This window comes from Lycium barbarum, chromosome 11 (assembly GCF_019175385.1).
Source record: "Lycium barbarum isolate Lr01 chromosome 11, ASM1917538v2, whole genome shotgun sequence".
Classification (NCBI taxonomy): domain Eukaryota; kingdom Viridiplantae; phylum Streptophyta; class Magnoliopsida; order Solanales; family Solanaceae; genus Lycium; species Lycium barbarum.
Genome location: NC_083347.1, coordinates 90,503,271 through 90,575,359, shown reverse-complemented (window position 1 = coordinate 90,575,359; position 72,089 = coordinate 90,503,271). Strand labels below are relative to the sequence as shown.

Here is a 72,089-nt window from a genome sequence, read left to right as displayed (position 1 = left end):
GTCATAACTTACTGAAATTATATGAAAAGAAGACATGAAATGATGTTTAAAATCATATGTGGTTGGCTTAGTATGTTCGTAAACGTTTGCAAGAATTCCGAACATTGTTATGTTGTCGGTTAGGGACTGTTTTGGATGTGTTGTTGGTTAGGGACTGTTTTGGACTTGTGTTTTCATTAAGTTGGAAAGACTAATTATAAGTTAAGAGTATACATCATATTGTATGTTGGATGGGCTGTTATAAGTTGTTACATGCAAACGTTAAGGCTACAAACTATTAGAAGTAACTTGAGAATGTAGTAGCCGTATGTGAATCGTTATTGCATGTTGTGAATGTGGGCTGTATGGAATATTGTGTGGGCTGTCCGGATTGATATTGAACATATAATTATTGATGTTGGGCTGGTTGTATGTACTTGGTTTGGATAAAAGAGCAAACGTCGCCTAAACATCTAGAAAGGAGTTACTAACGTTAGAATACGTTTTGAATCTCCCCGTAACTTAAACGTAGTTGTTGGCATCTTAATATAGGTTGAAGTATTATTGGGCAGCGTATACATATTGTGTGATGAATAAGCGCTAAAGGTATGTGAAGCTAAACCTTCTTTCTTTTTGGCATGATCGTTGTGAAATGAATATACGATATATATACGATTCCAAAGGAAACTCCTATTCCTAGAGCCACTAGGATGGCTATTGATTTTTGATTCCCATAACTTATGTTTTGATTCATCTATATTAATGTGTACACATGATTTCAAAGAATCATTTTGATATAATCCACAAGGACATCCGAAAGGTATATGAGATGACTATTATTTGAAATTGCGAACGATGGTTCGTGTTGACTATTCTATTGAGTCTTTAAAAATGTTTTGAATTGCATATAGTTTATCACTACTCTGCTCGTGCATATCTCAATATATCTTTCACCGAGTCCCGGGCCGGGTATGTTATCGTGCACACTTTCACTGTATTGTTCGCCGAGTCCCTCATTAAAGGGTCGGGTACAATATATATATATGTATATTCTGAAGTTATGCTGTGTTATGTAGTTATGCTGTGATATGAAGTTATGCTGTGTTACGAAGTTATGCTGTGTTACGGAGATATGCTGTGTTACGGAGATATATATTATATTCTGAAGTTATGCTGTGTTATGGCGCCAGAGACGGGGTGGCGACCATGTTCACCGAGTCCCATAATGGGGCCGGATATGATATATGATATTGACATGCATGATTTATGTTTCGAAAGCAAGTACTTGGTATTCTGGTTATTGTACTCATTTTCTGTACTTCTTATTTCAATTATGATCCCGTTTTCTGTATTTCATGCTTTACATGCTCGGTACATATTCCGTACTGACCCCCTTTCTTCGGGGGGCTGCGTTTCATGCCCGCAGGTGCAGACATTCGCTTTGGTGATCCGACAGCTTAAGATTTCCCCTCTGCTATTTGGAGAACTCCATTGTTCCGGAGTCCAGAATTTGGTATAAATCCTTCTCGGATATATATTTATATGCCTATGTGGACTAAGGGTACGACGGGGCCCTGTCCCGTCATATGTTACGTTACTGTTGATACTCTTAGAGGTCTGTGGACATATGTGTGGGTTGTGTATGGGTTCTGTTCAGCTGTGTCTATACGATGTGCTGTGGTATGATGTTCGTATATGATGACGGCTTTGTCGGCTTGCATATGATATTATTATATGATGGCAGCCTTGTCGACTTGCATTTATATGAATATTTATGTGACAGTTCTGGGACCATGGTTTGGTCGTTATAAGATCCATATTGAGTTTGTTGTGAAAAGAACATATAGCTAAATAATATGTATACGGGTGTCTAGGTCGGGCACCAGTCACGGCCTACGGGGTTGGGTTGTGACAAAAAGGTATTTTTAAAGGTTTCTCCATGGTGGAAGATAATGAGATTTGGCCAAAAAAGAAAAGTTAGTCCTCGATTTATTGGACCATATGAAGTACTTGAGAGAGTTGGCCCAGTTGCATATAAACTAGCTCTTTCACCCGAGTTAGATAAGATCCACAATGTATTTCATGTTTCTATGCGTAGAAGATATCATTCGGATCCATCTCATATTCTTCCCATTGAATCCATTGAGGTCAATCCTGACCAGACATATGATGAGGAACCTATCCAAATCTTGGCACATGAGATGAAAGAGCTTAGAAACAAGAAAATTCCATTAGTAAAAGTCCCTTGGAGGAATCATTCTGGAAAAGAAGCTACCTGGGAGCGAGAAGAGGATATGCAAACTCAACATCCACATTTGTTGTGAGACTAGTATAAGGTAAATTTCGAGATGAAATTTCTTAAAGGGGGAGAGTTGTAACACCCCAAATTTTTAAACTAATACTTTAATTCTCGATTGACCATATATTGATAGTAAGGGTATATTTTACTTAACACTTCCTAAACGTGAATTTAACGATATTTGAAACTTGTTTGAAGTGTTATGGTGTAGTTATGTAAGCTACTCCTACTATTATTATCTTAAGTAAACTAAGAAATGGAATAGTTATTTAGTATTTTGGGTAGCCACCCTTTCATATTTATCCAAAGATTTGGGCAGCCACCTTTTTGTTTCACACTTATCCAAGGTTATATATGTCACCTATGTGAAATATCTTTCTCCACCTCCTTTCATTTCGTTTTCTTCAGAAAATGGAAACCCCAAAACTCCTCTTCTTTCATCAAAATCTCCCACTAAATCACCAACAAGACCTGTTTTGGTTGAGCCACAAGCTACCATACTTGTGATGTAAGTTTACCAAAGCCGTTTTTGAACTGGACAGTTGTTAGTATTTTCAGCATATTACCTTGTATAGATATTCATTTTAAGTGCTCCAAGCTGTTATGGAAATATATTTCATAGCTCTAAAACTTTCGTTCAGGCTGCAAAACCTAGTTTTTCTTGTATTTACCCGAAAAGGGGTGATGAAGTACAAAGCAGGTGCTGTCCAGAGTTCAGTTTCACAAACCCTCCATGTACTACTGTTAGTATTTTGAGCATAATCGTTTTTTACAAAAATGATATAGGAGTGATTTAAATTTCTCTGGAACCCCGAGACATATATCTACAACTTTCATGTAGACCACAAAGTCTATTTTTGTTGTTTACCCCTTTGAAACTGAGCCACAATACGAGACAGTAGTACTATCCAGAATTTCTGTTTTCATAGTTTAGGGTGATTTTTACTGATATCATGTTTAGTTTCGATGTGCTGAAACCATTGAACTCAAATAGATATTTGATTGTGTATTTTAGGTAAATATACTCTTGTACAAGCTAATAGGAATTGTTTGACGAAGTGGACTTTGGTTGGTCTATTGCTTAGACGTTTTGAACTCCTCGAGTTGTGGCAGAACTTGTTGTGTGGTAAAACGCCAAGTTTGTGTATAAATCTGAAATTGGAATATCTTTACTTTGGAATTTTTGAAGTATCCTGATGTGTTATTTCTTTTTCTCTTCACTTTATATCATTGTATGGTTATTATCTCAAATATTGCAAGATATTCGCTAAATCGTCCACTTGTATGAATTGCTTGCTCATTTTGCATTCTTGTTTGGACTTTGTCCTTCTTGTGGTTGTGACTTTGTCACCGATATCAGCATGCCTCTTGACTAGGATCTTTTGCCATCTTGACTTTGAATTTTTGGTTCGTATTAGTCATGGAACTTCTCCATGTTAAGTACGAAGCAGACAACCATTTTTAATATGGTTCTTGATTTTCTTGATTATTGGGTTTTGACCTTACTTGATTTGGGGCTTCGGTCCATCTTGATATTGATTATGTTTGGTGTGATGGCATGACGTACATATTGGGCACAATTTGTTATTTGACAAACTCTCTTGAATTGATTTATAAGCTTTCTTGATACTTGAGCCTTCGAATATTAATATCGATATTTGGAAAATCTTCAAGGTTTGATATTTGATACATTTGATATACTTGTTTACTTTATTTATTATTATCTCGTTGAGCTACCTAAGACTGATAATGGAATTAGAGAATCGAATGGCTCCAAGCCCAAAGTTTATGGGCCACTAAGCTTTATGCTTAGCGATAGTTGTTTTCAATCGTAGGTAATATACGGGGAGAGATTTGAAGATGGCTATTTGGAGCAGACTTTTTGGGAGCTTTAGTGATGATCACATTTGCATATGCATTTCGGTTTTGTATAGTTTTGGGACTTGTACATGATCCATATGCTACACTTATGTATGAAAATTTGGAGGCTTGTTGGACCACAAGTCCATAATCTTGTAACTTGAACTTGGTGACTTGTTTTGCTATTTTAGGGTGTGCTACTAACCCAAGTCATCTCATGTACTAAATTTACATTTTGTCTTGTAATTATGTACCAAGGAGGAGAATAGTTTTCTTTAGATATTCATAAGTTTGAAATTCATGTATAATATGAACCTGCAATGGTGCCAAATGGAAATATAATTTCATTAGGAAGTTAATTCAACATTGTGATTATTTAAGAAGCGTGCTACCACATTACATTGATACTCTAGTATTGTATTTCTTTAAGTAATTTTACGAAGTATATTATGAAAAAAAAATGTCGCACCTTTAAACCTTTTTCGCATGGGCCTATTTCCGCTAATAAATTATTGTTAATATATTTTAAAATAAATTTCTTCGTAACGTTGTAAGTATGAAATTGGCTTTTATTTTGTATGTGGCATCCTCCCAAAAGGGGTGGTACAGTTCAATAATTCTTTTCTTGTAATGCTCAGCCTAGAACTTAGCATTGCAGATGTAATTTTTGGTGGTGTTGACCCACTTGTGTTTAGGATTGTAGGTTTTAATCATAAAATCATTAGTCTTCTTGTCAAGACTTGCATATAGTTGCCATGGACAGCCTTCCCTACACCTTACCCCAACCTTTTTGGGCTCATTAACATACTTCTCTAACTGGACACCCTTTTGAAGTGCATATTTTGTTACAGTAGCCCTAAACTAATTCACATCCTCAAAAAAATCCCCAACTCCTATATTAGCTTTTCAACAGATTTGTCAAAAATGACCCTTCTGCTAGCCCTTCTTGACCCTAACTCATCATCTGTATCTGATTCAACACTAAATGCATTAGAACCGCAATATATTGGCTCATCCCCTAGCAACTTTACCTTTCAAGCTATTATCAAGAGCAGTAGTCTCATCAAACCCAGAAAGTGAGATATGTATAAGACCCATCTATTTTATTTTTAGGTTTTTACCAGTGCGTGCAAACACTCGTTTAAGGTTGGGTGACTTTGTTTTCCATGTCACCCGATAATATCATCAATAATACATAAAAAAAAAAAGGTAGTCCAGGGGAGTCATAGGACCCCCACAAAGTTGGAGTGTGTTATGGTAATTTCGGCCAAAGTTTGAGTGTGCTTTGAACCCTTTTCCCTAAAACCTATTACGAGATGCAAATCAACTCTAGAATCTTAACTTTAAATAATAAAAGAATCATAATTTCTTAAAATATATTATTATCATACTATGAAATTTACCTTCCTGAAAGAAAATAATCAATAAATTTTATCAGCATTATAATTAAAACAACACTATTTCATCAATAAAACAAAAGTACTTTCAAATGGAGAAATTATGATTATTTTGAGACATAGGAAAAACACATGAAGACCAATGATAAGTGAAGATGTAAAATTCGCCTATGTATTTTTAAATGAAATATTAAGTGATATTCACTGGTCACAGTGTTCTCAAATAGTAAATATGCAACGATGTGTGACTTGAGTTACTCTCAATCATATTATTTCTATAAATGAAAAAAACTATTAAGAATCATTCATTTATTATCAATAGTATTAACTAAGGAATTTGACACATAATTTGTGTAAGAACTGTTAGGCGAGTGTAGGTTTGGTCGTTTAGGCGTTTTTACCCCTTTACCACTGTTAACCCTTCCCCTAGCTTCATTAGAGTGTATTTGACTCATGAGGATGGGTAGAGCCGTTCCCGAGGTGATAGAGTTTGTTTTGGTTGGTTTTAAGGAATTTAGAAACTTCTAAGTTGAATTAGTGAAGAAATGTTGACTAATAGTTGAATTTTGGGTGGATGAGTCCTTTTAGGGATTTCGTCAGTTCTATCAGGTCTGGAAGGTCGATTATAACTTGTTAGGGTTGTTGGTTCGGTTCCCGAGAGACTCAGGAGTATTTTGATTTTTTGGTTGGAAACCTTGTTTTTTGGTGTTAGGGGGTTGACCGGGTCAAGATGACCTCGTTTGGGAATTATGAGGGTGCGGATGAGTTCGTAGCATGTTTTTAGAGTGGGTTACATGGTTGGTTTGTATCTGGGAGCTCTCGGATGAGTTTCGAATTTCGGGATGTTTTTGGTGAAAACTAGATTTTTTTGGTTTCTGGCGCGCCACACTTGCGGGTGTAGGGATGCACCTATGGGGCTTGGTCTGCAGGTGCGAGTATCTGTGGCTACGAGGTTTGCCACATCTGCGGACCATCACCCCCTATCTGCAAACATCCCCATCTTAAGTGAGGCCGCATCTGCGAGGCATGGTCTGCAGGTGCGGGATCTCTGGATCAAAAAGTCTCATTTAATCCCATCTTTTCCAACTTCGAACCCCATTCTACCTAAGTAATTTCTATACCTAAATACCTCGGTAGAGGAGGCAATTGAAGGGTTTCTCAAGGTAGCTCGTTGGGGTAAGATTCCTATCTTTGTTTTATGATTTCGTTTTGGATGAATTAAGGATTTTCTTGATGAGAAACTTGTTTTGAAAGGGGGTTTTATGACATATATACCCTAGTTTAGTCAATGGTTGATCTCAACTAATCATGGATAGTTTTGGGTGGATTTCCTAGTTTCTAGCTTAGTAAAGCATGGGTAGGTTAATTCCAACTCTAATTTCGATTTCAAACGGATTTTTGAACGGATCAATTTATGGGTTTTCTCCAAATTGGGGTTTTTTGATTATTGATGAAATTAAAGCAAATCTGGGGTTAAAATTGCATGAAAGTTGAGATTATGACTACTTAGATTTTGGGTAAACTAATTTTCAAATAAATTTTCGATTTTGCACTTGTGGGCACGGGGCCATTTTCTAAGGTCATTCTTTGAGTCGTTTTAGAAGTATTTCGATATGGGTGTCCTTAGATTCATATACTAATGTAGAATACTAAATTGATTGACGACTTTGATAATTCGGAAAGGAAAGGCTCAATTGGATTAGTTCGTGGCACCTGTTCGGCTTCGAGGTAGGTTACAGCTTACTTATGTTTAGACTCTGATTAGATAAACGTATGTAGATGGTAGTTATTGATGGAGAAAGCATGATAGGACTTCGGGCGTGGTGTGGAGGTGAATTCCAATTAGGTTGGTAGCGTCAGTTGATATGTGGGCTTGTGTCACGACCCAAATCGGAGGGCCGCGACTGACATCCAAGACCCTACTCAGCTGAGTGCCATACTACCAGTCCATCAATAAGTAACAACTTCTTGTGAACCTTTAATTTACGAAATAATGCTTTCGTCAGGTAAAACATGAAAAAAACTTTTCAATAAAACTCTTTCGTCAGCTCAGGGACTTCTCCCTTATCGTTACTTCAAAGAAAAAATTTAGTCACAATAAAATCTTTAAAAATAAAGCATAAAAACATATCGACCTATATGGTCGCTTTACACAACTGTCGACATCTCGACGCACTATCAACAGGACACTGTCTGCAAAAGTCTCTAACATACACGAGATACCATAACATAAGTACTCTGACTCGGCAACACTCCGAACTGAGATGGAGCTCACTAATCCAGCTGATAGCCTGGGAACATCCTATAGCCAATGTCTTCTACTCATCTGTAGACACCTGCGTGGCATAAAACGCAGCGCCCCCAGGCAAAGGGATGTCAGTACGAATAATGTACCGAGTATGTAAGGCAGAACTGAAACAATATATCTCGACTCAGATGATAAAAGAGTAACAGACTCAATCTGTACCTGTAACCAACTCTGATAAACATGTACGCATATGAACTATTGATTCAGCATGAGTATGTATGTATATATATATATATATATATATATAATGCATGCCTTCACCTTGCTCCCAGCCCCTTCGGGCATAATAGCATAATGGCCCCTTCGGCAGCCCTTTCGGGCATCATAATCATCCTATACCAGCTAATCAGGTGGTTTGCGTATATAACGCCTTAGCCCTTTTCCCCTTCCCCATGAAATGATGTTGTGCATTTATGTAAATATGCAAATGCATGAAAATCTTTGAAAACCATCAAAAGACTCCCTTCGGAGAAACTTTTAGTTCAAAATGGGAACTTCTTCCCTTTTCTTAAAAAAATGGGAACTTCTTCCCCTTTGTCTCAAAAATGGGAACTTCTTCCCCATTTCATTTGTCTCCTTCGAGACTCAAAAATTAAATGTAAAATGCATAGGTAAGAAAAAAACCTTATGAATGTCCCCTTCGGGAATTAGACAACATTATGAAATCGCACAACTTATGGGTGCCCCTTTCGGGACTTAAGAGGTCAAGGATATGAATATCCCTACACTGTCTATGAATAGAGTCTTTGGAGTTCGTTTATTTGCTGGGCTCGTTTTGATAATAAGGATCTTCATTACTACCATAATCACCACCACTATCATGTCTCACTTCAAATGATCCATAACATAAGCTGAGGCCACATATTCGGAATATAATCAAGAATTATGTAGCACGCTCACTACAAAAAAATGCTTAAATTGCGGGGGTTATTTTTAAGATTTGCGGCGGTTTGAAACCCCCGCAATGTGTTGTTGCGGCAGTTGTCAAAACCCCCACAATAACAGCTGTCGCAATCAATTAGCGGCGGTTTTTTGCTGACCGCCAGAACTAATTTGCGGCGGTTATTTTACGGCAGTTGACCCCCGTAATTTTAAAATTTAATCTTTTAAAAATAATTCTCAATTACAGATTGCGGCGGTTTAGAACCTCCGCAATATATATATATATATATATATATATATTAAATTAGCTTATACATAAAGGTCCTGGTAGTCTCATATCCCCCAACAATTCATTGAATTTTTTAATTTATATATTATCGATTACAAAATCACTAATTAAGCTGGAAATCATAATCAAAGCAAAAAAACGTTAAAACTTTAAGAGATATCGATAACATATCGTAAAATCACAAATGTCATAAAGTACCATTAGTTTTTGAAACTAAAAATTTAAGTAGCATTATCAAATCACTCAAAAACTAAATTTAAACACAATACATTCACTCCAGCGTTCTAACATCCATTCCTACCAAACAATACAATGAAATCAACGGTTGTCACTAGGATTACTATCACCGCATGATCTTCTTGCATCCATGGGCGAAAGGGATTCACTAGCCGCATCACTTGGCTGCATAATGAAAAGCATAGAAATAGAGTTAGCTACTATCCTGATAACACCACAACTCTTTATTCAAGTTTAATTTGGAAATCCAACTGCTGATACAGAAGAAAATAAAACATAGTAGAGAATTAAGCATCAATCACATTCAAAAGTAACTAAGCCTCTTTTTCATCTCACACTAGCTACAATTAGTTTCGTATAAATACTACTCCCTCGGTCCAAATTTATACGACACTCTTTCCTTTTTAGTCAGTCCCAAAAAATAAAGTTTTAAACTTCATAAAAAACACTTCTAGTCCCTGGATAATTACAAGCAACATCAACACAAAGTTGCCAAAAATATTACAAACATCTAAATTCTAGTGAGTGATCTCAGGACTAGGAACTCTTATCTGTTAACCTTAACAAATTTGCACTGCACTGCTACTGCCAAACTGAAGTGGGGTACCACTACCAGTCCCTGAAACAACACACTAATAAAATTTTAACTCATTCAAACATAAATAACCCGGAAAACTGATTTTCTTTCTTGAAATAATTAAACTTACATTTCAAAATCAACACACTAATACTGTAGTATGAAAATTCAACTCATTGACACAAATAATCAAACACGTTCAAGGGGACCCATTTGTAAAAATAATTGCAGATTACAAAAACCCAAAAATGGGAAAGATGAAAGACCCATTTGTAGAAATAATTGAATAGATACCAGTTGCAACAAAACGATTAGCATAATAAAAATATACACATGTTTCCAGTAATTAGATTTTGAATATAAGTAAGAGTAACGAAGAGGCGAGTGTAACTATTACAACAAAAAGTAAACCGACCCAGATGGATCTCAATACACTGACTGAAGCTAATTAGCTCTTTAAAACTAAAAACCCATTCTTTGATAAACGTACAATTTCTTTCTCTTATCATATCAACAACAACTATATTGTTTGTTTTCTTCCTTTTTGATAACCTGTGGAAATGTTGGGTTTATTTTCTCTCACAAGGATGAATATATATATATATCGCTTTGAGATATTATTATAGTCAAAAAGGATAACAAGACATTCCATGTTTTCCTTTTCGCAAAGAACAAATTTCATTTCCAAGGGAAAAACAGAAGAAAGGACAGGAAAATTGCAAGCGAAAAAAGAAGCAAAATTCGGATCCTATGAGTAGAGAGAAAATACCAGTGTGTTAGATTCAGCTCAGCTTCCTTTCTGGAGATCGAGTTTACGGTTCCCAACAAATAAATTGTTTGATGGATGCTTCATGGAAAAGATCTGCAAATTATGTGGAAAAGATGAAAGGAGTTTGGGTTCTCAAGAAATTCTTTCCTTGCTAAAGAACTGGGCTCTTCAAGGAAAAGATCTTCAAATTATGTGAAAAAAAAGTGAGGGACACATTAGAAAAATTCACACAAAAAAATCAATTTTTAAAAATTTGAGCTAAAAGTTGCGTGCCCTTTTGTTTGTAGAATGTTGAGAATATTGAGAATTTTGAGCAAACATTTACCTTTGAGATCAATGGCCTTAAATTCAAAAACTCTAGCTTCTATTTAATCGGCACCCTTTTTAGTTGGGGTTGAATAAAAAGTACTGAGAGAGGGAGGTTTTGAGACAGAGGGTTTTGAGAGAGAGGGAGGGTTTGAGACACCTTTTTTGTTTCAGAGAAAAAAGATCCAAGTCAAAAAAAAAAGTGAGGGAAAAGTTGCGCGCTATTTTTTTCCCAGATGGTGGAGGTTCCAAACCCCCGCTAGTTTCTTTTATTTGTGTCGGACATGTAAACCCCCGCTATTTAATGAAATTTGCGGGGGTTGTAGCTGACCCCCGCTATTAAACCGCCGCAATTTAAGCATTTTTTTGTAGTGGCTCAGAAATAAGTTGAGGCCACATGTTATGTAGCACGCTCAGACCTAAGCTGAGGTCACATATTCTGTAGCGCTCAGACATACGCTGAGGCCACATAATCTGTAGCACGCTCAGACATAGGCTGAGGCCACATATTCTAAATATAATCCAGAATTATCTAGCACGCTTAGTCACGTCATGAAATCATCTAGAACCTTAGGCTTGGAAATCTCTAGGATTGGAGTCATCATAAAAATCTTCAGAAATTATAAACTTCTAGCATTTCTAGGAGTAAAAATATTATGGATGTCATGTATGGAATCAAAACAAAGGAATCATGCCTTTGAAAGAAAGGGACGAGCCTTAACATACCTGATTGATCTCCTATGAATTAACGCTTATTCTCCCGAACTTGAAAATCTACACTCAAGAGAAATTATACTATCGTTAGACTTATCGTCATCTGCCTATCTCAAGTCCTTAAACCAAACTCTTTTAGAATCTGCCAAAATTCGGGCAACATCTCCCCTGTTTATATGCCTAGCCCGAAATCACAATCCAGTAACTAACAACAACGACAACAATACCAACATCAACAACAATATTATCAATACCAATATATTCCATAAAACATCCTACACGATGTTTTTCAACATACAACAACAATATGCACTTCCTTTCTTCCCAATCAAGGAGCATAATCTCATCAACACACCAACAACATTAGATACCATTTCTATACATGTAAATCAGCCCAGCCATATGGCCACAACAAGCTCAAAACAGTCCATAAACACAACAACTACAACACGAAACTTTATGACCTTGCCTCCACAACTATTTTCACTTTTAAGACATGCTAAACTTTCAAATCTGTCACGACCCGACTAGGGGCCATGACGGGTACCCGGGGCTAACCACCGAGCACCACTCATTCTACTACTTATCATGCTCATTAAACGTTCTGTTATCAAATTCATACTCAAATTATAAGAAAATCATCTTTCATTTGAAAACATAAATACTTTTATATACATAAGCCTTTCGACCATCAAAATAATATATATACATAGCAGCAAACTCGCGAGACCATACAACCCACACTGCGTATCTGCGAGCCTCTACTGGAGTGCTAGACATAAGGACGGGATAGGACCCCGTCGTGCCCAAAATATGCATATATACACAAAATAATAATCGGGCACCTCCGGAACAATAGAGTGCTCTCAATCAGCTAACAGCTCCTACGAGTCTGGATCAAGCTCACCTCCCTGTCTACCTGTGGGCATGAACACAACGTCCAAAGAAAACGGACGTCAGTACGAACATTGTACTGAGTATGAGAGGCATAAATGATAATAGTACGTCAATGAGATAAATGAGGCATCAATAAGGGAGCAACGGTATAGGACTGTCACTTATAAAAGAAATAGCACATGCTGACTTACTTCATATCCATCATCGTATCATATATCCATGAATGTATAAGCTGCCCGTCCATATAGGTACAGTGTGATAATGTATAAGCTGCCCGTCCATATAGGTAGGGTGTGATAATAATTTACTTGCGTCCAGGCCTCCCACGTCCGGGGTTTAAGCTGCCCACTATAGTGGTGTGTATGTCTACCCATCCATATAGGCATAGTGTAATATCATATCATCATATACTCATCGTTATCCAACATATTCATACATAGCATAGGCATATTATAACTTACTTTATTGATCATTTTATGGACCTACCATGATTTAGCATCATTATACATTTATCATTGATATATACATTAGAACTTGAAGGCATCTATGGCTATGTCGGGGTGACATGAGGTCGTGAACCCCCGATTCTATTATGTAGCATTTATAAGTATGCTGCCTCACCTGGAAGGAAATAGTATATAAGGTGAGTATATACAATAACTGGCATCATTAACTGTATGGTACTATGCCTCACCTTGAAGGAAATAACATATAAGGTGAGTGGATACAATGAATGACATCATTAGCCTTAGGGTATTCTGCCTCACCTCGAAGGAAATAATGTATGAGGTGAGTGTATACAACGTACGGCATCGTTAGCATTATAGGAATATCATATCATGAGCTCTAGAATATTTATACTTAACTCATCATCATCATTATCGAACTCATAACACATCTCGTATCTCATTTGACTTCTCATGATCATAGACGCTTGGCTTTCCAGGATGTAGAGGATTCATAGAGAAGAAGGAAAATCATACCATAGGATTCATGCCATAGAAAGAAAGGACTAGCCTCACATACCTTTGTCGTTTAACTAATATATCACTTGCTTGTTCCCCTTTGATGCCCACGTTTCTACCTTCAAGAGAAGTCGCATGAACGTTAGCCAATCGATTACTTAAACGTGCTTACTATTTCTAGGAAGATTTGGGCAGCATTTCCTTTGTATATACAACTTTTCCCATATTCTATATCAACTCCCAAACATTCATAACAACGTTCATAATATAATAAACAACAATCGTCATCCATCTATATTATTCGCAATTCGCAATCTCACTCAAATTTCTCCATAATGGTGGTTATAGTTCACTATCGCATTTCCTCACACATAATAATTATTCCATGTTCTAAAGGTCATTCATAATCTACTTTCAATCACAACATATCCATACTCATGATTCATTCCAAACTACTACTCAACAATAGCACTATTCCCACATTTATGACCCATGTTCTATATTCTTCAACAATCCAAGTGTTTCAACTTCTCAATATCTTAAACGTCATGAAAATATCATAAAACTTACCTTAGATATTCTATGAACAAGACTTGAGTAGCAATACTCTTCTTGCACCAAAAACCCTAACTCACTTCCTTTGAAATTTCTTGGCTTAGATGACTTTAATGGGTTTCACACTCTTGATTCTTGTTGGCTTGATGTAGTTGATCATCAATTTCCTTTGAATTCTTGTGGATGAAGTGTATGGAAACTTCTAGAGGTCTTGAGAGATGAAGAAGAAATGTGGGAAATGAATTTAATAAAGTGGGAACACATTTATATAACCAGAAACTATTCAGCTCGTCGGGACTTCCACGGACACTTTCACGGTCCGTGGAACACTTCACGGTTTGTGGAACTGGTCGTGGTTCACCACTGGCCAGTCACCATCTCTGCTGGGTATTCCACGGACCAGTATACGGTCCGTGGAAGGTTTCACGGCCCGTGGTTGTGGTCGTGGAACTCACAACTTCTTCCGAAGTTGTTCTCGTCGTTTCGTTTGATCTCCAATCCTTATACAACCTTCTTAACACTTGTTTAATACTTCATTAATGATCTGAACATCCCTATAACTTTTCCTCAAAACCTTACCAAACAATCCTTAACACAAAAATTTACGAAACCTTTCCTAAACCTCACTTATACTCCACTTGTCCTTATCAATTCTTATTTCATCAATTCATATAACTTCAAGATCTTAACGTATGCATTCTAAAACCACTAATTATCCGTCTTATAATCTTAAGAACTTCATATTATCCTTAAGGTCGCGTTGGTTTATTCACTATGTGACGACATGAAAATTTCCAAGGTGTAACATTCTTCCCCCCTTTTGAAACATTCGTCCTCGAATGTTAAGTCATCGGGAATTCTATAAAAATTTTGCCAGAGTTTCCCCTATAATATGGCACTACCATCCTGTCACAACAACCCACAATAACATTGCCTCATAGGGCCACAACACAATAGCAATATAAATTGGCCACACACGACCCATATGCATAAAAGAAAAGCGTACATACCTCATAATCTCGATGTCTCATCATAGATTTCTTCCGGGGGCTGACATAAATGCGGACATGTGGATTTCATCTTCTCTTCCGCCTCCCAAGTCATCTCTTCTCGATTGTTATTTCTCCATAAGACCTTAACTGAGGCCACTTCCTTATTTCGAAGTCTTCGTACTTTCCTGTCTAATATGGCCATGGGCACTTCCTCATAAACTAACTTTTCTGTCACCTGAACATCATCTACTGGAACAATCCTCGTAGGATCTCCAACACACTTGTGGAGCATTGAGACATGGAAAACTGGATGGACTAATTCAAGTTCTGGAGGTAAGTCCAATTCATACGCTACTTGACCCACCTTGCAGATTACTTTGTAGGGTCCAATGTATCGTGGACTTAATTTCCCTTTATTGCCAAACCTCATCACCCCTTTCATTGGTGATACCTTCAAGAACACCCAATCATCAACTTGAAATTCTAAATCTCGCCGGCGGTTGTCTGCATAAGATTTTTGGCAACTTTGGGCTGTCAACAATCGATCTCGGATCACCTTGAATTTTTCTACCGCTTGCTGAATCAACTCAGGGCCTATTAGCTGTACTTCTCCTATTTCAAACCACCCAATTGGGGATCTACACTTCCTTCTATATAAAGCTTCATACAAAGCCATTTGAATACTGGAATGATAGCTATTATTGTATGCGAACTCAATCAGAGGTATGTGATCATCCTAGCTACCACCAAAATCAAATACACATGCCCGTAGCATATCTTTCAAAGTTTGAATAGTGCATTCGGCTTGCCCATCTGATTGCGGATGAAACGCTGTGCTAAGCTTCACTTGGTTACCTAGACCTTCTTGAGATACAACCTCACATAATCTTCTGCTGAGTATGTGGTTTTGACTTGAAGAAAATGAGCTGCTTTTGTTAATCTGTCCACAATCACCCATATAGAATCCTACTTGCCTCGGGAACGAGGTAACCCCACAATGAAATCCATATTGATCACTTCCCATTTCCTAGTAGGGATTTCCATCGCTTGCAATAACCCTCCTGGCTTTTGATGTTCGATCTTTACTTGCTGGAAATTTGGACATTGAGCTACAAATTCTGCTATGTCTCTTTTCATGCCATCCCACCAATAAATCATCTTGAGATCATGATACATCTTTGTCGTTCCTGGATGAATAGAATACCGAGAATAATGAGCTTCTTCTAGAATTCGGCGACGTAATTCTGCAACATTTGGAACACATAGCCTGCCTCGATACCGAAGAATTCCATCTATAGAGGTTTCAAATGGAGACTTTTCTTTTCCACGAGATGCGTCTCTACAATGGCTCAACTGGGGATCTTCATATTGCCGCTCTTTCACTTTCATATCCAAGGACGAAACTGTGGGATTATTAACACTAACTTCTGCATCACCTGAATCAACTAAACGTACTCTAAGATTAGCTAGTTGGTGGAGCTCATGAATTAATTCTTTCTTCTCCAAAGGAACTTCATACAGGCTGCCCATAGATCGGCGGCTAAGCGCGTCAGCTACTACATTTGCCTTTTCGGGGTGGTATAAAATATTCACATCATAGTCTTTCAATAATTCTAACCACCGCCTCTGCCGCAGATTCAACTCCTTCTGTTTGAAAATGTATTGGAGACTCTTGTGATCTGTATAGATATCAACATGCACACCATACAGGTAATGTCTCCACATTTTTAATGCATGAATAACCGTAGCCAATTCGAGGTCATGAGTTGGGTAGTTCTTTTCATGTTTCCGTAGCTGTCTCGAAGCATAAGCAATAACTCTACCATGCTGCATCAATACACACCCTAACCCAACGCCAGAAGCATCACAATACACGACATAACCATCTGGCCCTTCTGGGAGTGTCAAAACTGGAGCTGAGGTTAATCTGTCCTTCAACTCCTGGAAACTACGCTCACAAGCATCATTCCACTGAAATTTAGCTGACTTCTGGGTTAGCTTTGTCAATGGGGCGAAAATAGATGAGAAGCCCTCTACAAATCTTCTATAATACCCTGCCAATCCCAGAAAACTACGAACTTCTATAGGCGTCGTAGGCCTTGGCCAATTCTTCACAGCTTCAATTTTCTGAGTGTCAACTCGAATGTCATCATCTAAAATAACATGGCCCAGAAATGTTACAGAATTCAGCCAAAACTCGCACTTTGAGCATATAATTCTCGGGCTCGAAGAATTCCAAGGACAATACATAAGTGATCTATATGTTCTGATTCTGTGCGAGAGTATACCAGAATATCTTCAATAAATACTATTACAAATAAATCCAAGAGTGGCCTGAATACATTATTCATCAAATCCATAAACACTGTCGGGGCATTAGTCAACCCAAATGACATCACTCGGAACTCATAGTGGCCATATCTCGTTCTGAAAGCTGTTTTGGCAATATCTTCTTCTCTAACTCTAAATTGATGGTAACCGACCTCAAGTCTATTTTTGAGAACCACTTGGCACCTTGCAATTGATCAAACAAATCATCAATCCTTAGAAGAGGATATTTGTTCTTTATCGTCACCTTATTCAACTGCCTATAATCAATGCACATTCGTAGGGAACCGTCTTTCTTTCTTACAAATAGGACTGGTGCTCCCCACGGGGATGAACTGGGTCTAATAAACCCCTTCTCAAGCAAATCTTTCAACTGTGCCTTTAACTCTTTCAATTCTGCCGGAGCCATCCGATACGGAGGAATAGAAACGGACTTGGTGTCCGGCAACACATCGATAGCGAAATCGATCTCTCTTTCTGGAGGAAGACCTGGAAGTTCATCTGGAAATTCATTCACTACCGGAACGAATTGGAAAGTTGGCGACGTTGCTTCGGTGTCATGAACTCGGACTAGTTGATAAATTGAGCCTTTAGCTATCATCTTTCTTGCCTTGAGCTAGGAAATAAACCTACCTTTTGGAGATGCTGTATTACCCTTCCATTCAAGCACGGGCTCTCCCAGAAATTGGAATTGAACCACTTTCATTCGGCAATCAACACTAGCATATCATGAAGCCAACCAATCCATACCCATAATCACATCGAAATCTAACATTTCCAGCTCGATTAAATCAATTTTGGTCTGGCGATTGCATATCACAAGTACACAATTTTTATACACTTGTCTAGCCATCACGGGATCACCAACCAGAGTAGATACCTCAAAAGGTTTAATTGGCTCGGGTTTCACCCCAATACAACCAGCAACATATGGAGTGACATAAGAGAAAGTAGAAGCCGGATCTATCAATACATATACATCACGGGAAAATATGGACAATGTACCTGTAACCACATCTGGGGAGGGCTCAAGATCCTGTCGTCCGACTAAAGCATATATGCGGGGCTAAGTGGCACCTGAAGTAGATTCTACCCCTCTGCCTCTACCTCGGCCTGCTGGAATCTGAGAAGTCTGCCCTACCGGGCGCACTGAAGATGAGCCAGCCACTGATCTTGTGGGCTGAACCCCAAATCTACCACCCATCGACGGGCAATCTCGCATCGTGTCACCAATCCGGCCGCAGGCATAAGAAGCATCCTAACCCTAGCGACACCGTCCGGAATGTAACCTACCGCACTGGCTGCATTACGGTACTGGGGGTCTCCTCTGGCTATAATCTCCTCCAAACTGAGAATCTGGGGCCCTCGAACTCTGACCCTGTCCTAAACGAAAGGAGCGATCAAATCTCCTTCCCGTAAATCGAGGAGGTGCACTGGTCACTGACTGGCCGGAGTGTCTAGAATAAGTATGCCTCGATCTCCCTCTATAATTACTGCCTGCCCCCATAGATATGGCCCTCTTACTTTGCCTCCTATCAATATCACGGTCACTGATTTGTGGTTGCTGTCGTCCCTCTAAGTGATGGACATGAGCTTGTATGCGGGAAATATCCATCCCATTTTGCCATGAGGCCGTTAAGCAATCTTTAAATAAATGTGGCCCTAAGCCACTCACAAATCTATGTACTCAATCTCCCATATCGTCCACCATAGTCGGGGCATACCTAGCCAACGAATTAAATTGAAGGCTATATTCCCGGGCACTCATACTTTCTTGCTTCAAATTTAAGAACCTATCCGCTTTAGCTCGGCGGACCTCGAGTGGCAAATAGTGGCGAATGAAAGCATCCACGAATTCTTGCAAAACGGGAGGAGGCACATTCTCTTTTCTCGATGATATCCAATTATTATACCACAATACCGCCACATCTCGGAGTCTATATGATGCCAACTCCACGGATTCAGTCTCGGAGGCATAAATAATCTTTAATGTCCTCAACATCTCATCGATGAAACCTTGCGGGTCTTCATCCGGATTTGACCCGAAAAACTCCGGAGGATTCAAACTCATAAAGTCACGGGCTCTGGTACTAGTTTCCTGATCACTTGAACTCACATTCTGCCGATGTGCCTGGGCGGCAACCAACTGTATCAATAAGTGAATAGCTTCGGTCTTTTGTTGACCCGAAGCAGCCGGTGGAGGAACTGGAGGCACAGGAGCTGGAGCTGAAGCCCCTTCTTGTTCCTCGGTAATAGGTGGAGTAGAAGAAGCATTAGATGGAGCCTCATTATGTTATTCACCCTCATCTACATTCATTGGCGGCTCTCTTTCTGCCTGCCTTTTCATCGTAGTCTTGTCCTTCTGGGCGGCTTTAGCCTTTCCCTTTGGCGGCATTTCTGAAATCACAACGCACTACTAGGGAGGGTAAAATCTTATACACGGCTCTATCGCACGATCTCATAAGAAGAAAGATGGTCATTTTCCCTAAATTTCCTATAGCCTCTTGTTTATTAGTGTGGCGCGCAACACACCATAAATAAGACTCTACTAGACACGGCTCGTAGACACTTCCTAGGACTGAACTGCTCTGATACCACTTTTGTCACGACCCGACTAGGGGCCATGATGGGTACCTGGGGCTAACCACCGAGCACCACTCGTTCTACTACTTATCATGCTCATTAAACGTTCTGTTATCAAATTCATACTCAAATTATAAGAAAATCATCTTTCATTTGAAAACATAAATACTTTTATATACATAAGCCTTTCGGCCATCAAAATAATATATATACATAGCAGCAACCTCGCGAGACCATACAACCCACACTGCATATCTACGAGCCTCCACTAGAGTGCTAGACATAAGGACGGGACAGGACCCTGTCGTGCCCAAAATATGCATATATACACAAAAGAATAATCGGGCACCTCCGGAACAATGGAGTGCTCTCAATCAGCTAACAGCTCCTACGAGTCTGGATCAAGATCACCTCCCTGTCTACCTGTGGGCATGAACACAGCGTTCAAAGAAAACGGACGTTAGTACTAACATTGTACTGAGTATGAGAGGCATAAACGATAATAGTACGCCAATGAGATAAAGGAGGCATCAATAAGAGAGCAACGGTATAGGACTGTCACTTATAAAAGAAATAGCACATGCTGACTTACTTCATATCCATCATCGTATCATATATGCATGAATGTATAAGCTGCCCGTCCATATAGGTACGGTGTGATAATGTATAAGCTGACCGTCCATATAGGTACGGTTTGATAATAATTTACATGCGTCCAGGCCTCCCGCGTCGGGGGTGTAAGCTGCCCATTATAGTGGTGTGTATGTCTACCCATCCATATAGGCACGGTGTAATATCATATCATCATATACTCATCGTTATCCAACATATTCATACATAGCATAGGCATATTATAACTTACTTTATTGATCATTTTATGGACCTACCATGATTTAGCATCATTATACATTTATCATTGAAATATACATTAGAACTTGAAGGCATCTATGGCTATGTTGGGGTGACATGAGGTCGTGCACCCTCGATTCTATTATGGAGCATTAATAGGTATGCTGCCTCACCTGGAAGGAAATAGTATATAAGGTGAGTATATACAATAACTGGCATCATTAATTGTATGGTACTATGCCTCACCTTGAAGGAAATAACATATAAGGTGAGTGGATACAATGAATGACATCATTAGCCTTAGGGTATTCTGCCTCACCTCGAAGGAAATAAGTATGAGGTGAGTGTATACAACATACGACATCGTTAGCATTATAGGAATATCATATCATGAGCTCTACAATCTTTATACTTAACTCATCATCATCATTATCGAACTCATAACACATCTCGTATCTCATTTGACTTTACATGATCATATACTCTTGGCTTTCCGGGATATAGAGGATTCATAGAGAAGAAGGAAAATCATACCATAGGATTCATGCCATAGAAAGAAAGGACTAGCCTCACATACCTTTGTCGTTTAACTAATATATCACTTGTTTGTTCCCCTTTGATGCCCACGTTTCTACCTTCAAGAGAAGTCGCATGAACGTTAGCCAATCGATTACTTAAACGTGATTACTATTTCTAGGAAGATTTGGGCAGCATTTCCTTTGTTTATACAACTTTTCCCATATATTCTATATCAACTCCCAAACATTCATAACAACGTTCACAATATAATAAACAACAATCGTCATCCATCTATATTATTCGCAATTCACAATCTCACTCAAATTTCTCCATAATGGTGGTTATAGTTCACTATCGCATTTACTCACACATAATAATTATTCCATGTTCTAAAGGTCATTCATAATCTACTTACAATCACAACATATCCATACTCATGATTCATTCCAAACTACTACTCAACAATAGCACTATTCCCACATTTATGACCCATGTTCTATATTCTTCAACAATCCAAGTGTTTCAATTTCTCAATATCTTAAACGTCATGAAAATATCATAAAACGTACCTTGTATATTGTAGGAACAAGCCTTGAGTAGCAATACGCTTCTTGCACCAAAAACCCTAACTCACTTCCTTTGAAATTTCTTGGCTTAGATGACTTAATGGGTTTCACACTTTTGATTCTTGTTGGCTTGATGTAGTTGATCATCAATTTCCTTTGAATTCTTGTGGATGAAGTGTATGGAACCTTCTAGAGGTCTTGAGAGATGAAGAAATGTGGGAAATGAATTTAATGAAGTGGGAACACATTTATATAACCAGAAACTATTCAGCTCGTCGGGACTTTCACGGTCCGTGGAACACTTCACGGTTCGTGGAACTGGTCGTGGTTCACCACTAGCCAGTCATCATCTCTGTTGGGTATTCCACGGACCAGTATACTGTCACGACCCAGCTAGGGGCCGTGACGGGTACCTGGGGCTAACCACTGAGCACTACTTGTTCTACTACTCATTATACTCATCCAACATTTCTTTATCAATTTATGCTTAGGACATAAGAAAATCATCTTTTCATTTGAGAACATAAAAATACTCTTTTATATACATAAGCCATTAGGCTATCAAAATAATAGGTGTATACATATACATAAATGCAACCTCGTGAAACAACATAACCCACACTGTGTATCTACGAGCCTCTACTGGAGTACTAGACATGTAGACGGGATAGGACCCCGTCGTGCCCAACATATACAAATATACACAAAAGAATAATCAAGCACCTTCGGAAAAAAGGAATGCTTTCAATCAGCTAACAACTCCTACGAGTCTGGCTCAAGCTCGTCTCCCTGTCTACCTGTGGACATGAACACAGCGTCCAAAGAAAACGGACGTCAGTACGAACATTGTACTGAGTATGTAAGGCAAGAATGAAATAAAAACAATAGAAGGATCATAAGTCATAAGAGGAAGATATAACCTGCATAAGTGCCATAGGCAGTTACATCCCTTACACATATCATATTTTACATAATCATAGTACGTATGTCATCACATCAAATATATCATCACCTCACATATATCATCACATCACAATCCTCGTCGTCAACCCGCGTCCGGGTGACCATCATATGCCGCCCACTAGTGGTGATCATGCCCGGCCCTCAAGGCTCGGTGTAACATCGCAGCCTGCCTTAGCGGTGACATGCCAGGCCATCTAGGCACGGTGGAATCATATGCAACCCGCCTTAGCAGTGACATGCCCGGCCATTCTAGCGCGGTGGAATCTTATTATCACAAAATCAATCATTACACATCACTATTGCACATCCCATGAACGTATCATAATCTTATCATAGCTCGACAACTTCCATACATAACATAGGCATGTTATAAGCTAACACTATTCATTATCTTATAGACATATCATGATTTAGCATTATTTCACATTTATCGTTAGAAGCATACATTAGGCTTTGAAGACAACCATAATTACGTCGAGGTGATGTAAGGTCGTGAACCCCCGATTATATTATGAACATTTATGAGTATCCTGCCTCACCTCGAAGGAAATAATACTTAAGGTGAGTGTAAACAATAATATCATCATCAATGTTATAAGATCATCATATCATGAACTCTCGAATGTAGTTTAGTATATTTAAGGACTCATAAGTTCCATCGTATAGGAGGATCATGGAAAGCTTGAAAGATTCATGCCTTTGAAGGAAGGGATAAGCCTTACATACCTTCGACGTTTAACTAAGCTAGCGCTTGCTTGTTCTCTTTCGATATCACGTTTCTACCTTCAAGAGAGAATTCACACTATCGTTAGTTAGTCGACTATAAGAACGCGTTACTAATTCTAGGGAAAATTGGGCAGCGCTTCCTTTATTTATACCACTTTTCCCATATTCTATATCAACTCCCAAACGCTCACAATAACATCCACAATACTGCAATCAACAATCATCATTTATATACATTGGCCACAATCCACCATTTCTCTTCTGTTTCTCTACATTTATGGTTATAGCTTACTATCGCGTTTCCTCGTGTATAATACTTATTTCACGTTCTAGATGTCATTCAAAACATTTTTATAATCACAACCTATTAATGATCATGGCTCAATTCAACCCTTTACTCAACAATGCTACTATTCACACTTTCATGACCCATTTCTTACATCCTTCTATAATTCAAGTGTTTCAACTCTTCCATACTCTAAATAACATGTAAATACTATAAAAATTACCTTAGATGTTGTAGGAACAAGCCTTGAGTGGTATTGTTCTTCTTGCACCCAAAACCCTAGTTTACTTCTCTTGAAATTCCTTAACTTGGATGAGCTTTGATGAGTTTCATACACTTGATTCACTTGGGTTCTTGATATTGATCCTTGATTTCCTTTGTTTTCTTGTAGATGAAGAGTGGTGAGTATTCTAGAGGTTTCTAGAGAGAAATACCGTGGAGATGAAATGAATTTAATGAGCTTGGGTCTCCTTTTACTGACTTAAAATATAATCCGGAATGAACAGTATCTGAAGTGCACAGTGGTCGTAAACCCAGTTTACGGTCCGTATTCCAGTTTACGGGCCGTATTTCGTGGTCGTATTTAAGCATATCAAAACCAGAAAGGTATGCTGAAGTCATGGTGATTTACGGTCGCGGTTTACGGGCCGTATTTCGATTCACGGTCAGTATTCCAAGTCGTTCTTAACCATTTGAACATTTGGCAGAAAGTCAAAGTTTTGTAAGTTGAAATATGACATGGTAGTTTATGGGCCATATACCACTTTACGGTCCATATTTCATTTTACGACCAACTGGGCCAAAATGCAAAATCTGCAACTTTTCACATTTTCAAAACCTATGATTAGTCATTGTGGGGCATAACCTATCTCTTATTGCAATTTCCTTTGAAATCTTACTCAGGGTCGTCAAACGTCGTTCCCTTCCTATTAAAACATCCTATACCCGTATTCTTCGTTAGTCTATTCGTTGTACGTTCACGGGGAAATTTCTGAGGTGTAACATATACGGTCCGTGGAAGGTTTCACGGCCCGTGGTTGTGGTCGTGGAACTCACAGCTTCTTCCGAAGTTGTTCTCGTCGTTTCGTTTGATCTCCAATCCTTATACAACCTTCTTAACACTTGTTTAATACTTCATTAATGATCTGAACATCCCTATAAATCGTCCCCAAAACCTTACCAAACAATCCTTAACACAAAAATTTACGAAACCTTTCCTAACCTCACTTATACTCCACTTGTCCTTATCAATTCTTATTTCATCAATTCATATAACTTCAAGATCTTAACGTATGCATTCTAAAACCACTAATTATCCGTCTTATAATCTTAAGAACTTCCTATTATCCTTAAGCTCGCGTTGGTTCATTAATAAATTCAGCCACACCAACTTTCTTCAAGACCAAACTTACCACAACATCAAGTAGAAGCAAGAACAATCACCTTTCATGGACTAGTTTGGTGTAATCTTGTTAAATTCTTGATTTAACGGGCTATAAATGTTTGGGGGTTGTGTTGAGAAGTTTGTAGGATTATTGAGAATGTAAAATGCTGAAAAAATGGAGTTAATGAGGGTATTTATAGCCCTCATAAGTTGGTTCCACCGACCTTCTCAAGTGGGACCCGCGGAAGCCATTTGGCAGCTTGGAGTCTTTATCTTAAAATGACCATAACTCTTGATCCCGATATCGTATGAGGGCCCACGACCTATGGTTGAAAATCCCTTTCAATTATATACAATTTTCATTTTTGGTGTGTTTCCCAATTTCAAACTTATAATAGCGTTTTGGCCCCTCAAAGTCAGATCATCCGAAAACGTATCGTTAAATCATCCTTTTGGAGGGTTTATGCACATATTTGGCTTAAGGGTCCTTCTTAAGACTTGATCAACTTCCCATGTACTACTCATATCACTTTTCATATGTCCTTTATAAAACCCCAACATGTGGTCCCCACCTTAACTTACGGTTACGAGGGCTATTCATAGTAACATGTTAACTGATTTACTCCATACGGTCTCCAAATGTCATATATATATACACTTATACTCATTTAATATAATCTTCATCCCTAATCCTTGTATAATTTTGCTCTTCCTTGAGCTCATACTAAGCCTTCTACAGTCTTGGTAACGCGAAATTTTTCGTGGTGTAACAGTTTGTCGCCATGTTTGTTATACTCATGAATTTGATGTAGTTATCTCTATCTCTTGATATCTCACTTATCTCATGAAAGAGGAAGGACAATATGGATGAATTGAGTTTTTGATTTCCATTTCATGTCAAATATCCGTGGATCCTATAATATGTGGTATTGTTGAGGTCGATTTCATGCATGGTATGCATTCCATATTTCGTATATGATTTTATTATATGCTATGTGTCCACCAAACACAGTATGGAGGGATCTGGTAGTGTACCAGTTCCCTTGTGCAATGCAGTATGTAAATGATACAGGTTGTTACCATGTAAAACTCCTTGCTCAAGGGATTAAAAACCATGACCTACCCCTGTAGGATTTCAACTCCACTACACGAGCAACTTCATATTACAATTGATTGTAAGCTAGGACTTAACTCTCATAACCCTTTACCCTTACAATGACTCTTTTGTAACCTAGTAACTAATCCTCATAGTCCCTCAACACTTGCAATACTCCGATTGCAACCAAACTCCACTTGACTAATTCTAGCCAAGGACCACTAATACACCTAGACTGACTCTAGCCTAGTGTCCCACTCAAAAGCTTGTGGAAACACACTTCCAGTAAGTATACTTTGAGACTTTTCAAAACACTTACAAACAGCTTCTTAACACAGAAGATTAGGTTTACAATTTAAGCACAAACGAACAAAAACTTACAACACCATAAAGAACTTTAGACTAAATCTGTGTCTGGATCGGGTTCTTCAGTTTTGCAAGTGACTTGCTCTTGAGAAAACTTGTGACAGCAAGGATTTGCTCGCTTTTGATTAGGTTTTCAAGTCTACTCAATATGTTTCCATCATGTTGTATATATAATGAGAGCATGTGTGATGGATAAAGACCACTCATTCACTTTAACCAAAAGCATGGGCCAACTCACAGCTGTACTTGTGTGCAGCAAGTGGCTTGGCTTTACAGCTGTTCTCTATTGACGGTGCAAGGTGCACAGAGATCAAGGTGCACAAAGGCATTGGACTTATCCGATTTAATATGATATTGATTAGAAATGATGCTAAGTTTGAGAGTGTAGCTTTTGAGGGCTTTGTTGGAGAGCTTAAAAATGAGAGACTGATCGTGATCCGAGGTCTTTACCGGAGCGAGGGAGTTCTCGTGATCCGAGATCATTTACCAGAGGGAGAGTGTGCTCGTGTCTGAGGTCATTTGCTGGAACAAGGGTACACGGACTTTGTGAGTCCCTCATGGGTCATGACCTTGACGCATTGCCCTTAGAGTCTGTGTACGGATATAATAAGTTGGCCAGTGCTTTGCATTGTATCTACATTCATTCATCTATTCTTGACTGTTTACTCGACATTATATACACTTCATCTGATCTTATATATACTAAACCTGTTACATGATTGTACTTGAATACTTATTTGTTCTACTTGTTGATCTCTTTCTGTTTATATGTGTGACCTAATCGTTGTCGGCCTATGATACCTACGAATATTAGTGTTGTACTCATACTACTCTTGTTGAACTTTTTGTTGAGTGTAGAGTTCGTCTAAGGTTTTAATTCTCGACCTCGCGAGTGATCCCGAGGCCTTCTTGTTGGAGATTCACGATGAGCTACTACCAGATCCTGCAGCTCGGATTGCCTTCCCTTTGCTACCAGTCTATTCGATTCCTCAGACAGTTATTATCCTTGTAATTTGAGACTTATGTTCAGTTTTCAGATATTGTATTGTATTAGAGATCTTGTACGAGTCCAGATCAGGTTTTGAGATGTAGTCGTATTTACTTCCACACTTATATTACTGTATTAAAGTTTATGACTTTAATATATTTCCACTTTCATTTCCACATGGTTAATTTAAATGATGTAGTTAGGGAAGTGTGGGTGCCTGCATGACTCACGAGTTGGGTCGTGAAAAAGTTGGTATGAGAGCCCTAGGTTCACTAATCTTACAAGTATAAGAACAATGTCTAGTAGAGTCTTGCGGATCCGTACGATGAGCTCTGTACTTATCTGCAAAAAGTTATAGGATATTTTGGAAACTGCCATTCTTTCACTCCTTTCGTGCTACTTTATTCAAATTGATATCTCGACAATTCAATTTGGTATTTGACTTCTATTCATATTCCCTCAGTGATGGTGAGAACACGTGCAAAAATCGTCAGAAATTAGGTGCCCGCACCCGCTGTCAGGGCCGGGACACGAGTTCGAGGCTGAGCCAGAGGTCGTGGTAAATGTAGAGGTCGTGGGTAGCACCAGCCAGTGGTAGATCACTCATGGTTGGTCAGGCCCATGCCAGATCATTGTCTCCTGAGCCAGAGTTAGAGCACGAGGGCGAGTTTATGGAGGAGGAGTCAGGACTAGCCCGGGCTTAGCCAGTGGTTATTGCGATTCCATCAGGATGTTATGGTTTGCATGTTGAGTCTTCTTGAGGGATGGACCCAGGCGGACGTCCTTCCAGCCACTCCAAACGGATCCCAGGCCAGAGTTAGAGGTCAGACTCCTGACCAGCTCCGTACCCAAGGGACACAACTTGCTGCTGCTATGGCTCCCCGTATCAATGAGATCCTAACACTCGGATTTACTCTTAGACCCGTTGGTCCTGACTATGACTCATGAGGAGCAGGACTTTTTTGAGAGGTTTACTAAGAATAAGCTACTTGATTTTTATGGTACTGCTGACGAAGACGCATATGAGTTCATTGTTAACTTTCATGAGAGGCTTTACAAGTTAGGGTGATTGAGTCGCATGGAGTCGACTATGTTTCTTTCCAGTTGCATTGGGACACAAAGATATGGTGGAGGTCCTGTATTGAGTGTCCACCATCTGGGTTACCTCCTTTCAGTTGGACCCAGTTCTATCAGGTGTTTCTGGAGAAGTATGTCCCCGGACTTTGAGGGAAGGAGGAGAGATGAGTTCAACAGTTTAGAGCAGAGAGGGATGTCGGTCCCAGAGTATAAGTCCAGATTTAACTCTTTGGCTCATTATACAGAGACTTATGATTAACCGTCAACTAAATTAAACTAACGCTAATTATCTAAACAAAAAATAAAATAAAATTTATATTTATAAACTAAATAAAAATAAAAGAAAGCAAATACTGAACTTCAACCAAGAAAGAGCGGATTTTTATCAGAGAAGAGACAGATCTAGGGTTACGACCACTAACAATTTAGTTGAGTCTTCAAATCGTTCTACCTATGGGTTATTAGTTGACGGATTAATTATAACTTTATGAGTTTCTTTCGAGTTGCTCACAAGCCTGTAGATGCTACTATAATGCCTATATTCCTATAGGTGCCAGAGATAACAAGAACGTGTTTACTTCTCCATATTTAACTAAGAAAGGCTAAAGGGTATATTCCTATCCTCATTAGCGAAACGGTTAATCGAACAAGCTCTATTTATTCTTATTACGCATGCAAATTCCCTATTTCTAGTTCAATTCACACGCCACAGATAATGTCTAATTAGTGATCAAGTAATTAAACAATTAGGCAAAAGATTAAATAAGAAGCCCAAAAATATGGAAATTTAATAGGTAGAAACTATAATCAAACGTCAACTTTCATGTTTGTGTCAAAACCCTAGAACTAAAGAGTTTAGCTCCACATAGACATGGAGCAAAAACGAAAAAAAATAATCCGAATAAAAATGTCAAAATAAGTATTACAGAGAAGAGAAGGTAAAATCCTGTAACTACGGCCTCCACGGCTGCTCCAAGCTCTCTCTAGGTCCAAAGTTCTGAACTAAGGGTTTCAAGTTGTCCAGAATTATGTAAAAAAACCCTGTCTTATAGACTATTTAAAGGTGTAGAAAAAAACCCAAATAAAATAACCTTGTCCAAAATAAAATATGAAGAAGTAAATTTCCTAGAACACCTCAAAATTGTTTTCTGTTTTCTTTCTTCGCTGCATGTACGTACTTCTGCTTCTTTTTTCTTTCCATTCTTTTCCTTCTTTGCTTTGTATCATTATATGCCTTAAATTTTTATTAGGAATCTTTTCCTACTCCCCACAGATAATTGTGCAGAAGGAATCCTTTTCCAATTCCACCATCTAAACTTTCCTTGTTTCATGCAGAATGTCACGTGTCTTTGCCTTTTTGTTCCCGTTTCATAATTTTAACACTTTTTTTCCAATTTTGCTCCAACTTCTTTCCATCTTCACATCGATTTATTTCTACATAGTAAAAATATAATATTAGCCCAAACCACTATAATTAATACTCAAAAGACGATTAAAAGTACTAGAATGTGAGGCAACAATGATTAAATATATGCATTTTTGACCAAACATCAGTGGTATTTTTGGGCCTAGTGAATTAAGTTCTGGACAAACTTTCGAGCTTTTTACCCTTAACCTGCAGACCATGCAAGATATTCTGGTCTTTGGTATCAGTGACTTAGCCCCAGATGGTCAGGGGTTGCTTTGAGTGTGGTGACCAGGACATTTCGCGAGGGAGTGCCCTAGACCTAGATAGAGTGGAGCTCAGCAGGGTTCCCGATTTCAGACACCCAGGGCTCCAACACCTTCAGTTATTAGAGGTGGATCTTCAGGTAGGGGTGGTTCACAGCCTAGCAGAGGCGGTTATTAGTCTGGGAGAGGTGGTCATCAACCCGGCAGGGGCAGTTCTCAATCTGCTAGGGGTAGAGCTCAGTCTGGCCAGGGTGACCGGGGAGACACACAGTCCGAGGGCAGACGGGTTTATTGCTATGTGTTACAGGCTATGCGTCCACCAAATAATGTATGAGGGACCTGGTTGTGTACCAGTTCCCTTATACAATGCAGTAAGTAAAGAAGGCACTGATTTTACCGGGGAAAATTCCTTGCTCAAGGGATTAAAAATTACAATCTACCCCATTAGGATTTCTACTCCACTACACGAGCAACTTCAGATTACAACCTATCGTAAGCTAGGAGCTAACTCCCATAATCCCTCAACTCTTACAATGGTGGCAGCCTAGGAACTAACTCCTGTAGTCCCTCAACCTTTGCAATACGCCGATTGCAAATACCTCCACTTGACTAACTCTAGCCAAGGAAACTAAGGTTGAATACCTCTAGCCAAACCCAACTAATACACCTAAGCTAACTTTAGCCAAGGGGTACCACTTAATAGATTGAAAGGTAAACTACCTAACAACTACTAAGAATTTGAAATACCTTCAACAGCTTCCTTTTTGGGAAGAGTAGGTTTACAATTTTAGCACAACAGAACAAAAGACCTACAACAATATAAACAACAACGGGTCGTGCGGGCACGTACTATATTACTACTTAGTAGGCTAACCCTTACCAACAAATCCAATGTTCAAACGGTTTTGTTAACGGCAAAATCTTATCAATCACAAATTAAAAGTAAATACTCGTGATGACTCTGTTATTGAGACAAGAAACTGAAAAATCTCCGAGATCTAATCTAGACAGGCACAAGAGCTCCTATTACACGAGGACTACCAAAATAAATGACACAGCCTCTGCCTGGAAAAAGATGAGCGAGGCTATAGGAAGATGTCTGTAATCCACAGAGAGAAACTTTAACTTATAACCTACAACGCATCTACACCCCAAAAGGAATGTAGCAAGAGTAGTATCAGTACACCACACGTACTGGTAAGCATCATAGGTCGACTAATATTTGTTCACGCAACACAATATAAAATCAATAAGATAATCAGATAAGTCAATGGGTGCCTTCAAGACTCCCCATATAGATTATTACACCGATACGAACTCACCTCTCTACTCCCAGTTATTTCGGTTGTGTTATTCCCATAGTAATATCGGTTATTCGACTAGTCAAATGTAGTCCTATTTCGTATTCCCTTAGGAAAATTAATTAAATATTCTCTCCTCATTTACACTAACATCTAATTCTTGATTTTTATCCTTAGAGTTTTCTATCCAGTTCACTTACTAAGATATGATGCATCCACGAAACATACTTACCATACATCCACCAATCATAGGACTCCCTACGTCCATTAGACTCAATGCAGAAGTCTACCCCTTAGTAATTCGCTCTTACAGTTACTTTCATATTGATCAACACCTCAAACAACACAACATAATTATAGGAGATGCACAATGCAATATGATAGACTGACAGCATACAATCATAAGGACATAGAAGTATGAAATGTAATGCAATGCAAATGCGATGCGAAGGCCAAAATCACGCTGTACTTACATGCTAACTGATGTCATTTCTCAATAGTCATGACCTACAGGGGACCCATGGCATCCATGTACCACTCATTCTGGATTCACTCCTCGGACCCGAGTCACAATCGAGGCCACATCCTTACCCCGGATCAAATATTCCTTTTCACACATGTAGATATATTTACCTTTACATTGCTGCCAGTGATCGACTGTCAAATAGTAACTCATATTTAACCCAACCCGGCCATACAAATCGGATAACACAACTGGCACTTACTCAGACTTTCAACCCAACCCGGCCATACAAATCGGATAACACAACTGGCACTTACTCAGACTTTATACTCCATGTATTTCCTTATAACCACATGCAACATATCCAGCGATGCTGATGAATGAAAATGATGTCGTGAAATATGCCTTTGGCGGAGTACGCTGTTATGCCATCTTTTCAACTCACCCAATGCAGCTATTTTATGTTAACAATAATGAACAACTATATGGATATTGCAGTTTACTCAACAATCAATAAGGAGACTAGATATGCTTGGGAATAAATACTCTAGCTTCGGAATAACCCTTCCTAACCCAGACAAATAATTACTTCCTATTCCGTAAAGCATAATCATCAAAAATAGTAGCACTCAATACTCAATTATATACTCGTTGTTACCCTAGTTACTATTTATAAATAACTTTCGTTAAATTGTGAATATATCCATCCGAACTCCGTGCCCGAAGACCTAATCATGAAATCTCCCGTCAACTCTATATGTATATACGATTCACTAATCAAAGTCTAACTCAAGTAAACTGTAACCTACCTCGATGACGAACAGCTATTTGAATTTCCATGAAATACTCGCCTTCCTAGCCCTTATCTGAATCCATGAGAGATGATAGTTGTAGGGAAAGATGTGGAGAATGTTGGAGAAGCCTCTTCTTCTTGGTGTAGGTTTTTCTTCTTGTAAACCTAATAGCAGCCTTGGAGAGTCTTTTATTAAAAAGGAGGGTGAAATATAAAATTGAGTATAGAAAAACGCGTCCACTGGTCCGCGCAGTGGACGTTCGCTATAGCGAGACCGCTACAACGGTACTCTGGTCGCTATAGCGAACCATCTTCTACCAGGGCCCACGATTTTTAACTCAATCTGAAACTGAATTTTTCCACTATTAATCATTTAAACACCCCAAGGGGCTTACTATTTAAGATCGTAGACCAAGAATGGGTATGGGTTCATGAAGTATTAAATAACGACCGGGCGGGTCGGTGTACCAGCAAATTCATATTTAAATCAGTGTTGGAAATTAAATTTGGGTCACCCATGTGGATCAATCTAGATCCATGTCTAAATATGTATGATTTGTATATTTATTATAATATAATATTAATAGTAAAGAACTTAAAGGCAAGTTCCACAGAGTGGTGGTCAGACCTACTAGGTTATATGGGGCAGAGTGTTGGGCAGTCAAGAACTCTCATGTTCAAAAGATAAGAGTCGTGGAGATGAGGATTTTACGATGTATGTGTGGGAAAATACGGAAAGATCGAATTAGAAATGAAGAGATCTAGGACAAGGTGGGGGTGGCATCGGTGGAGGACAAGATGAGAGAAGCGAGGCAAAGATGGTTCGGGCATGGGTAGAGGAGATGCACGGATGCCTCAATGTGAAGGAGTGGGAGATTGGATTTGGATGGTTTAAGGAGAGCTAGATGTAGACGAAGTATTGAGGAGAGGTGATTAGACAGGACGTGGCGCAGTTGTAGCTGACTGAGGACATGGTCTTGGATAGGAAGTTGTGGAGGACATGGATTAAGATTGTCACGACCCAACCAGTGGGCCATGACAGGTACTCGGAACTGGCTACCGAGCACTGCTTATCATGCTGATCATCATACTCGATACAAATCTACTAGTCTCCCAAAACAAGTATATATACGTAAGCCCACGAGGCTACCAATATAATGTACAACATATACAGTGAAAAGAGGTCATAACATCTACAACCCACATATAAGTATCTACGAGCCTTTAACCGAAATGCTGAGATCATAAGGACCGGATAAGATCCCGCCATGCCCCAAATATATACGTAAAATAACAAACTAATAGGTTGCACCTCTGAAATAGTGGGGTGCTCCTGTGTAACTGCTGAGTCAGCTCCAACTCGTTCGTACCGTCTCCCTGTGTACCTGTGGGCATGAACACAACGTCCAAAAAGAAAAGGACGTCAGTACGAACAATGTACTGAGTATGTAAGGCATACATAGTAACATAATAAGGGAATGTAGAAAACATAAGAAGAAAAGGGTAACTGTAACTGCTTGCCTCTTGAGGCGATGAATGCTCACTTTTTACCTTTACCACATATCACACATACATACATAAGCTGTCTGAATGAATAACATCATTAGCCCGCGTCCGGGTAATCATGTCACGCCGCCCACTAGTGGTGTCATGTCCGGCCAAATGGGCACGGTGTTATAATTATCCATAAGCCGCCCACCGAGGTGGTGTCATGCCCGTCCATGGAGGCGCGGTGTAATCATACATATATATTTATCATGAAGCATGCATAAGAGCTCAAGTAAACGTTATAGCTCTATCGGAGTGATGTAAGGTCGGTAACCTCTGATTACATTATGGAACATCATGACTGTCATGTCTCACCTTGAAGGAACTAGCATTATAAGGTGAGGCTATCAACAATGAATAGCACCAAGGAATCGTGTAAAGATCATTAACATCATAATAGCATCATCTCATTATCTTGGAATATGTCTCATCTCTATCTCGTAAAAACTTTTAAGAATCTTTAACCTTCCCCTTTTACAGTGTAAAACTAACATGGAAATATAGAAAATAAATCACGAAATAAGAGTCATGCCTTTGAAAGAAGGGAACTAGCCTCACATACCTTTATGTCTTTTCAACTTTATTGCCTACTTGCTCGCCTTTCGAGCTCGCGATGTTACCTTCACGAGAATTTGTACTAAAATTAGACAACCGGAAACATAGTTAAGCTTAAGCTAAAGAAACTAGGAGTTAATGAAAATTTGGCGATATTTCCTTTGTTTCGACAAATTCTTCCATAAAATAAGACAACCCATAACATCGATAAGAACACACATAACCACATCATTAATAAGTTCTTCAAGTTAAACATTGTTCAATCCTCTCAATTCTCTTTCAATCATCCACAACCATGACTATAATACAACAACATATTCATTCTCATATAATACTCCTTTAACATCACTTGCATTATTTACCACAATATAGTACTCATAACATCTCAAGCTACTATTCAAGAATATCAATATTTCCATATTTGTACTCCACATTCTTCTCCCTTTCATAATCCAAGTCTTTTAACCTCTCAATATTCTTAATAATATGAATTGAACATGAAACCTACCTTTGATGGTGTAGGAATGGACTTTGGATGCAAATACTTCACTAAGAGAAAACCACCACTTCAACACCAAAGAGATTCTTGGTTTCCACAAACCCTAGAGAGTATCCTTGCACTTGATTCTACTAATTCTTGATGTTTACTCCTTGATTCCCCTTGGATATATGATGATATGATGAGAGAATTTTTTGTAGAACCTTCAAGACATAGAAAGAGACTGAAATCTAAAAATCTGGAACACAACCCGTCTATTTATAGCTGAAACTGGAAAGTTCCAGAGAAGCGGTTCAACGAGCGGTCGACGACCCGTCGAATTTCTTTGTCGACTTACACCTGAAAATCCCTGATTGCAGAAATAGGTTGACAGTTCGGTCGACGGTCCGTCGACTTGACCCGTCGAGTTGCGCCTGTAAATCCCAGTCTGCAGGAACTTGTTGACGGTGCACAGTAACGGCCCGTCGACAGTGTCTGGTGTCTGTAGAATTTCCTGATTCAGTTCAGATTTTTCTGATTCGATCCGTTCAACTTATAACTCCATAATTTACCCAGGTGGCCTACTGGTGCCTTTGTACAACACTTTATGTGTCAGGAACGGGTGTCCATTCTCAAGACATACTCGACTAGGAAATCATTAGTTCTACTATAGCAAAGACGAGGGGCATAACATCTTCCACCTTAAGAACATTCGTCCTCGAATGTTAAGTTCTCGGGGATTCTACAGAAATTTTGCCAGAGTTTCCCCTGTAATATGACACTACCATCCTGTCACAACAACCCCCAATAACATTGTCTCACAGGGCTACAACACAATGGCAAGAAAATATGGCCACACACAACCAAAAGCATTAAAAGAAAGCACTACATACCTTATGCCAATGGCGTCTCATCGTGAAGTTCTTCAGGGGGTGGAAACAATATCGGGTATTTAGACTTCATATCTTCTTCCGCTTCCCAAGTCATTTCCCCTCGGTTATTATTTCTCCATAAGACCTTGACTGAAGCTACCTCTTTTTTCCTGAGCTTCCGCACTTGCCTATCTAGTATGGCAATGGCTACCTCTTCATAAGCCAACTTCTCCGTAATCTGGACATCGTCTATTGGTATAATTCTAGAGGGATCTCCGACACACTTATGGAGCATCAACACATGAAAAACCGGGTGGACTAATATAAGCTTTGGAGGTAAATCTAGTTCATAAGCCACTTGGCCCACCTTGCGTACAATCTTATAAGGCCCAATATATCGGGGACTGAGCTTGCCCTTCTTGCCGAATCTCATTACGCCCTTCGTCGGCGACACTTTCAAGAACACCCAATCATTAATTTGGAATTCTAAGTCTCGTTGGCGGTTGTCCGCGTAAGATTTTTGGCGACTTTGGGCTGTCAACAATCGGTCTCGGGTAGCCTTGATCTTTTCCACCGCTTGTTGGATCAACTCCGGACCTATTAGTTGTACCTCTCCTACTTCAAACCACCCAATTGGAGATCTACACTTCCTTCCATATAGAGCTTCATACGGAGCCACCTGGATACTGGAATGATAACTGTTATTATAGGCGAATTCAATAAGTGGTAAATGTTCATCCCAATTACCTTCAAAGTCTAATATGCATGCCCCAAACATGTCTTCCAAGGTTTGAATAGTGCGCTCAGCTTGTCCGTCAGTTTGTGGATGAAATGTTGTGTCGAGCCTCACTTGAGTTCCAAAACCTTCTTGGAAAGATTTTCATAATTTAGCAGTAAATTGTGCTCCTCTATCAGTGATAATAGACACTGGGACACCATGAAGTCGCACTATCTCCTTAAGATACAGCCTTGCATAATCTTCTGCCGAATATGTGGTTTTCACTGGAAGAAAATGAGCTGATTTTGTCAGTCTGTCCACAATTACCCATATGGAGTCATACTTTCACCGAGAACGAGGCAAACCTACAATAAAATCCATGTTGATCACCTCCCATTTTCAAGTTGGAATTTCCATGGCTTGCAACAATCCTCCTGGCTTCTGATGCTCAATTTTCACTTGTTGGCAATTTGGACACTGAGCCACAAACTATGTGATATCCTTTTTCATTCCATCCCACCAATAAATTAACTTAAGATCGTGATACATCTTTGTCGCTCCTGGGTGAATAGAATAACGGGAGTAATGAGCTTCTTCCAGAATCTAACAACGTAGTCCTGCAACATTTGGAACACATAGCCTATCTCGGTACCTGAGAACCCCATCCACAAAAACTTCAAATGGTGACTTTTCTTTCTCAGGAAATGTATATCTATAATGACTCAACTGGGGATCTTCATATTGGCTCTTTTTCACTTCCATATTCAGGAATGAAACAGATGGATTATGAATGCCAACTCCTGCATTGCCTGAATCAATTAAATGAACTCCGAGGTTAGCTAGCTGGTGGAGCTCACGAACTAATTCTTTCTTCTCCTCCTAAACTTCACATAGGCTACCCATAGATTTACGACTGAGAGCATCAGCCACCATATTTGCTTTTCCGGGGTGATATAAAATACTCACATCATAATCCTTCAACAACTCTAACCATCGTCTCTGCCACAGATTCAATTCCTTCTGCTTGAAAATATACTGGAGACTCGTATAATCTGTATAAATATCAACATTTACACCATACAAGTAATGTCTCCATATCTTCAGTGCATGAATAATCGCATCCAATTCAAGATTATGGGTTGGATAATTCTTCTTATGTTTCCGCAATTGCCTGGAAGCATAGGCTATAACCTTCCCACACTGCATTAATAGACAACCTAACCCAATACCGGAGGCATCGAAATACACAACATGTCCTTCTGACCCTTCTGGAAGTATCAGGACTGGGGCCGAAGTCAATCTATCTTTCAATTCTCGGAAACTGCGCTCACAAGTATCGGTCCATTGAAATTTAGTTGATTTCTGAGTTAGCTTCGTCAATAGTGCTGAAATAGAAAAAAATCCTTCCACAAATCTTCTATAATAGCTTGCTAATCCCAAAAAGCTACGGACTTCCGTTGGCGTTGTAGGCCTTGGCCAAGTCTTCATAGCCTCAATTTTCTGAGCATCCACTCGAATGCCGTCAGCTGAAATGATATGGCCCAGAAAAGTTACCGAATTCAGCCAGAATTCACATTTCGAAAATTTAGCATACAATTCACGAGCCCGAAGAATCCCAAGGACAATACGCAAATGATCTGTATGTTCTGCTTCAGTCTGAGAATATACTAGAATGTCATCAATGAACACTATCACAAACAGATCTAAGAAAGGCCTGAACATATTATTCATCAAATTCATGAATACTGCTGGGGCATTAGTCAACCCAAATGAAATCACGCGAAATTCATAATGTCCATATCTGGTTCTGAAAGCTGTCTTCGGAATGTCTTTTTCTCTAACTCTCACCTGATGATAACCTGACCTCAGATTTATTTTGGAAAACCACTTGGCACCCTGTAATTGATCAAACAAATCATCGATTCTTGGAAGAGGGTATTTATTTTTGATCGTCACCTTGTTCAGCTGCCTATAATTGATACACATTCGTAAAGAACCATCTTTCTTTCTTACGAATAAGACAGGCGCTCCCCATGGCGATGAACTAGGTCTAATAAATCCCTTCTCGAGCAAGTTCTTTAGTTGTGCCTTTAGCTCTTTCAATTCTGCAGGAGCCATTCTGTATGGAGGAATAGATATAGGTTCGGTATCCGGCAACACATCAATAGTAAAATCAATTTCTCGTTCCGGTGGAAGACCTGGAAGTTCATCTGGAAATTCACTTACTACCGAGACGGATTGAAGTGTCAGCGGCTTTGCTTCGGTGTCATGCACGCAAACCAAATGATAAATATAGCCTTTGGCAATCATCTTCCTCGCTTTGAGAGAGGAAATAAACCTACCTCTTGGAGATGCTATACTACCCTTCCATTCCAGCATCGGTTCGCCCGAAAATTGGAACCGAACTATTTTTGTTCTACAATCCACGTTAGCATAGCACGAGGCCAACCAATCCATACCCATAATCACATCAAAATCCAGCATTTCTAGTTCAATCAAATCGGCTATAGTGTGGTGATCACATACCACAATCACACAATTTTTGTATACTTATCTAGCTATTATTGGATCACCAACCGGAGTAGATACCTCGAAAGGTTTAATTGGCTCGGATTTTACCCCAATACGACCAGCAATATGAGGAGTGATATAAGACAACGTGGAACCCGGATCAATCAATGCATAAACATCATAAGAGAATATGGTCAATATACCTGTAACCACATCTGGGAGGACTCAAGATCCTGGCGTCCGGCTAGAGCATAGATACGGGCTGGTGCCACCTGAATAGGACGCTCCCCCTCTGCCCCTACCGCGGCCTACTAGGGTTTGGAAGTCTTCCCTACCGGGCGTACGAACGAGGAAGAACCAGCTGCTGATCATGTGGGTTGGACCCCACTTCTACCGTGCCTCCAAGGACAATCACGCATCACGTGCCCAGTCTGTCCACAAACATAACAAGCATCTGAACCTTGGCGACACGGACCCGAATGTATTTTTCTACACTGACTACATCGTGGAACCGGTGGTATTCTCTGGCTAGGATCACCTCCAAACTGGGGACCTGAGACCCTCGAACTCTGACCCGGACCAGAATAAATAGGGAGATCAAATCTCCTGCCCACGAATCGAGGAGGTGCACTAGTTGCGGACTGGCCCGAATGTCTGGAATACTGTTGCCGCTGACCCCCTCTATACTTACTACAAGCACTGGCAGATCTGGCCCTCTTTCTCTGCCCTCTATCAATATCACGCTCACCCCCTTGCGGCTATTGCTGCTCTTCTAGATTCTGGGTGTGGGCCTGAATACGGGAGATGTCTATCCCCTCCTACAATGAAGCTGTTAAGAAGTCTTTGAACAAATGTGGCCCTAAGCCACTCACAAATCTATGTACTCTGTCTCCCATATCGGCTACCATAGTGGGAGCATACCAGACCAATGAATTGAAATAGAGACTATATTACCGAGCACTCATATTCCCTTTCTTTAGATTCAGAAACCTGTCAGCTCGGGCCCTCCAAACCTTAGGTGGCAAATAATGACGAAGGAAGGCATCTACAAATTCTTGCTAAACCAGGGGAGGTGCATTTTCCTTCCTTGAAGCTATCCAATTATTATACCATAGAACGGTAACATCCCTCAATCTATAAGATGGTAACTCCACTGACTCAGTATTGAAAGCATGTATAATCCTCAACGTCCTCAACATCTCATCTACAAAACCTTGCGGGTCTTCATCCGGCTTTGACCCGAAAAATTATGGCGGGTTCAGACTCATAAAATCACGGGATCTGGCACTGGTAGCTCTGTCACCCGGACCTGCACTCTGCTGCTGAGCCTGGGCGGCATCTAGCTGTGTCAACAATTGAATGGCCTCGGTCATCTGTTGACCCGAAGCACCCGGTGGAGGGACTGGACGCACTGGAGCTAGAGCTGGAGCCCCTTCATGCTCCTCCGAAACAGGCGGACTGTGAGAGGTGTGAGATGGAGCCTCATTATGGGACTCGCCTTTCTCTACATGTACCGGCGGATCCTGTTCAACCCGCCTTCCTGCCGTTGTGTTGCCCTTCTGGGCAGTTGTTGCCTTTCTCTTTACCGGCATTACTGAAATCATAACGCACAATTAGGAAAAAAAAATCTTATATCATGGCTCTATCGCACAATTTATAAGGAAGAAAGACGGTCATTATTCCTAAATGCTCCGCAGCCTCTCGTTTATAAGTGTGGCGCGCTTCACACCCATAAACAAGACTCTACTGGATACGGTTCATAGACACACCCTAGGACAGAACTGCTCTGATACCACTTTTGTCACGACCCAATCAGTGGGCCATGACGGGTACCCGGAGCTGGCTACTGAGCACCGCTTATCATGCTGATCATCATACTCGATACAAATCTATCAGGAAACAATCTCCCAAAACAGGTATATATACGTAAGCCCGTAAGGCTACCAAGATAATGTACAACATATACAGTGAAAAGGGCTCATAACATCTACAACTTACATATAAGTATCTACGAGCCTCTAATCGAAATGCTGAGATCATAAGGACCCCGCCCTGCCCCAAATATGTACGCAAAAGAATAAACTAATAAGCTGTACCTCAGAAATAGTGGGGTGCTCCTCTACAACTGCTGAATCAGCTCCTACGCGTCCGCACCGTCTCCCTGTGTACCTGTGGGCATGAACACAGTGTCCAAAAAGAAAAGGACGTCAGTACGAATAATGTACTGAGTATGTAAGGCATACATGGTAACATAATAAGTGTCACGCCCCAAAACCCACCCTAGACGTGACCTGCATCCGACGTCATGAACAACATCGAAAGAACCTAAAAGATGCAATAACAATATTTGAACCCGCCAGGTTCAATATTCGCCTCCAACAAAATAAATGTAACAAATCATAAATATATGAATTAAATCAGCGGAAGTCTTTATTCATCAAATACTTAGCCAAACGTAATAACATGCCCGGGAGTTAATCAATAACTCAACAACTACCCACAAGAACGTATACTATGGAACTTCTAAGATAATGAGCAATGTCTAAATCATTGGGACGCAGCCCGAAATTAAAAGACGAATAGTAAAGATAGAATGGTGCCCCACGAATAATCATGTGGGCTCACCGAATAGTCTCGAAAGCAGCAAGTTCTCTTAAGTCGTAGGCGTATCACGAACTTGCTCCTCAATGATACCTAACATACCATCAAAAACAACAATGGTATGCCTGAGTACTGGGTACTCAGTGAGTGTCTAAGGGGCAATAGTTAACAAAACAAGATATAATGAATAAAATCAATAAAATGATATCAATGAAAATAACAGTTCAAAACCATGAATAAAGTGAGTCGGCAACATTAAAGAGTCATCAAAGAATCCAACAATGACAGACCTATTAACTTAACTCCTTACCATTTACCAGGCCAAGTATTTCACTGACGAATTTAAATCACCACAAGCCACTCACAGGCAACAAGATATGAAACAAGCCACTCACAGGCTAATCAAAGTACGAAACAAGCCACTCACAGGCAGATCAATCAATCGATACTCTGGGTTAGGAAACCACGGGGGCTAATCATCCTCTGGACTAGCACAACAATAGATACTCCGAGCTAGGAAGCAACGGAGGCTAATCGTCCTCTAGACTAGCACAACAATAGATACTCCGAGCTAAGAAGCAACGGAGGCTAATCATCCTCTGGACTAGCACAACAATAGCTACTCCGGGCTAGGAAACAATGGAGGTCAATCGTCCTCTGGACTGACACAGCAATACTCGTATCGATACGTTAAGATCCATAACGGCTAATCATCCTCTGGACTAGCACAGTTTTCCCATACAGGCCCAAACACAAACAAAATACAAATCATGGCATATTATCGAATCATCAATCATGGCTTAGAGCCGACTCTCACTTCTCAAGTCATCATCTCAAAATAGAGGCATTTTAAGTCATAACCGATTTAGAATCTTATTGAAATCTCTTATTCAATTTCAAGTTCAAGAAACCCATTCAACAACAAAACAAGTTTAAGGTTCTACCTTTAGAAAATTAAGTTAAATCATCCAATAATGGCAAAAATGAGTTTCACAAAGTAGTATAGTTCGTATAAGGTTCGATGCGGGCTTGACCCTACACACGCATGACCTTGTCTAAAAGAAATCATATTTAATTCCAAAAGAACTTCCACCAAACAATAGTTATAATCATGTTCATATTCCAAAGGAGATTTCAAGTCACAAACAATTATCCACACGTTTCAAGCAATATAACATACTTCAAAGAAGGATTTTGAAAAGTAAACATCAAGAAAGATTTTGGGAAACTCTACACATACTTGAAAAGACGAATTTTGAAATATAGACACACAAATCACCTTCATAGTCAAAAAAGGAGTTTTTAAAAGAGACATACCTTAATACGATAAACAAAGTTTAACAATTCACTTTCCTAATGAAGAACACCCAAACCCTAGCTTGAATTACTTTGGGAAGAATTATGCTGCAAACCCTAGGTTTTGATCACAAGAATCATGTTAAGAATCATGGGTTTGATGTTAGAATGGATTAGTAATGTTAAGGATGTTCTTACCTTTGATTTGAAGACTTGGAGGAATGATTTTCGTCCTTAGGGTTTGGGAGGATGAAAAAAAATGGGAACAAAATAAGACCATACCCATTTTAAACCCAATTTTCTGCCAGAAACGGTGAAAGTACGGCCACAAAGTACGTCCCGTACTTTGAAGTACGTCCCGTACTTGTAGCCCATACTTTGGCTGCCAAAACCAGTGAGGAAAGGAAGAAGTACGCCCTAAAAGGACGTCCCGTACTTTCTGGGCGTACTTTGGGCGAAATCTCCAGCTTTTGCGCCCTTCAGTAAAACAGACATAACTTTTTGTACATAACATTTCTCAAGCTGGGCGACCTACCATTGGAAAGATATTTCCAAGATATAAAACTTTCATCAAGGAAGTGTTTCAAAATTTGCAACACATTTTGCATGACAATCGCCCAGAAGACAGACCTACCAAAACTTAGGCGAATTTAAGAGCCCTTAAGAACTTTAATTGTTGGTTTGACTTCAAAACGACCATCTTCCACCCGAATTCATCAAGAATGGATTCATATATATATATATATATATATATATATATATATATATATAATATCATATTAACACTAGACTTTTACATATTCACACCTAACCCGAATTTACGGAGTGTTAGAATAAGGGAATGTAGAAAACATAAGAAGAAAAGGGTAACTGTAACTGCTTGCCTCTTGAGGTGATGCATGCTCACTTTTTACCTTTACAACATATCAAACATACATACATAAGATGTCTGAATCAATAACATCATTAGCCCACGTCCGGGCCTCCCATGTCCGGGGTAATCATGTCATGTCTCCCACTAGTGGTGTCATGTCCGGCCAAATAGACACGGTGTTATCATTATCCATAAGTCGCCCATCGAGGTGGTGTCATGTCCGGCCAAATAGACACGGTGTTATCATTATCCATAAGCCGCCCACCGAGGTGGTGTCATGCCCGGCCATCGAGGCGCGGTGTAATCATACATATATATTTATCATGAAGCATGCATAAGAGCTCAAGTAAAGGTTATAGCTCTATCGGAGTGACATAAGGTCGGTAACCTCCAATTACATTATGGAACATCATGACCGTCATGTCTCACCTTGAAAGAACTAGCATTAAAAGGTGAGGCTATCAAGAATGAATAGCACCAAGGAATCGTGTAAAGATCATTAACATCATAATAGCATCATCTCATTATCATGGAACATGTCTCATCTCTATCTTGTAGAAAACTTTTAAGAATCTTTAACCTTCCCCTTTTAGAGTGTAAGAAGATCATGGGAATATAAAAAATAAATCACGAAATAAGAGTCATGCCTTTGAAAGAAGGGAACTAACCTCACATACCTTTATGTCTTTTCAACTTTATTGTCTACTTGCTCGCCTTTCGAGCTCGCGATGTTACCTTCACGAGAATTTGTACTAAAATTAGACAACCGGAAACATACTTAAGCTTAAGCTAAAGCAACTAGGAGTTAATGAAATTTTGGCGATATTTCCTTTGTTTCGACAAATTCTTCCATAATATAAGACAACCCTTAACATCGATAAGAACACCCATAACCACATCATCAATAAGTTCTTCAAGTTAAACACTGTTCAATCCTCACAATTCCCTTTCAATCATCCACAACCATGACTATAATACAACAACATATTCATTCTCATATAATACTCCTTTAACATCACTTGCATTATTTACCACAATATAGTACTCATAACATCTCAAGAACTATTATTTAAGTCAAGTTACTATTCAAGAATATCAATATTTCCATATTTGTACTCCACATTCTTCTCCCTTCCATAATCCAAGTCTTTTAACCTCTCAATATTCTTAATAATACGAATTGAACATGAAACCTACCTTTGATGGTGTAGGAATGGACTTTGGATGCAAATACTTCACTTAGAGAAAACCCCCACTTTAACACCAAAGAGATTCTTGGTTTCCACAATACCCTAGAGAGTATCCTTGCACTTGATTCTACTAATTCTTGGTGGTTACTCCTTGATTTCCCTTGGATATATGATGATATGATGAGAGAATTTTTCTAGAACCTTCAAACACAATTCGTCTATTTATAGTTGAAACTGGAAAGTTCCAGAGAAGCGGTTCGACGACCCGTCGACTTGCTTCGTCGACTTACACCTGAAAATCCCTGATTGCAGAAACAGGTTGACGGCTGGGTCAACGGTCCCATCGACGTGTCGACGGTCCGTCGACTTGACCCGTCGAGTTGCACCTGCAGATCCCAGTCTGCAAGAACTTGTTGGCGGTGCACAGTGACGGCCCGTCGACAGTGACTGGTGTCTGCAGAATTTCCTGATTCAGTTCAGATTTCGCCGATTCGATTTGTTCAACTTATAACTCCATAATTTACCTAGGTTGCCTACTGGTGCCTTTGTACAACACTTTATGTCCCCCAAACTCGGGCACGGGTGTCCATTCTCAAGACATACTCAACTAGGAAATCATTAGTTCTACTATGGCAAAGACGAGGGGCATAACAAAGATAGAAGGTTAGTAGGTATCAGAGATTCGATTAGTGGGTTCATTTCTACTAGGGGTCGTAGTATTTCCCTATATCTTATTGTCATTTAGTTTCAGTTACTATCTATTGTCTTTTGTTCTTCGATGACCATATTATTTGTTGTAGTTATTTTTCCTTTCCCTGAATGTTTTGTCTTGTTTTCTATAGTTCTTTGCCATGATTGCTTCACTGCCATTATTTCTTTTTCCGATCTACTTTGATATGGTTTTTCTTGAGCCGAGTGTCTATCGGAAACAACCTCCCTATCTCTCAATGTAGGGGTAAGGTCTGCGTATACTCAACCTTTACCTGACCCCACTTGTGGGATTACACTGGGTATTTTGTTGTTGTAGTAGTAAAGAAAGTGGAAGAGTTACAATTGTTGGGAAAGTTTCTGAACGGTCGTAAAGAATTATAAATAGGTTTTTATTAGAAGAAACCTCAAGTTAATTTTTCTATTAACTTCTTCTCCTCCTAGCGCTTTCCTCTTTCCAACCCTGACAAAGCAAAATTATCTCTTCTTTGGTGACGAACCTTCGTGGAATCGATGTTTTTGTTGGAGCAATTAATTCTGTAACTCAGGTACGATTTTAAATTATGAAATTTATACAGTGTAGTTTGCCTTTCTGTATGATTAGACTGTATGACTAGTGAAACGAATTCAATGAACCTTATACAAATTATGTGTTTATTTAATTTTTCATGTGTACTAGAGCCTAGGGTTAATTTTTTATTTCCTAGTCTATGCATCGTCACTATTGAAACGAAAAAGTTGCTTTAACAAACGACTGACCTGGTGATAGGTGTATGTCTTTGTTTATTTTCTTTCTGTTAACAAGAGTCTTGACTCTCTCCCTTTCCACCCAATCTCTCTGGCTTCCGATCAAATGAATACTCTTCAACCACTAAAACAAAATCCAACTATTAGATTGAATAAACTCTCAGGTCAAACTCCAAAAATATTTGAGCCAAGAATCGAAATTCAAGATTCATTCACTTTCTAACATAAAAGTTGAGCTCAATGATTGCCTCCATCTTCCATTTCATTCGGACTCATTATTGTAATTAGACAATTTTTTTCTTCTCATTCACGAATAGAGGCTTGCTTTAGAGGTTAAATGGCAAAACTTAAACTAGACTAAACCACTCACTTAAAAGGAGCAATAAAATAAATTGGATTTCTTTCTCATTGCCGAAGATTCGGTTAAAATTTTAAAACATAGATTTGGTGAGAAAAGCTTTTACCCAATAATCAAAAAAGAGATGCTTTAAATAGTAAGCTTGATGGTGGTACTGGTGGAAAAGCTTTTGGTTCTTTTACAGCTCCTCACACTGCATATTTTTTTGGTAATACAATGTTTTTTTGGTTTCCTTTTTCTCTTTTTTACAAGTGTCTTTATCTTATTCATCTATAGCCATATCAACAGTGTGTATACTTCTGACTTTTTTGTCTTTTTGAATGGTTGTTTTTAAAAGGGTTTAATAGACACAGTTTTCAGGTGTTTTATAGACATATCCTTAATTAAAATGTCCGGATGAAAAATTCAGCTAAGTTTAAGGGGCCGTATATGTATTCAGCCAATAATATATTCTTTGCGATGAATAGTATCTAACACATACATCAAACTATCATGTACTAGAAAACTTCTAATTTCGTAACAGACAGAGAAATATTATTACTGACATACATTATTGTTCCTTCAGGTTATCGTTATGAATAATTTGGCAAAAAGTTATAAAAATTCTATAATAGTTAATTAGATCATGGTCTTAAAAGGCAGTAGAAAGCAATTAGAATAACATATTAAGCCAGTACATCCAAGTGGAGTTGGATCATGTATATACTGCAAAAGTGCTCAAATGCAAGTAGGGAACCTACTTAATTATAAGAAACATATTGCAATATTATTGATTCAGACTCAAACAAGAGTTCAAACCTAAGCAACATAGTTGGACATAGCCTAAAGTAGAAGAAATACGATCTTCATAACATGGTAGAAATTGACGTGGTTCATTTGTTCATGCCAGTGGCATTTTTGACTGCATCAACTGCTCCTAGTGTTGTGTCCTTCACTTGCTGCCCCATCTAAATCAATATCACAAAAATAGAAAAGATCATTATTACTTGTAAATAAAATTTAGAAGAATGAGAATTATTGCGATGAATATCATATGTAGAACCAGTTTATGGAGGTTCAACTGAATCCACTGATTTCAGCTTGTTCACCCTCTAATTAAAATTAAAATTTGATCATGGTTCATTGATACAAATAATATTTAAGAATGTTCAAACCTGTTGCACGGTTTCCTTGGTAGACTGTGCAACGTTCCCAGCCTTCTCCATAAATTGACTAGTCTTTTCCTGATGCAGAATAATATCACAAGTGTTATCTATGATATAATTAGTAGCTAAAATAATTTTCAACCCTTACTTATGTACATCAGTTGCACGAACGAACATTTGATCTTTTAATTTTATTTTATGCATTCGGCATACAAAATTTTCTGACACAACTCATTTAAATTTGTGTCACATTAGTGTATTGACAGAGGTAAAACATTCCTTAACAAAAAATAATCTAATCTAACAACTCAAACATAAAAGTTCTAGTTAAAAGTTATTGATAAGAATGAAGGAATATTAACCATATTCCTACTACACAACTTAGTAGCCGAAATAATATAATTACGGAAGATCCGAAGAGTTTTTTTAATTTCTTATGTCAAGAAAAATGCTAAAGGTGATTATTTTGCTTCTAACTTGTTAGGAAGGATATCTATGAAACTAATATTGGGACCACCATATATACACTCCTATTACTCGAAGTTAAAGACACCATATATACACTCCTATTAGGAAGGTCTTAATTTTTTACTTGCTATGAAATGAAAAGTAACTAATGCTGCTACAATTTGGGAATTATTTTTTAACTATTGCCTAGTTATGTTTTTTTCCACATAATCAATGCAGACCTGGGCTTGGCCCTGGGCTTGGCCAGCTTGGTAGTTTTCCTTCGCTTGCGGCGCCATCTAAATCAATATCACCAAATAGAAAAGATCTTATTAGTACATAAATTAGGTTAGAAGAATGAGAATTATTGCAATGGATAATAAATATAGGACCAGTACTTTATATAGTTTCAACTGAATCCCCTGAGTTTAACTCGCTGACCTAAATCTTCTAATTAAAATTAAAATTTGATCATGTTTGATCGATACAAATAATAATTAAGAATATCCAAACCTGTTGCACTGTTTCTATGGTAGACTGTGCGGCATTTCCAACCTTCTCCATTAATTGACTACCCTTTTCCTGATGCATAACAATATCACAAGTGTTATCTATGATATAGGAAGTAGTAGCTAAAATCATTTTCAGCCCTTACGTACGTACGTCGGTTGCACAGTACCATATTCGATCTTTTTTTATTAATGTTTTACGCGTTCAGTATACAAAATTTAGAGACACAACAAATTTAAATTTGTGTCATATAGGTCCACTGAGAGAGATAAACATTTCTTAGCAAGAAATTATCTAATCCAACAACTAAAACATAAAAGTTCTAGTTAAGAATGAAGGGATCTTAGTCATCCTACCACACAACCTAGTAGCCACGAAATAACGTATAACATACAGAAGATCAAACCATTTTTTTTTTTATTTCTCATGTCATGAAAAATGCCAAAGGTGATTACTTAGCTTCCAAATCATTAGGAAGGATATTTATAAAACTAAGACTAGGACCAACACACACACACGTATATATTCACACACACTAACAAAAAAAAATTGAAATTAGCAATTAACTTCGTCGCTAATCCGTTGTAAGTAGGACTAGTGACGAATTTTGTTGTTTAGCTACGGAGTTCGCCTGTCGCTAATTTTTATTAATATAAAGTTAAGAAAAAGGGAAATCGCATGAGCAAGGCAGACCTGGGCTTGGCCCTGGGCTTGGCCAGCTTGGTGGGCTATTTTCGAAGTATCCATTATTTGCTTTTGAACTTGGAATAATAGTGTACAATTGCTTTGAATTATACTTATGGATGTGTGTGTTGTCTTGTAAAGACTGTATTTATAGATATGTAAGCTCATCCAATGCCGACGTCTATAAAGGCAAGTGGTAACATACATTCTTGGCCACAAGACTAGGACCCGTGACCATGTCCTTTATGGAGGTATTATGTGAATCTTAGTCTATAAAGGCAAGTGGTAACATACATTCTTGGCCACAAGACTAGGACCCGTGACCATGTCCTTTATGGAGGTATAAAGATATTTTGTACAGTTGATGCATTTTATTTTTTGACCCACTCTTCATTATTTCATATTTTTTTATTGTAAAATACTTTTTTTAGGTCTTATTTTTATATTTGTTTTTAATTTTTTTTTATAAGTAGTTTGATTTGAGCTTAAAATATCAATTTTGTCTTTATCTAAGGAGGAGAATTAAAATATATTTTTTAATTCAATGTCTTACAAATAAGTTAGTAACTTGGATACTTTTTCTTAATGATATTTAAGTTTAGTATAAATGTTAATTTCTTAATCTAAAATAATTAGTTAATAATGAAATAAAAAGAGAATCAATACGTCTCTCTTTTTTCTTTTTATTTAAGATAACCGTGGTATCCGGACCAGCTTGCACGCACCTCGATTAATTTCACAAGATATCTACGACCTCCCACCAACAACAGGTACCAGGTAACTCTATCCACCAAGAATAAAACGGATAAGAAGAAATCACCTAATGTTTTTAGCTGCGGTAAATTCAACCTGAAAATTCACGATGCTCAACTTATTTCGTTGATCACTGGGCTATATCTTAGGTGCAACCAATGCATTTTTATTGTGGCAAAATCCCTTCTTATCACTGTGACAAACTGTCAATACACACACAACACACACTCTCCACAAAATTGACAGTATTTGACATACACAAAGCAGACACAGACACCTCACACATCACACTTTCACAAGTCACAATGCAAATTTCTCTCCATTCAATTGGTTCACATCATTCTCACTTTCTCATTTTCGTCACGTGGCCACTACACTTTCATATGTACAACACCTGGCCCATGACACATCCACTGATTACACACACAAACACTTTTTAAAGTAAGCAGGTAAATTTTAGGGATTTTATGGCCCTTAAAATTTTTGAGGTGATATTATTACACCCTTTTGTGCTGACATGATATGTAGGGTGTACTTGAAGAAGTGGGATCCAGTGGATTCAAGGTGGACATAACTTAATCATTAGTTAGTTGAGTTTTTTAAGAGTTAATTATCAGTCAATTAGTGGTTAATTAGGTAAATAATGATTAGCTACAAGTCAGTTAGTGTAGTATTGATATTTGGCACAAATATAAAAATTTAACGTCACTTTACCTCTCGTTCTTAGTACTTTAATCGCAATTTCTATGATGGAATCGTTGTATTCGTGCTTATGTTGATATGGTTTGTGTGTTTAGGTACAATGAGGACAAATGACTAGAAATCGAGCAGTTTGTTCAAGTTTTGGAAGCAAGGACCAAGTGTGCACGAGAAGAAGCGAAGAGGAGAGTGGACAAAACAAGAATCTGAAAACCCCTCAGGGCGACGCCCCTGCACAAAGTTTGGAGAAAAAGCTCAGAACAAGAAGAAACTGAAAAGCCCTCTTGGAGCGTCGCCCCGGGCAGCGCACCAAGCCATTTCGCGCGAAAGTTCTCCCAGTTCGATCAAGATTAGGATTACTTAATTTATTTTTTGCCCTAGACTATAAATATACATTTTATTTAGCTGTAAACAGTGTGCTGGGATATTCTAAGACTTGTAAGCCGCCGTTTTACTTTCTCTCTCTAGATTTTATTTTATTTTCATCTTTTTCAACCCTAGATTACTCATGAATTCTCGTTGTTCATTGAGAATCATGAGTAGCTAAACTTCTTAATTCTAGAGTTGTGGCGAAAGACATGATAGTTGGTTTGACGACAATTATTATCTATTGATTTTTCATATTTTGGGTTGCTTATTTATTCTTGATCTTAATTGTTTGATTATCTGGCCAATAGTTGAACACTATCTGTGGCGTCTGAATTAAACGGGATAGGGAATTTGCATGCATAATAAGAATAAATAGGGCTTGTTCGATATAACCGTTTCGCTAATGAGGATAGGAATATACCCTTTAGCCTTGCTTAGTTGAATACGGAGAAGTAAATGCATTCTTGTTACCTCTGGCGACCATAGGGATATAGGCGCTATAGTAGCATCTACAGGCTTGTGAGCAACTCAGAAGATACTCATAAAATTATAATTAACCCGTCAACTAATAATCTAGGAAATAAGATAGGTAGAATTGTCAAAAGATCAACTGGATTGTCGAAAGTCATAACCCTGGAAATTTCTCTCATCTGATAAATCTTACAGTCTTTGTCAAAATACTCGCAGTCACAAAAACACCGATCACAAATTATTTACTTTTCAGTTTTAGTTTAGTTACAACAAACACCTTGATTTTCACTTTCTTGAATAGTTTTATTCGAATTTGAATTAGTTTAACAGTAGAATCTAAGTATCTGTGGGATCGATATCTGGACCTAAAAGTCTATATTACTTGTACGACCATGTATACTTGCGTGTGCGTTTGGGAGCAACAAGTTTTTGGCGCCGTTGCCGGGGCCTTAGAAAAATTTATTGTTTTTCTAATTTGAGTTTGTTTTTCTATTCAAGTCTTTAATTTTTTTGTTGGTCTACTTGTGTCACTTCAGGTTTATCTGGTTTATGCCAAGCACTAGGAGTTCAGGAAAACCGTTAGTTGATCTTGATCCCGAAATCGAAAGAACTTTACACTGATAGAGAAAAATGGCTGATGAAGTAGCAAGACTTGCTCTTGAAGAGGCAAAAGGGATAGAAACAGAAACATGAATGAACAGGGTGCAAGAGCGGCTGTGAGGGCACAAGAACAACAGATTATTTTGTCCAGCTATGCTAGACCTGGTCTGGAAACTATTGCTAAGGCTATCGTTAGGCCTGACATTACTGGAAATTTTAAGTTAAAAGAAGGAATAGTGCGGCTGGTGCACCATACGTGCCAGTATATGGGTAAGTCTAATGAAGACCCACATAAGCACTTGATGCAGTTCGTGGAGTTGAGCGAGAATTTCCAATATAGAGATGTTCCCAATGATTATGTGAAGTTGTCCTTATTTCTGTTCTCATTGATTGGTGAAGTGAGGGAATGGTTGACGAATCTGCTTGCTGGTTCTATCACTTCTTGGGAGGTATTATCGAATAAGTTCATCGACTGGTTTTTCTCACCCAAGAAAACAAAGGAGCTGCGAGGAAGAATTGCTAACTTCACTCAGAGAGATTCTAAATCTCTACCACACGCTTGGGAAAGGTATAAGGGTTATTTGCGAGATTTCCCACATCACATGCAGCCAAAGGAGATAATTGGAAACTATTTTGTAGAAAGACTTACACTACAAAAAAAACAACGTTTAGCGACGGACGTATTCCGTCGCTAATCAGCATATATCTGTCGCTAAACATGTGTTGCGACAGATTAGCAATGAAAAGTCGTCTGTTACGATTTTGTGCGTTGCTAACCTCTTAGCGACGGAAAAATGAAATCCGTAGCAAACTTAGCGACAGAGTAGCGACGTATGAGATCCGTTCCACATTATAGCAACGGAATATTTTGTCGCTATTTTGATGAATTCCGTGACTAATTTCATATTTCATTTCGTCGTTTTAGTAAATTATCGACGAAAACCTTTGTCGCTAATCCGTTGCAAAATATTTGAATTATTTATGCTCGACATTTAGTGACAATACAATGTTTGTCGCAGTCCGTAGCCTACTGTTTTCCCTCTAGCAACGACCAAAATCCGTCGCAAATCTGTCACAAATATTTTTGTTCTAAAAATCTTTTTATTTATTTATTTTAAATACACCTGTTGAAACATACCAAATATAAATTAACAAATACCCTTAAAAATAACTGACATTCACATAAAATAACATTTACAAAAAAGATTCAAAATAGATATCGAAATCCTCATCGTTAAGTCCAAAACACCGACAAGGCCAAGCTATCAACTACTAAAAGAACCCACATCCGTCAAGTATTGTTAGTGCATAATTTTGTTCTTTCCAACAAAAAAATAGATAACATAAAGAACTAATGCATGGGTGAAGGACTACAATCATCATCAGAAACTAAAGGATCAACATCGTCAACGTTAGCAGCAGTAGTAGGAGGCACTATGGGTGTCACAACTGATGGATTTTCAATAGGAGTATTTGGATGATGTGATGGTAAAGAAATCACTCCGCGTGCCTTCTCAATAAATAAAGGAAGCAAGTGTTCAGTCAGTGTAGGAATCAATCGCATCACTAACTCCTCCATATTTTTTGTCGGTGCTGATTGAGAAGTTGAAGGTGGTGTTGATGTTGAAGCATTAAAGCCAGAATTGACGCAAAGATTCGGCCCATAATAAATTTTTGCTTGAGATCCAAGACCATATATTCTTCTCTTCCTTGTTCCCCCAGCAGCTTCGTAATATGCTTCACATTGATCAATATCAGACTGAGACTGTGATTTTTCCCGTAATATTTCTTGATATCTTTCCTGTAATAAGTAGTGAAATTAAAACATCAAGAATACTAACCATTCAATTTTACCAAATAAAAAGAGAAATGAATTCCAAAGATAAGGGAGCAGATATTTATCCATTTTTTGTTGGAATTGAAGTCTCATGATGACCAACAAAAAAGAGTTTCATACAACTTGGATATAAATGATCATATACACTGTCTCATAGTCAAGTAACAGAACATGAAAACAAATACAATTAGAGTTCCTAAACAACAGATAGAAGGACAATTTCAGGCTATTTCCTACTGATTTAAGTCATTACTGATACTACTTTTCAGTTCTTCCTGTCTAGTAGACTGTTTATATCAAGCAAAAGTAAATTGACCAACATCAATAGCATATGCAGCTTCATAAATAAAAAGTAAAATTGATATACCTAACAAAAAGCAAATTATGCATAAGCACATTCATAAGGGGACCAAGCAGAGATCCTTATCAACAATTCAACAGGCAGAACAATGCAAGAATAATGAGCCATTCAAGTAATCCTAACAACTTTGTATAAATATGCATGCAACTTCAAAACTCATTCACAGCTATGGGAGTTTGAATAGGGCAACTACCAACTGGTTCCACTGCATCACGGGAACAGGCTAGTGTTGTCACTTTGCGGACTTGGTTTGGTTGATGTTGGTGTACAAGTTATAGAGACTAACAGGCACAAGATTGCATAAATGCAGCACTTGTTGCTGCTGCTGTGCAGACAAGGCTGGAGGTGTTTGCTGGTTTGCAGCAAGGAATAAACACCAGAAGCTTGATATTACTAATCCATGGAGAAATAAGGATTTTGGCTTGGAGGCTAGCTGCTGGTGAAATTGCTGGTGTCTGGCGAAATTGCTGGTGTGATAGGAAAACCAGCACAGATGAAGTCTACTGCTTGTATCAGTTTTGTTTTCTGCTGGTGCAAGGGTGGTTCAAGGTGGATTTATGTCTTTGTTCTCTTGATCCTAGGTGCACAGGATGTGATATAAGAACAATTTTTACAGTGCATATCATGAAATATAGACTGCAGGGAGTGGTGTCATGTTCAGATGGAAGTGGTATGCTCAAAAGCTTATTAACATACTAGTCTGAAAGCTTGACACTAAGGAGGAGGAGGGTACTATATTCAAGGCTGGTGTATATTGTGGGACTGGTTTGGTTTGAAGAGGTGGAGATTGATTAGAACTGGCTCATATGAAGAACAGCAGGATATTCATTGCTAAACAACAAGTTTGTTGGTGTTGGAATGAAAAAGACATATTATCATCATGTTCAAGTCTTTTTGGAGGAGAACATGGTGATATTTTTATTCACTAATAAAGTTTTCTTTTTTGCAGGTATCACTGATCTTAGGTCAAATGCACAGAGGAAATATCAATGGACAACAGGTACTTAGTCTGCATGGAACTGTCAAAACAACAGAAAACAACTGTTTTTTTTTACAATGACATGGGAAATAATGCAAGTTGAGGTGACAAACTGTTTTTTCAAGTATAAATGATCAATATACAGCAAATGGAAAAGTACATTGGCATGGAGATAGTCACTTTTCTACAGCTCCACCAGACCACACAGTGCAGCTAGCAGCTGGTGTCTATTACTACAGTTGGTACTGGTCATTGATCCTATGCATGGAAAATATGGATGAAAGGGAGTTCATATGGATAGTTGGGGACACACACGAAGGAAAATACTTTGGGAAGCAGTTGTAGCCTGGGCTTGCTGGTTTTCTGATCTGCAGGTTCACAAAGTTGCAGATGATTTCACATGTTGCTACTGTAAGCAGCTGGAGGGAATCAGTGCATCATTTGTGCAGATCAGATGAAGAATGGGCAGTACTGCTTGGGCAAAACACTGTTGTTTACAGCAGCTAGGAAAAAGCAGTGCAATTCATGGATTATACTATCACAAAGATAATCAGTTGTGTCAATGATCTAACTATAAAGTGAAGTGCAATTGGTATTGCTAAGGATTTCCTTGCAGTAAGTTGCTAAAGAGTGTTATCTCAAGCTGAAGGCACAGTACCAGAAAATACTATCTGCATATTTGTAGTCGGGCTATTTACTAAAGTCATCATATAAGGCTTAAGTTTTTCATTAGTTTAATTCTGAAATTATAAAATTTTGAACTTACATGGACAGCTCGGGCACGCTCATCAACAAAAGATTCTCCATCATGATCATGTGTATGGACGTGCAAATGTACCTCACCTGGTGTTGGATCTCGACCCTTTGCAACAGCCTATGCAAAAGTTACTCATTTCAGAAAATTACACCAAGAACAATAGCAGTATAACCAACAATAGACAAACCTAAATAATTCAAGAAAGACAATAACATAGTAATCAAGAAAATAGCAATATATATATATATATACCTAGGTAAACCAGAGTCAAGAACTGCAAAAAACACCTTGAAAAACCAATTTTCAAGTAGCATTTTTCAAGTAGTAAATATAAAAAATTTAAGAGTGTATGAAAAATATATATACTTACAAGTCTCTTGCGATGCTCCCCAATGCAGATAGAGCCACCTGTGTGAGTCCCGACAGCAACTTCTTTCCCTCCACAACGATTCTTTGCATTTATTTCTGACTTTTCAACACACTTAGGATCCGCCCAAAGTTGCAACCAACGTTCCCACACATTATCAGACACATAATCCGGCTTAATCCTTTTTTGTTTAATTTTGCTAATGAAATTCCTATACTTTGTTGCCGCCTTAGTATTCCAATGTTTTCTGAATACACTCTCAGGAATCGAAGAGTCCCAATGGTATGTCTTCTGAAAACAGTTTGTAAACTAATATTATTAGTATCCTAACTATAAAAGCTAAGACACTTATAAAACGAATTATGATGAAATTTATACCTTGAATTCCTCAAAATAAAAATCTCTAGTATCTTCTGAGACACCTTTCCAATTGATTCCATTGGGATCAAGTTGATTTTTGAAAGATGCGGATATGGTATTAGAGCATTCTTTAGAAGGTTCCAACCTGCATAAATTTGAAAACATTATTTCAAGGCCTACCACAAATTATATATATATAAAAAATACAAGCATGGACTAACCCTGCAAGAGTAAGAGTAACAAGTGTAAGTGTCCGCTGCCTACGATGACTACTGGACTCTTCTTCGCTGATAGTGTTGCTCTGGCTTGATGTACCCTCATCTATTGGGCTGCTCAGATCAGGTGTAATGGGAAATAATTCAGGGATGGTTGGGTTACTACCGTGATTTGACGCTTGAACCGGTGGCGTACCTAAAGTTTGAACATGGTTTATAGGATCTGGCCCACCTATGGAACTCGTACCACCTTGTTGAGGACTAACTGTGGTGGTAATAGGAATGGTAGGAATGTTTGCATGACGAGCAGAATCACCCCTAAGTGAGGACTTTCCTACACGACCTTCGCTACCTCGACCTTTTCCTCGAGCCATAGCTACAAAAAAATGTGGACGTGAGGAAATTAAAGCAACCATCGGTAAAAAAAGTAACCAGTAAAATGCAAGTAGGCTGCTAGTAAAGAGGTTTTTATACAAGCTGTTTGCAAGTCTACAAATATGACTAATCATGATTTACAAAATCTGCAGCTTGTTACACAAGCAAACCTACAATTTATAGTTTCTATTATAAGAGGCAATAGTTGCTACCACATGCAGGAAACTGAGAGGTTTAAATTATGGTTGTTGTTGCTGGTTTAAATTATGTTTGCAGTGTATTATAGTTTTTCGATGAAAGGAATCTAATTGAACTCCTTATGTCCACCTAGCGCTGCCCCTGCCTAACAAAGCATAACGCAAAAGATAACACTCATAATTTGTAAAAACTAATAACAGCTGAATTAGAGTCGATGTGTTGGTCCTGAATGGAGTTTAATTAGTTAATAAGAAGGAAGATGAAGCTTTTGTTCATGAAAACACGTAGAACCAGTAGAGGAAGACAACAGAGAAGGATTGGACCAAGAGAGTACAACGATGAAGGGTTGAGTTAATGGTAATACCAGAAAGAAGAACTTCACTGATTACATATTTATATATAGTCTTCGTAAATTATTAACTAAGAAACATACATATATGTTAAACTACTACAACATACTAATTATGGCACAACATTCAATCTTTTCCAGTTATCATCTCAACAATGCAAAGACTTTGTTTTCGATAATGTGGGGTATCCCAATATCAATATATTATATATATTACAAGAAACATTGTTGAATTCCAATATATTATATTACAAAGATCAATATATTATATGCGAGGATCAATAAACAGACCTGAGGCTTGAACCGGTGGCGTACTTAAAGTTTGAACTTGGTTTATAGGATCTAGCCCACCTATGAAACTCGTACCACCTTGTTGAGGACTAACTGTGGTGGGAATGGGAATGGTAGGCATGTTTGCACGACCAGTAGAATCACACCTAAATGAGGACTTTCCTACACGACCTCCGCTACCTCGACCTCTGCCTCGAGCCATATCTACAAAAAAATGTGGACATGAGGAAATTAAAGCAACCATCAGTAAAAAAGTAACCAGTAAAATGCAAGCAGGCTGCACTTCTTATGCAAAAAATTGAATTTTACAATTACTATGAAGAACTAAATATTACCAAAACTGCTACTGCTGTAAGTTTTTCAACCACCAAAGGAAAAAAAATGTGGTGAAAATAGAAAATTCCAATTGTAACAAACCTACGAATAACTTATAGTTGAAATCAAACCCATGAAACAATATCAAACTGGTTGTACATGGTTTGTTTATAGTATCCGAGCAAATGATGGTTCTCTCAAACTACACATATTAATAATGAGTGTAGATGTAAATTAAAAATAGATCATGAAAATCATGTTTTTACAGAAAGTGAACAACTGTTTATATAAATTAGCTCTCTTGAGCTTGATTTTAGAGTTTGTTTCTGCCAAGGACCGACGATTTTTGTTTCAGGCAGCAACGTCATGCTATTTTTTCTTACCCTTAGAAATCTGTAGAATTTGAATAGTTTGTAGAAGCTTCACCTGGACAATGATTTTTACATGTACAAAGTTATACAAACATATAGAGAGAGTTACACTTTAAAGTATGTACTACTGTTATTCTAATTAACCAAAATAAAGAAAAATAACTGCTCATAATACAAGCTGTAAACTGATTCATGTATGCTATCGACCAAACACTAATTTATTTCAACTAAAGAGCAAACAAAACTTTTAAACCTAGATCTGGAAAACTACCATTTATCCTCAAAATTGGTACTAAAAGCGTAGGCAATCTCCTTGTCGTGGTGATCAGCAATCTTCAACAAAGCTTTCAAATGAAATGGAAAAAGAAAGACGTTCAACACCAACGAACTGCAGAAACTTGCGAAAGATTATAAGTACAAAGAAGAATAAGAGAATCGAAATTATAGCAGAAAAGGACCCAATAATTGTGCAGAAATTAGCGGTAACAGATTGCTCATCACCTCAGATGAAGAAGCTCAGAAATCAAACAACCAAACAAAGGTAAATGATCAGGAAACAGCAGAGCAGAAAATGAAAAGAGAGCTAAAGCACACAAATTACACACAATTTGAAGCGGCCACTTCATCGTCAACATAGCTGAAGGGCAATTTAGGACTGCGCATGTGCAACGGCTATTATCTGAGTCAACATGTGTTAGACACGAAGACCAAAATTAAGATTGAAATTACAAAAGTAGGCCTTGGTCGGCAAGCCGGCAAGACAACAGCCAGCTGCTTCCAAGCCTCTTCTATATATTAGTAATTACAAGAAACATTGTTCAATTCCAATAAAAGGGAAAATTATACATGGTATGACACACATGATCAGTTAACAGTTTCTAAGGCTAGATTAGAAACCCCAACCTTACATTCCTTGGTTCAGCAGCAAAAAAAGAATGAGTTTCATTGAAGTTCTTCCAAGCCTCAGAGTCTGATGGATGACGCATTACCCCATCCTTTTGTGTATGCTCATGGTGCCATCTCATGTCGGCAGCTGTAGCATGGGATGCATATGATCTTTTCAATCTAGGAATCAAAGGAAAATAATACATTTTCTTGTAAGGGACCAATTTCCTCTTACGAGAGCCGACACGACGCTTATACCTCTGGTTACCACAGAATTTACAAGATGTAAGGTGTTCATCATCACCCCAATACAACATATATCCTGAATCACAACAATCAATCTTTTCAACTGGCAAACCCAAACTACACACTAGTTTCTTAGTCTGATAATAGCTATCAAGCACTTTGTTATCTTCAGGTAAAGCCTCTTTCAACAATTGTATCATTTGGTTATAACCTCTCTGTGACAAAGTATTCTCCATTTTAATATTTAACATTCTGGAGACTACTGCAAGCTGAGAGAGAGAAGAACCGGGATATAATTTTTCATCAGCAGCTTGTAGCAAATTGTAAAATCTTTGGGACTCGGGATTAGGCTCCTCCTCCATTGAAGGATTAGGCTCCTCCTCCATTGAAGGTTCATAAGGATGAGAAAAATCAACTTCAATATTGCTATAAGATTGCGAACTCAAACCCTGACCAAAGTTGGGACCAGCTGCATCCAAGACCATTTGTCGGTATGGATTATCAAATCCCGATTCAGGTTGAGAACCACCGTGCAAATCATCACCAGAAGCTATCTCACCGATCACATCTTTTTCCCCTTGATACTCCCAAACAAAATAGTCCTCAACAAATCCAAAATTAAAAAGGTGATATTCAATGATTTCAACATCCATGTATTTAATGTTGTGACATTTTTTACATGGACATCTAACCTTGTTACCGCTCATGTAATTTCGTTGAGAAAGTGCAAATTGGATAAAATTATCTACACCGATTACAAAGATAGAGTTTATACCCCCTCGGCCATCCAACCTATCGTACATCCAATCACGCTCTATATTATTCATGTTCCTATTAATGTTGACATAAACAAAGCAATCAAATTAATGTTCTGTCTTCATATCATTATTACAACCGAAAGACCTCTAAATGGAAGAACAAGCTGAAATAACTTAGTGAAACAGAACATATCATTCACCTTTTAGTTAAAAAAATGACAAACTGAAACAAAACTGAAACTGAAATAAAAAAAACAATCGAGTAAGAAACCCAGTTCACTAACACTGATTTCAAATCACAGAATACAAAAAATATCGAGTAAGAAACCCAGTTCACTAACACTGATTTCAAATCACAGAATATAAAGAATGTTGAGTTCTTCAAGCTTTTTCTCGACATGCAATGAATTAAAACAAACTTTAACCACCAAATAATATTATCCTACAAGGTTTAGCACAAACAAAGGTCAAATTTCCATTTTCATCAGATTTTGGCCCAAATAGAGATTCCCAACACTTAACCTTCAAATAAATTATAAACCCAACAGTTTTCAAGACACCCAACTTCGATTTTAGCCAAAAAAAAAAAACACTTAAAGACGCTCTGTCCTTTAGATAATAAGAAAAAAAAATACAGATTTCTTAATTTCTATTTTAGATTTAATGTCAGAAAACACAAAGAAGGAGATAAAGAAGAAAGAAACTGCCCATAAAACATAGAAAAATCAAAACATACCTTTCCTTTAGATAAAATATACAGTAGAAGAAGAGAAAAACACAATAGAAACCCTAGATTCACATTATTTTGATCTATGTTGTGCTCTCTCTCTCTCTCTCTCTCTCTATATGTTAGCAATTTCGCATACTCTCTCTCTATATCTATGTTGGGTGAGTTTGAAGTGAGAGGAAATAAATGAGTGCCCTAGGATATATCTTTTTTTTAATATTTAGCGACGGATTTTATATTCCGTCGCTAAATAATACATTGATTTCTTTTAATGATTAATATTGCGACGAATTTTTCCGTTCCTGCAAATATATATATTTTCGAGAAAAATTAAAAGTCCTAGCGACGGATTTTTCGTTGCTGAATCCGTCGCTACATAAAAATAAAATTTGTCGCGCCTCTTCTGTTGCTAAATCTGTAGTGAAATTTAAGGCGCCAAAATTTCGCGCTAATCATTAGTGACGAAATTCAGTTTTCGTTGCTAATCCGTCGCTATATAATGGGATAAAATTTTAGTTGCTTTTCTCACGACAAAATGAGCAATCCGTAGCTAATCCATCGTTAATTAGCGACAAAATATGGTCTGTCGCTAAAATTCCGTCACTAAACGCTGGTTTTTTAGTAGTGTTAACCATGAATCAAGGGCCTTGTTTAATGCTTCAGCTCAAGGGCAGATCTTAAACAAAACATATGAAGAGATGGAAGCTCTCATTAAGATGATATCCAAAGGTCATCATGAGTATCACGAAACTAGTCGGGGGTTACCACAAAAAGCTACTGGGGTTCTTCAAGTTGATGATGTTGCAGCTATTCGAGTTGATATAAGTACTCTTACTAATGTGATTTTGAGGGCGTTTCCTCAAGCTCAGCAGATCCGACCAGTCCAACATATTCAGCAGGCAGCATGTGTAAGTTGTGGTGAGCCTCATGATTATAGCAATTGCCTATTGAATCCAGAGTCTGTCTATTTTGTGGGGCAGCAAAACCGTCGTATTGGAAATCGGGAAAACTATTATGGAAATAATTACAACACTCTATTCGGGAAGCAGGACTGCCACAAGCCGAACAATTATCAGCAACCTCAGGCTCAGCCAGCTAGAAATTTAGAAGAGATGATGAAGCAGCTCATAGCTCAAACACAAGTAACGCAATAGCAGAATCAGAAAGTTCAGAGTGAGATGTAGAAATCTATTCAAGAGCTTGAGCATCAGATGGAGCAGATGGATCTTATGCAGAATGTCATACCACCGAGTTCTCTTCCTAGTGATACTGAGAAGAATCCAAAGGATTGCAAGGCAGTCACCTTGAGGAATGGCAGAGAACTTGAAGAAGTGCCTCTGAAAAAGAAGAACATAGCAGTAGCAGAACTTATCCCTGCTAAGAGAGCTGAGCCAAAGCATATAGTCGCATAGCAACCCGTTGAGGAAGTGGTTCGACCAACCCCTCCCTTTCCACAGCGACTTCAGAAACAGAAAGCATATTCGGCTTGCAAGAAATTTCTTGAACTCTTAAAATAGGTACACATCAACATACCTTTGGTGGAGCTTTTACAAGAAGTTCCAAAATATGCTAAGTATATCAAAGATTTGGTTGCAAACAAAAGGCGTTGGACAAAGTTTGAGACTGTTGCACTTACTGGGGAGTGTAGTTCTAGAGTGAGGAGTAAAATTCCTCCAAAGTTGAAAGATCCGGGCAGCTTCACGATTTCGATAACTATTGGCAACATTGAAGTTGGGCTAGCATTGTGTGACTTGGGTGCTAGTATTAATCTGATACCCACTTCTGTGTTCCGAACGTTGGGCTTGGGTGAGCCTAGGCCAACGACAATTACATTGCAGCTGGATAATCGATCTCTTGCTTATCCTAATGGTATTATTGAGGATGTTCTTATGAAGGTAGGCCCGTTTATTCTGTCGGTTGATTTTGTGATACTTGATTATGAGGCAGATAAGAATGTTCCTCTCATAATGGGGAGATGATTCTTGGCTACTGTTGATGTTGTGATCCGAGTGATAGATGGGAAGATGTCCATGACAGTTGATGGACAAGAGGCGACTTTTGATGTGTTTAGAGCTACCAAGCTTCCAGCCCATTATGAGGAGTTGAAGATGATTACCGTGGTAGAGCCCGAGCTCACTAATGCAGAGTTAGATCACTTTCTAGCTTCGCGAGATCCTTTAGAGATAGCTTTGGCGTATGGGGAAGACTTGATGATTGATGCAGAAGTCGAGGAGTGTCTTAGCATTCTTGACAATTCATGTGCTTATTTACGAGCAAACCCACCATTTGAGGAGCTAGACAGACCAGAGTCGTGGAAGAAGCTGAAACCATCTATTGAAGAGGCTCCAGTTCTTGAGTTGAAGCCATTACCTCCTCATCTTCGCTATACTTTCTTGGGTAGTGGAGATATATTTCCTGTAATCCTCTCTGCTTATTTGACTGATGTGTAGGTTGAACGTGTGTTACGAGTACAAAGAAATCGAATCCGAGCCCTTGGGTGGTCGATAGCTGATATTCGAGGTATTAGTAGTTCGTTTTGCATGCACAACATATTATTGAAGGAAGACAGCAAGCCTAGTATTGAGTGTCAGAGACGACTGAACCCGATCATGAAAGAGGTGGTGAACAAAGAGGTATTCAAGTGGCTTGATAGCTGCATTATTTATCCCATCTCTAACAGCAAATGGGTAAGTCTTGTACAATGTGTCCCGAAGAAAGAGGACATGACTGTGGTAGAAATCGATAAAAATGAATTGGTGCCTCAACGCACTGTTACTAGTTGGAGGATATGTATTGACTATCGCAAGTTGAATAACGCCACCAGAAAAGATCACTTTCCTTTGCCCTTCATGGATCAGATGCTTGATAGATTTGCTGGGCACGATTATTATTGCTTTCTGGATAGCTATTCGGGCTACAACCAGATCATGATTGCACCTGAGGATCAAGAGGACCACATTCACATGTCTATATGGTACGTTTGCATTTCGGAGGATTCCATTCGATTTGTGCAATGCTCCAGGTACTTTCCAGTGATGCATGATGGTTATTTTCACCGCTATGGTGGAAAACTATGTGGAGGTATTTATGGATGACTTCTCTATTTTTGGGGATTCTTTTGACGACTGTTTGAACCATCTTGATGCCATGTTAGCTCGTTGTGAAGAAATGAACTTGGTACTTAACTGGAAAAAAAATGCCATTTCATGGTTCGCGAAGGCATTGTTCTTGGGCACAAGGTCTCGAGCAAGGGCATAGAAGTTGACAAGGCAAAAATTAAAGCAATTGAAAAATTGCCACCACCCGTTTCAGATCGGGGAGTGCGCAGTTTTCTTGGGCATGTAGTCTTCTATCGATGGTTCATCAAAGACTTGTCTAAAGTCGCTAATCCAATGTGCAACCTGTTAGAGAAAGATGTGAAGTATGTGTTTAATGAAGCCTGTCTGACAGCTTTTGATGAATTGGAAAAGAGGTCAGTGTCTGCTCCTATTATCATCGCACCCGATTGGTCTCTGCCATTTATTTTGATGTGTGACGCAAGTGATTTTTCTGTGGGAGCTGTCCTTGGTCAGAAAAGAGAGAGGTTTTTCATCCTATTTTCTATGCCAGTAAGACACTTGATGTAGCCCAAATGAACTATACTGTCACAGAGAAGGAGTTATTGGCGGTTGTCTACACCTTTGACAAATTCTGATTACATCTTATGGGCACGAAGGTGATTGTATAGACTGATCACACTGCAGTTTGTTATTTGTTTGCGAAGAAATATGCAAAGCCGAGGCTTATTCGTTAGGTGTTGTTGCTGAAAGAGTTTGACATTGAGATTCTTGACCGCAAGGGCGTAGAAAATCAAGTAGCAGATCACCTATCGAGATTAGAAGATCGTGAACATATAGATGAAGCAGTGGTGATTAAGGAGACTTTTCCTGGTGAACAACTTTTTGCTCTTCAATCAACTGAGGTGCCAGGGTATGCAGACATGAAGAACTTTATAGTGAATGATATTTATCCTCCTGGTGCTAATCACGAGAAGAAGAAGCGGATTTTGCATGATAGCTGTTTCTATGTATGGAATGAGCCCTATCTATACAGGGTTGGCACAGATCAACTGATTAGAAGATGTATCCCAGAGGAAAAGGTCCCCGCGATTCTTAAGAAGTGTCACGCGTCACCCTATGGTGGTCATCACGCGGGTGACAGAACAGCTGCGAAGGTACTTCAGTTCGGGTTCTATTGGCCTACTTTGTTCAAAGATGCTCATGAATTTGCGAGAGCCTGCGATAACGGCCAGAGAACCGGAAACACCTCCAAGCGTCATGAAATGCCTTTGAAGAGCATCTTAGAGATTGAACTATTTGATGTGTGGGGTATCAACTTTATGGGTCCCTTCATTCCGTCCAAGGGGAATAAGAACATATTGGTTGCTGTAGACTATGTCTCGAAGTGGGTGTAGGCCATTGCACTTCCCACCAATGATGCTAGTGAGGTGGCAAGATTTCTGAAAAAGAACATTTTACAAGGTTTGGGACCCCTCGAGCCATCATCAGCGATCAAGGTATGCACTTTTGCAATCAGCTCTTTGACAAATTGTTGCTCAAATATGGGGTGAAACACAAGATAGCGACTGCTTATCATCCTCAGGCGAGTGGTCAAGTGGAGGTATCGAATCGAGAAATTAAGAGGATTTTGGAGAAGACTGTGAGCGTGAGTGGGAAAGATTGGTCACCGAAGCTCGATGATGCTCTGTGGGCATACAGAACAGCCTACAAAACTCCTATTGGCACATCTCCCTATAAGCTCATCTTTGGTAAGGCATGTCATCTACCAGTTGAGCTTCAAGATAGAGCATATTGGGCGATAAATAAGCTGAATTTAGACACGGTTCAAGCTGGAGAAAAGAGACTGTTGCAGCTGCACGAGTTGGAGGAATTTCGCTATCATGCTTATGAGAACGCGAAAATGTACAAGGAGCGAACTAAGAGAATTCACGACAAGCGCATCCAACCTCGTGACTTTGAGCCTAGGCATTTAGTCTTGTTGTATAACTCTAGCCTGAAGATTTTCGGACGGAAGTTGAAAAACAAGTGATCTAGTCCGTTTGAAGTAGTTCGGGCAACCGCACATGGGGCGGATGAGCTGAAACCGCTGAACGTAGAGCGAACATTCTTGGTAAATGGGCAGAGGGTCAAGCACTATTTTGGAGAGGTCATCAATCCAGAGAATACCTCAGTGGATCTAGAGGAGGCTTGAGTAAAGCCTACGTCATGCCGCGACGTTAAATCAAACATTTCTTGGGAGGAAACCCGTGTTTGTAAAAGTAGCATAAAGAAAAAGAACAAAAAAATGAGAAAATACAAAAAGTGTCATGCCACGACCTTAACTAAGACGCTTGTTGGGAGGCAACCCAATGTTTTTATAATTATAGGTCACATTTGTTCATGCTGCAGGATTTTGGAGTGGCAATTCGAAGAAAAAAGGAAGGTAAGCACTTAAACAGGGGAGTAATTGAGGCAAAAAGTCATTCAAGTGAAAAATGACTGTGGGCGATGCCCAAACGCACACGTGGCTGCGATGGTAATTTGGATAACGGAAAAAAAATTTGCTTCTGAAAAAAGCCTCTTGGGGCGCCGCTCCAGGAATAATGTCTCAAAGGCCTAAACGAGCAAATACGATAAAAGCTCCGGCTGCCTCAAGTAGCTGAGCCAAAAACAAGAGGCCTGCCCCCGTAGAAGAGGATGACACAACAATGCACCGCAGTTTGGAGCAATAGCACAGCATGGTCGCTACTGGTTCCAACACTTTAAGCCAGCAATTGTTCCTGCCCCCGAAGCTGCCATTGATGTGAACAAGCTGTGCAATAAGTTCCCCCGCATCCATATGAGTATTTGTTTCCCTGGGATATGTTCGCTTGGCATAAACAGTTGGCCCCGTGTATATCGATATGATTAAAGAATTTTATACCAATTGGGAGCCTGGCCTGGATTTTGAAAAGGAGAAGGAGTATGTCATCCCAATTCGGGGGAAAACAAATTCTATTCTCATACCACACCATCAACCAATGGATGCAATTCCCCAAGAAGGATCATACTCGCTTTGAGAGGTTCTTGTAGTCCTAACTATGGACAGCTTCGCAACACATTGTGCGGGCCGGACTCCAAAGTATTATGGGATAGAGACACAGATGGGCGACATAAGTCCTTGAAGAGCAACAACTTTGTGCTCGAGGCCAAGGTAATGCTCAAGTTCGTTAACTGTCGGATCATGCCAACCATAAATGATACTAACGTTTCCAAATTGAGGTGTTTCTTGGTCTATTTTCTCTTGAAAAATATGGACCTAAACATGGGCAAGGTTTTGTTGGTTGAAATGGAAAAAATGAGAAATCAGGGAAGAGGAGACTTCTTTACCCCAGCATGGTGTCCCAGATGTTGCGCCGGAAATTTGATGTGCCGACCAATACAGGGGTCGATTTCGAAATGCCCCGACTGGATAAATCTTTTGATATCATGGCCATCAATCTGGCAAAAGGTGGTTCGTCATCCCTCACATCCGAGCAGCAAACCAACTATCTCGAACAGTCAGTGAAGATGTTATTTGCTGACTTGAGAGTGAGAATGGAGTAGGGGGAGGCAAGCATGGATAAGCTCCAGCAGATGGCCCCACTAAATTCCACCAAGAGGACCTTTCTTGGCCTCCGAGCTTCCATCGGACGAAGATGCCAACTCTGTGGATGAGGATGACCAGTTCTGTGGCACCGCTGCTATTGGTGCCGAGTCTGACTAGGCCCTAGTGGGCCCAAGGGAGTATCTCTCGCCTTTCTTTTATTTTATCTTTTCAGAGGGCAGTGCATGAAAGTAAGTGTGGGGTGGGAGTACGTCTCGAGATAGAGGTAGCTTATGCCTTAGGATTTTTTTTTTAGGATCTAACTTTAGTTTATTCTCCCTTTTTAATTAGGATTACATGAAAAAATAAAGATTTTGCTTTCTAGTTTTAGTAAGCTTTTGGGTAGTGGCATAAGTCATCCGTTAGGATTTTGCTTTTGTTATTATTTTTTAGTCAATAGATAGGGCTTTTCCTGATGACGGGTGGATGACAACCTACTTGAGGGAAGATTAGTCCATAGGAGTGACCATTCAAATGCTAGGTGCTCGGGCTAGGTGAAATATTGGCAATGTGAGCTACTCTTGATTTTGATTTGAAAGCATGCCGTGAAAATAGATGACCTCTCTCAAAATACTAAATTCTTAGTGCTTGACTCACGTATGACTCACTTGGCATTGATTGATATGTTGTTGCTTAATTTGAGAGACAATATGAGCCTTCTTGCGTTGATTTTTTGCCAATATGTGTGTAAGGATATGCTATGTATCCATGTTTGGTATTGATATCTAGAACTTGCCCCGTGTGTTCGTGAAGAGAAATGAAGCATGTTGTAACTTAGGATGTGATAAAGCCACTTCTTTGAATAGCCTAAATTTTAACTTGTTCCGACCAACCCATGCATGTATATGTTACCCTAATCAGCCCCGTTGAGCCTTTAGCCTTTTTCTTTGAAAACAATTGATAAGCCACACCCTTTCATTCATTTAACCTATTGTTGATCCAATATACTCCTTGAGCACTTTAACGATGAAATGATGTAATTTGAGTTAGGAGTTGATGAAAAGGTTAGTGTTTATTGGTTGAGATTGAGTTAAGTCTATTGGTGCTCCTAAAACGAAGCAAAGCCCGCTTGTTAGTTGGGAATAAAACAAAATTAGAAAAAAAAAACTAAGCTGAACTGAAAAGAGAGAAAAAAAATATTAATGAGTTGGTTGTTATGAATAAAAGTTCCCCTCTAACTTGAAAGTGTTGAGAAAAGTGGTGCTTAATTGTGATGAATAACTAGGAAGGATTGGGTGGTTGGTTCTAAAATAGGTGGACAAAGAAAGTGAACAAAACGGAAATGTTGTATGTATTAAAGTGCTTAGGGAGATTAGTCACTATTATCCAAATGATTCCTACCCGTCCCCTAGCCTACATGATAACCCTTTTAAGTCCCACTTGATCCTAGGTTCGATATGCTTATATTTGTAAAGTGGTTACATTACGGGAAAGCTTATGGTATGTCGTATCTAGCATGTGATGTTCTATGTGAGAGTGAGCGATTTTGTTGAATGCATGTCCATTGAACAATGTCTATTTGATTCTTGTGAGATATATGGACAATTCGTTTCTTGTGAGGGCACTTGGTTGACAATAGAATAGTGAAATGTTGGATTCATGGTTAAGCAGCATGATCGCATTGTGTTTAAGTGGTTTCTTTGAGTCATGTTGTTCTTGAAAGAAAATTGTTTTTGAGAAGGTTGTTGGTGGCTGTTTTAATGAAAATTCTGATCTTTGGCATGTCTCTCGAGAGAATTTTCTCAAGTGATTGGTTTGAGAAATGTTATTGAAATAGCCATATTAAGCGAAGCCTGAGCAGACCTGTTTGAATGGCATGATTTTGAATATGGTAGGTTGGTGTAGGTAATTTTTTGCTCGAGGGCGAGCAAAGTCTATGTGGGGGGTGATGATATTTGGCACAAATATCGATATTTAGCATCACTTTACCTCTCGTTCTTAGTATTTTAATCGTAATTTCTATGCTGGAATCATTGTATTTGTGCTTATGTTGGTATGGTTTGTGTGTTTAGGTACAATGAGGACAAATGACTAGAAACTGCAGTTTGGTCATGTTTTGGAAGCAAGGACCAAGTGTGCACGAGAAGGAGCTAAGAGGAGAATGGACAAAACAAGAATCTGAAAACCCCTCTTAGGGCGCCGCCCCAGCACAAAGTTTGGAGAAAAAGCTCATAACAAGAAGAAACTGAAAACCCCTTTGGGGCGCCGCCCCTGGGCGGCGCACCAAGCCATTTCGCGCGGAAGTTCTCCATGTTTGACCGGGATTAGGATTACTTAATTTATTTTTTGCCCTAGACTATAAATATACATTTTATTTAGCTGTAAACAGTGTGCTGGGATATTCTAACACTTGTAAGCCGCCGTTTTACTTTCCCTCTCTAGATTTTATTTTATTTTCATCTTTTTCAACCCTAGATTACTCATGAATTCTTGTTGTTCATTGAGAACCATGAGTATCTAAACTTCATAATTCTAGGGTTGTGGCGAAAGACATGATAGTTGGTTTGACGACAATTATTATCTATTGATTTTCCATATTTTGGGTTGCTTATTTATTCTTGATCTTAATTGTTTGATTATCTGGCCAATAGTTGAACACTATCTGTGGCATGTGAATTGAACTAGGGATAGGGAATTTGCATGTGTAATAAGAATAAATAGGGCTTGTTCGATATAATCGTTTCGCTAATGACGATAGGAATATACCCTTTAGCTTTGCTTAGTTGAATACGGAGAAGTAAATGTGTTCTTGTTACCTCTGGCGACCATAGGGATATAGGCGTTATAGTAGCATCTACAGGTTTGTGAGCAACTCGGAATATACTCATAAAATTATAATTAACCCGTCAACTAGTAACCCATGAAATAAGATAGGTAGAATTGTCAAAAGATCAACTGGATTGCCGAAAGCCCTGA

At 38.8% G+C, this 72,089-nt stretch overlaps 3 protein-coding genes and 2 long non-coding RNA genes across 5 annotated transcripts; 1 reads left to right on the top strand and 4 right to left on the bottom strand.

The window, feature by feature from the left end:
* The first annotated feature begins 1,931 nt into the window (after positions 1-1,931).
* On the top strand, positions 1,932-2,303 carry LOC132619975 (uncharacterized). The gene has a single exon (XM_060334728.1). The coding sequence runs from the start codon at positions 1,932-1,934 to the stop codon at positions 2,301-2,303; it is 372 nt and encodes a 123-aa protein (XP_060190711.1).
* Positions 2,304-9,175: 6,872 nt separating this feature from the next.
* On the bottom strand, positions 9,176-11,158 carry LOC132618721 (uncharacterized). Its single transcript, XR_009574279.1, has 3 exons — positions 10,923-11,158; positions 10,598-10,778; positions 9,176-9,416 (listed from the first exon to the last, which is right to left on the bottom strand). It is a non-coding gene; the product is annotated as an uncharacterized LOC132618721 (long non-coding RNA).
* Positions 11,159-20,164: 9,006 nt separating this feature from the next.
* On the bottom strand, positions 20,165-47,849 carry LOC132619302 (uncharacterized). The gene is made up of 6 exons (XR_009574662.1): positions 47,096-47,849; positions 42,293-42,361; positions 41,764-41,836; positions 34,298-34,370; positions 22,595-22,668; positions 20,165-20,360 (listed from the first exon to the last, which is right to left on the bottom strand). It is a non-coding gene; the product is annotated as an uncharacterized LOC132619302 (long non-coding RNA).
* Positions 47,850-48,072: 223 nt separating this feature from the next.
* Positions 48,073-50,391, bottom strand: LOC132619189 (stress-induced protein KIN2-like). The gene is made up of 5 exons (XM_060334147.1): positions 50,237-50,391; positions 49,547-49,615; positions 49,276-49,332; positions 48,596-48,664; positions 48,073-48,388 (listed from the first exon to the last, which is right to left on the bottom strand). The coding sequence occupies exons 1-5, from the start codon at positions 50,288-50,290 to the stop codon at positions 48,314-48,316; spliced, it is 324 nt and encodes a 107-aa protein (XP_060190130.1). The 5' UTR covers positions 50,291-50,391; the 3' UTR covers positions 48,073-48,313.
* Positions 50,392-54,397: 4,006 nt separating this feature from the next.
* Positions 54,398-59,523, bottom strand: LOC132618233 (uncharacterized). The gene is made up of 6 exons (XM_060333296.1): positions 59,209-59,523; positions 58,018-58,371; positions 57,799-57,905; positions 57,424-57,711; positions 57,063-57,170; positions 54,398-54,920 (listed from the first exon to the last, which is right to left on the bottom strand). Exons 1-6 carry the CDS (start codon positions 59,450-59,452, stop codon positions 54,471-54,473), a joined length of 1,551 nt encoding a protein of 516 aa, XP_060189279.1. The 5' UTR covers positions 59,453-59,523; the 3' UTR covers positions 54,398-54,470.
* Between the last annotated feature and the right edge of the window lie 12,566 nt (positions 59,524-72,089).

What these genes read in the sequence shown, in the direction of transcription:
- LOC132619975 (XM_060334728.1), top strand. Translation starts at nt 1,932, where the DNA reads ATGAGATTTGGCCAAAAAAGAAAAGTTAGTCCTCGATTTATTGGACCA.
- LOC132619189 (XM_060334147.1), bottom strand. Translation starts at nt 50,290, where the DNA reads ATGGATACTTCGAAAATAGCCCACCAAGCTGGCCAAGCCCAGGGCCAA. An exon ending in AAGCCCAGGGCCAAGCCCAG is followed by an intron (nt 49,616 to 50,236) that starts GTCTGCCTTGCT and finishes GTTATGCATCAG; the next exon opens with GAAAAGGGTAGTCAATTAAT. An exon ending in CCAAGGAAACCGTGCAACAG is followed by an intron (nt 48,389 to 48,595) that starts GTTTGAACATTC and finishes ATATTGATTTAG; the next exon opens with ATGGGGCAGCAAGTGAAGGA.
- LOC132618233 (XM_060333296.1), bottom strand. Translation starts at nt 59,452, where the DNA reads ATGGTTGCTTTAATTTCCTCATGTCCACATTTTTTTGTAGATATGGCT. An exon ending in GCCACCGGTTCAAGCCTCAG is followed by an intron (nt 58,372 to 59,208) that starts GTCTGTTTATTG and finishes ATTTTTTTGTAG; the next exon opens with CTATGGCTCGAGGAAAAGGT. An exon ending in GCGGACACTTACACTTGTTA is followed by an intron (nt 57,906 to 58,017) that starts CTCTTACTCTTG and finishes CTTCTAAAGAAT; the next exon opens with GCTCTAATACCATATCCGCA.